The following is a 72089-nucleotide window of genomic DNA, read 5'->3' as shown; positions in this document are numbered from 1 at the left end:
AAAGGGCTTCCTATCCTTCTTGATGGCCGCGATCCTGGCATTAATACTGCCCTCTCCTGCTGTTCTGAGCCTCCTGCCTCCAGGGTCCCAGGCCCCACAGCCACTGTGCTACCAGCCTCAGGCAGCTGCAGGGAGATGACCCATTCATCTGGGCTCTCCCTGCTCCTCTTGGCCCCCACCTGGCCTTCTGGACTGCTGTGCCTCCAAGTCTGTAAGCACCCACTATGTGTGTCTAAATCCAGCGTGACAGACAGATCGTAAGACAGACAGGACTCACGGTATGGGTTTAAATATGGGCAAAACATTTTTTGCTGAGCAGTTCCTGTTGAAAGGGATTTAGTTTGCCCCTTGGCGAGCAGGCAGGGAGGGCAGCTGAAAATCCACCATGAAGGGCTTCTTCAAAAATTGCTCTTTCAGGTTTTACAGTATCGTGAATCTTATTTTAGTGGCCACTTTTTTTTTTTTGATTAACGAAGCTGATGAGACCACAGAAATATTCACTTTTTCATGTGAAAGGGGTAAACAAAACTTGGGTCTTCAGGGTTTCTAACCAGAAAAAAGCAGGTTCCATGAAATGCTAGACTCTTCCTCTGATTTGCTCGCTATCCTTCTGTCTAATTGCAGTATGCTGCCTGCTGTGGGGAGCAAGCTATTCTTGTTGCCAGTTGTCCAAACAATGGAAATTTCCTGGATTCTTTGCTGCGGTTTTTCAGAGTTAATGGACATATGCTGACTTTTTAAATGCTAGCTATTACGAGGGGCAAAAAGGAGTACAAACAAAAAATGCTCACCTTCCAACTCTCCCATGTAGGCAAACATTTCTTCCTAAAGAAATGAACAACGATGACTAAAGTTGCTCTCCGTAAATCATGATGCCGGTTCTCACACAGCAGGTGACTAGGTCCCAGGTGGGATGCTAATACAAGGAGCATAGAAGGAAGAAGGAAGGACCTAATGGTCAGAACTGGGGTCCAGTGTTGTGCCGATGAGTTTAGCCTGCTGCTCCCAGGCTAACCCCATCCTTCACCTCTTCTTCCTCTTTCTTTGCTCCAGCAACCTGACCTGTTCATTGTTCTCTGAATATTCAAGTTGCTTCTCCCCTCTGTGCCCACACCTTTGCCATCTCTTTGCCCAGCCATCCCCATTCCATTTCCCTATCTATTAACATTCAACATGGGAAATGCCTCCTCCAGGCAGCCCCCTCCCCCAGCCTTGACCTGTACAGGTTATGTTAGGTGCCCTTCCAGTGTGTGAATCACAATATATAATATTTGTTGGTTTGGGTCTCAGTCTCCTCACAAGTGTCTAAACACCCGGAGGTCAGGGACCTGAGGTAGGTCGGAGCTCAGTGGATGGCTGGGTGGACAAGGACTTTGAAATACTGGATAACGAGTTCTATCATGTTGGCTGGAGTTCCTTGAGTCAATTATAGCTGCCTGAAGGCGGCAACAGTTGTAATGGGAGCCTGTGCCCATTGGATATGACACACTCACCCAGGTTAAGAAATACCCTCACCCATTGTTCCTGGCTGGAACCCTCCACCCTCTCTGAGGACCCAAGTGTTTTTCATGAGGAACAGAAGATATAACTGGCTGTTAGTATATGCTTATCCTTTTTTTTAAGTGCCAATTATCAAGTGTGATTTTTTTTTTTAATGGGGAAGAGTAATAAAATCACCAGCTAAGTTGCATATAATAAAACAATATATACATTTTTGGTGGTAAAAAGGTGAGGTGCAAACTTTATATCATTATTCCTTCAAGTTTTCTGAGCACCTGTTACATGTCATACACTGTGTTAGGGGCTCCAGACATAGCAGTGAGCAGAATAAACTCCCTCCTGGAGTTTGCCTTCTATGGCAAGAAAGAGATAATAAACTAACCAATAAATACATAAGAAAATACCTGAGAATAGTAAGTGCTACTCAGAGGATGAAATCAGAGAGATGTACTAAAGCAACTGGGTCACAGGGAAGGCTTTTGCAAGGAGGTTATGTCAAGCTAACACCTAATGACATAAATATTGGAATAAAGAGCAACCTCAAGAGGAAATCATGCAAAGGGCTCCCAAGGCAGGAACCAATGTGGTCTCTGTATTGTATTTGTGTGTTTACCTGTTTATCTCCTCCATTGATTTGCAATTTCCATGACAGGAGGGGCCTTGTCTACTTTATTTAGCAACCTATGCCTAGTGCTTAGCACAGCACCTGACTGGCGCATAGTACAGGCTCAATATATATGACTGAACAATGAGTGAACCACTGCCCACCGTTCTTTTTGCCTAAGGTGAGGGCAGTTCCTGCAGTTGTGGGCTATAGGGCCCCAGTTGGGGAGAATGGGATAAACGAATTTCCGTGTGGTGTCTGGCAGCAAGAGAGGGCTGAGGGACTTGGGGACTGGATGCATGAGCATCACACCTCAGCCACTGTTTTCAAGGCTTCATGTTCGGGCTGCTTAATTTCTGTGCTTGGCTGGATTCATTCTTATCACTCAGCTGCACAATAATTTCTGGGCAAAAGGAAGCTTCTAATTAAGAGTTCAAATCCCCCAGCAGCCATATGCCAAGCCACATATGTGGAAAAATCCCCAGATGCTGTCTTTGGTGTAAGGATGATAGCAGCTAATTGGCATGATGCCCTGGGCCAGCCAGGCCTTTAACCCAAACAAAACAACAACCACCACAACAGCTACAAATCCTGCTGCAGCTGTTGGTTCTAGGGACTGGGATTATTCAAGATTCCACCTCCCACCAGTTACTTTACATCCTTTTGTTGTTGTTGTTGTTGTTGTTGTTAGAATCTGGGATATTTAAGGTCTTTGAAGACTCTAGGCCAATTTCGATCTATATTAAGTAACTTAAATTCTACCCAAATCCTACATTAAGTCTAATGCATTTTGCTCTTGCTCTAAAATCTTTGAAAGGGTTTTGTTTTGGTTAGCTAAAGCTGCGTAACAAATGATCTAAAAACTTAGGGCTTAAAATAATAATGCATTATCTTTCATGGGGTATTTCTTCTGCTCCAAGTGGGGTTAACTGGGACAGTGAATGACTGCAATTATCGGAAAGCTTGACCAGGAGCACAGCTGTGGTTGATATGTCTGGAATACATGGACTCAGATGGAGCTTAACTGGAAGTTCAGATGGGGCTGTCAGCTGGGGGCCTTGGTTCTTCTCCATGTGGGCCTCTACATGTGGCTACTTGGACTGCCTCATAGCATAGTGGCTGAGTTCCAAGAAGGACTGTTCCAAGAATAAGCATTCCAAGAGGGAACAAACAGAAGCTGCCAGATCAATTAAAGTCTAGTCTTAGAATTGGCATAACATTGCTATCTCTATATTTTATTAGTCAAAGCAAAGCAGTGACAGGCCTGGCCCACAGTTAATGTGGGCGGTATTACACAAGGGCATATGTATGGGGTCATCAAAATGACAGTCTGCTACAAGTTTCAAAATAACTATTATTTTGCTACCTCAATAAAATTGAACATAGAAATACCATATGATCCAGCAAGTCCACTTCGGGGTATAGAAGCAAAAGAAATGAAAGCAAGGACTTGAGGGGATATTTGTAAATCCACATGTATTGAATGAGTGTTTGTAAATTCAGCAGCATTATTCACAACAGCCAAAAGGAGAAACAACCCAGGTGTGTATCGATGGATGAACAGATGGACAAGATGTGGGACCTATATACAGTGGAATGTTATTCAGTCCAAAGGAAAAGTGAAATTCCGATACATGCTACAACATGAATTAATCTTGAAAACATTATGCTAAGTGAAAGAAACCAGATTCAAAAGGACAAATATTGTATGATTCCACTTACATGAGGTACTTAGGGTAGTCAAATTCAAAGGGATAGAGAGTAGAATAGTGCTTATCAGAGGCTGGGGAGAGGAAGGAATGGAGAGGTATTGTGTAATGGGTATGAAGTTTCAGTTTGGGAAGATGAAAAGGTTTTGGATGATGGTTGCACAACAATATAAATGTACTTAATGCCACTGAACTGTACACTTGAAAATGGTTAAAGTGGTAAATTTTTTAATGTGTATTTTACCACAATAGAAGCTACTATTTGGGTTTTATAAATATAAAATATTCATATTATATTTTTGGTATCTATTATATTTATGCCTATGTAAGAGTTGAGCTGCAGTTAACTATTTCTTTGCTATTCAAAGTGTGACCCGTGGATTAGAAGTCTGGGCATCACCTGGGAGTTTATTAGAAATGCAGAATCTCAGGCCCTCCCTCCCAACTCTACAGAATCAGAATTCGTATCCAAACAAAATCCCCAGATGTTGTGTATGTTCATTAGTGTTTGAGAAACACTGAATTACTTGACATATGCCATGTTTTATGGACACTAATTAAATATTTATTAATTTTGATGATACTATAATTTTGTTTTGCATTTAGGAGTCCTTACACGTTTCTTTAAGCCCTCGATTTTCCCCCATAGGATTTTGAGACACTTGCACGTCCTAGACACCATGCCTGGAGTGTCTAAGGGATGAACTCAGTAAATTTTGCATGTGGTCACTTCCCCTTTGGCTCCAAGCCATGACTTTCTCCTCCATACCTCCCGTTCTTCAGGTCGTTGACCTGGTTTTTATATGAGCTTTCCCCTGAGACACTGCTAGGATGACTCCTAGCTTCCTACGGGACCCTAGTCTTCAAAGCAGCCCCAGGTGTCTAGGGTACCATATCCCAGGGCGGGTTCGGGCAGCCTGGGAGGCAAAATCAACCTTGTCTACTCCAATTACTATATTACCAGGTCAACCTTAAACCTTAAACTTTCCCATAGAAGAAGATAACCTCAATTTAGCTCCATTTTTCTATTTCCTGACGTACAATACACATGCAAAAAAGTACACATACAAGTTTATAACTCAATACATTTTCTTTAAACACCTTTTTTGCCAGTTTTCAGAAATGTTTTTATTGATTTTTAGAGAGAAAGGAAGGGAGAAGGAGAGGGAGAGGGAGAGAAGAGAGAGAAATATCGCTGTGAGAATGCAACATCAATGGGCTACTAACTCCTCCAGGGATCGAGCCTACAACCCAGGCATGTGCCCTGACCTGGAATCAATCTGGCAACCGTTCAGTACATGGGACGATGCCCAGCCAACTGAGCCACACCTGCCTGGGTTAAACACACTCTTATAACCAACTCACAGATCAAGGACCAGAACATGACCAGCATCCAGGAAATCCTTCTAGTCACTACTGTGCCCTCTCCCCCAAAGTTAACCACTATTTGGACGAATTCCATAGATTAGTTTTCACTGATTTTTTTTTTTTGATATATATAGAATGTTACACTATATCCTCCTTTGTGTCTAGCTTCCTTTGCTCAACTTTATATGAGATTCATCCACACTGTTGTGTGTAGTGGCAGTTTGTTTTCACAGTGTTCCATTGTATGAATTTGCCACGATTTTTAAAAGTCTTTGTATTGTTGATGGCCATTTGGGCAGTTTTCAGTTTGAGGCTATTATGATAGTGTAGGCGTATCTTAGCACATTGTGGGGAAAACATATACCATGTTTCTGTGGGAATTACCTGGGAGTGGAATTGTTGGGTCACAAGGTATGTCTAGAAGTTTTCCTAACTGTTAGCCCTATTCTTGATCTAAAAAATGGAATTTCCTGCCCCCATCCTGTCCCTCAGAGTTGCAACAAATCTCAAACATGACATTATTTCTCAAATGCAAGATTTACATATTGCTACCAAAACATTGGTGCTAACATTTCAAAATAAATAAATGCATCCATGAAGTCCTCAGCAGAGTGAAAAAGCGAAGAATCCAGATGACAGCTATAATGCCCAGAGGCTCAGACGGTTTTCCTTTGTTGCCCAGAGCGCTGGGAGCCTCTTGCAAAAGCTGCTGCCAATCAGGCTTGCAGATCTGTGCAGGGCTAATTAACAGCACTTGGGCTAGCAAGGGGGCGGGCGCCTGCAGGGTAATGCCAATGAGGCCATCCCAGGGCTTAGGACAATTAATAAACACAAAGAGCATGTAAAGGATCTGATTTAAAGGAAAAGAAAAAAATATCCGAAACAAAACAAAAAATATTTTCCTAACTCAAGTGCCAGCATGCTTGTGCCTGCCTGGCTTCGGGGCAGGGGCCAGCATAAATCTCCTGCCACTGATAAAAAGCACACAGAGCCCTATGGGTCCTGCAACCACCCTCCCAGGCACGCACAGTGGAAGGGCTTCCTTTGTCCTGCGGGAGTTGAGGGAGTGTGTCAATTCCATTTCCAGGGGTGTCCTGGCCCTAGCACGGTACTCCCTTATTCTCATGGAGCATGGAAAAGCACATTGGGGTAATCCAGGACCGTGCAGGAGTGGGTGGGGTGGGGTTATATGAGGAAGCCTTTATCCCTGTGAACTACACACCTCTAATAACCCACAAGGTATGCAAATCAGGCCCCAATTATTAGCACTTATTAACATCTCCTGGAGCTGTGCAAGGAGAAGCTGTGGATTTTTTTTTTTTTCCCCCAGAGAGGAAAGCCACCCTGTGCACCTCTTTGCAAAAGCTTGTCTGATCAGGCGAAAACCCTGGGCTTGCCGGGAAGGAAGAATGAGGCTGAGACAGAAAGGCTGCTGTGGTGCCCTCAGGTCATCTGGGAGAGTGTCTGCACAGCTCAGGCCTGTGAGTGATTTGATGTGAGATGGAGGAATCAGACAGGAGCCCGTCTCCCTGCTTCCCCTTCCCTGGGGCACTGCCTGGCCCAGGCCCTAATGAGTTCTGAAAGTACAACCACGGGTCCTACTGCCAGCCTCTGAGAAGAGACCTGGACAACTGAAGAGCCCAAAAAACTGTCAGAAAGGGGCTAGGCTGGGGGGAGGGGGGCAAAAGAAAAGAAACTATTATTACGTCCAAGGACTGTGGAAAGCTGTTGGCACTAATAGTTTTGCACACTCGAGAGCAGGGGTCTTAATCTTACCTGACCCATGTGTGTATCCTTTTGATAATCTAGTGAAGCCTCTGGACCCCTTTGCAGAAAAACATTCTAAATGCATAAAATACAACATAGTATTATATTAAGTACAACTATCAAAATATTTAAATATGATACATGAAATATCTTGACTAATACATGAGATATCAAGATGCAGTAGCAGAACCTGTGTGTCTCGGCTGGACTCTTGCTGACTTCGCTGTGTCACGCTGACATTACCTGCCAGAGGCGACAGGTGTTCTGAGCAAATGCTCAGATGAAGAACCCTCAGCAGGGTTGATGAGCAGGGAGTGATGAAGTTGACCTGGCCGTGGGCACTGCAGGGATTAAAGAAAGGGTCCAAAACACAAGTCCAGAAGTTGTGAGTAGACAGTATCCCTGGATGCTGGATGCTAGCAACAATAAAGATGGCCACCTGCCTATAATTAGCCCTCTTATCACCAAGCTCTAAATTTGCCTTCAGAGAGTAAGAGGCTATCACCCTGGACTTACTGGTACTTGCTTTTTGGTGCCAGATTTAATGATCCTAATCCCATATGGAGTTCCCTGGACCATTCAGATGATGAATTTTCCTTTATGGCAGCAATGCTCCTGTTCATGAGAGAGGCTAGTTTTTATTTTAATTCGGTGGCTCTTGGGATATTGGTCTCCATATCATTTGCTGTTTAAACTCAACTTTAGCTTCTTCAGTGACATGGTTTACCAACCTATAGGAATGCTGGCTCGAACAAGGATAAAAATCTACAGAAGTGACTCTACCATATCCTTCCTTGTGCCTCAGTCAAATTTCAACCGAACACTGTGGGCTTCCTTTGAAACTATAGGCGGGCTGTGTGTCAGTCTGCACTGCAGGCCAGAGTGTCAGGAGAGGAATTGCTACCCTTCCCCTGGAGTGGCTCTCAGCTAGGATTGATGGGATTGATGGGTATAAGTACCCTGATTCCCCCACCCTCCATGGGAGAACTCTGAGGCCTGTGTTCTATGTGTTTCCCGGATGCCCCCCCTAGGATTAAGCTCCAGTTGCCCATGGTGGTTGCCTGCCTACTCACACGCCCCTGACTGGAGACTTCTCTGTTTTACTTTCCTCTGATTTCCTCCACGCAGGCTCATCCATCAGATGAGGAAGGTCAATGTTATCTGTTGACTCAAAAAAAAGAAAAGCCCTAGCAACCCTGGGAAGTGCACAGGGAAGAGCTCTGCTATTTTCAAGTTTCATCAAGGATGAAAAGAGGGCTCCAGCCCAGGGAGCTGCCCCCGAGAGAGTCTGCCAGAGGGAGAAGTGTCAGAGGGCTGATGAGCAGCAAGCCATAAACAATAACATGAATTATTTATTCTCACTGACTTTGCACTCACAGTCATCAGTGAACTGAATCCTCCCAACGACTCTCTGAAGCAGCTGTTATCATCTCCATTTTTCTAAATGAGGGAATGAACATTCGGAGAGGTTTTAAATGGGTTGCCTGAGGTCACTGAGCAAGTAAGTGGCATGGTCAAAATTCAAACCAAGTCAGTTTAATTTCCAAGCCTTAACCATTATACTGTACTTCTTCCTGGCTCATGGGTTGAATTCAACTGCTTCGTGGAAACCATGTGGCGTAGTTCTTAGAAAATGGGAAGGGCATATCCAGACAGTGGAAAGACATATTTTAAAAATATATCTATATTTTTATTGATTCCAGAGAGGAAGGGAGAGGGAGGGAGAGAGAGACATAACCATTGATGAAAGAGAATCATTGATCAGCTGCCTCCTGCATGCCCCACACTGAGGATTGAGCCGGCAATCTGGGCATGTGGCCTGACTGGGAATTGAACCGTGACTTCCTGGTTCATAGGTCGATGAACCACTGGGCCACACCAGCCAGGCAGAAGGACTTATGAATAGATATCTAGCATGGCTGGTCCTCTTTGTCATCTCTTGCGGCCATTGAGAAAGAAGATGAAGCCACCTCCCTAAAGATCATCCAGGGAAGTGGGAGTGGGTTACTAGCTTGACCATTGCTTCCCTGAGCTTCCGGACATGCCTTTGTCTGAGCTCCGTTTCTCTTCACCTGTCCAGCCTGTGGGCAAAGGAAGGCTTGTGAGGGTTCCAAGTGCAAGCTGTCACATTTTACAAAGCCCTTAGGAGCACCCCTTGGAACACTGACTTCTGAACACGGAGATCAGCAAATGGTTCTTTGCCCATCCTGAGAGCAAGCCCACTGGTGCTTGGTGGAGGTATCTGGAAGGAGTTTTTAAAGCACCAGCTCCCAGAGATGTGAGGTACATTTTAGAAGCTGCTGTCAGGGAACGTAAGGGTTTTGCCATTTCAATAGCAGCAGCTTCCTCTCCGTGGGTTTTGTCACATGAATTTCAGAAGGATGAAGCGTCTTTCCTGATTGACACTTTAGAAGTGCTCTTTGTGGCCCAGTCACAAATATTCCCAGGTCTTGCTGGGCAGAAAGATGCCTGAGCCACCGGAGACAGTCTCTCCAGGCCTCCGACACAGCGTGTGAGGTCAGGCAGGGGTGAGCGCCCTTGTCGGGACACAAAGCCAAGGCATTAGCTGCTCTGTGGGGAGGCCCATCACGCTAGCCTGCTCCGGAGGAAGACTGACACATGTGGGTCATTCCTGGGAGCCTTTTCTCCTTCACACAGCAAAGCAGGGCTGACACTTCCGGAAGAAAAGGACACTGAAAGCACTCAGACAAAGGAGAGCAAATGCTGGCGAAGCTTCTGGAACGCCCTTTCTTCATGGACTCATGCCAATCTTTATTTTACCCACCTTAGCTAATCCACTTCTATTTTTTGTTCCTTAAGAAAGGAAAGTTAATGGCCATTTATTGAATTCCTACTGTGTGCTAGGACCAGTAGTATGTTGAAGATGGCTTGGGCAGGCTTTTGAGAGCCAATTGTTCAATTTCTAGGAATTTTGTTAAACATAGCCATTATTAAAAATCGAATCAAATGAACTTATACTTAAATACATTGAAAGCAAGGAAAATAAATCCTCAACACTCATCACTTTCTATGTATGTTACTATGCATTTTTACTCTTTTCTGTTATTTATTGCTCTTTAAGGAATTGGTATCTATTGTATTAAGTTGTTGGAAATACTGTATGATAGCTTGTCACTACTGTGCATCTATTTGTCACATTGATGGCCTGAATTTGGCTGTGGTGGGAGTATTCACACCACAGAAATCAGCAAATGCTACAAATTAGGGTTCGATTTGTTGTTTTCTTGATTCTCTATACTTAAGAAAATGATGGAGAATGTTAATAACAGATTAAACTTTAAAAATGTGTTATGTCTCTAACTGTTATACTATGAATAGCACCAAGACTTAAGAAATAGTCTTCCAGTATTTGAAACTGTTATCCAATTCAGCAAAAAAAGTTGCTCATGCCATTGGGCAATAAGTAAAGTTGTGACATGCATTATTATCTCACTTTTATCTTACTCATGAATGTAAGCAAAAATATCAACCAACATATCCATGTCAGCTGCAACAACAGGTTGGCTATAGATATAATAGTTCAACAAAAATCAATAAAAGCATTTTTTGAGAATTAATGGACTAAATGGAATTTGCAACAATGAGTACAGTTTATTATATTATTTGTAAATTGTGTGCTATGCATCCTTTCTATCAGTAAACTTTATAATACATTTATATATACATATATTTATTTTGGAAAGCCAATTGTATTATCTATTATATCCTCTGCTATAAATATATTTTCCTTTTTATCTTACCTCCAAGACCCAGTGCAGAGGCTAATATAGCTCTTCTTTGGGGTCCCTTGTCACAGCCCTTGTTCACAGTACATTAGGGTTCTGTGCAATTTCCTCAACCTTCTAGAACAAATATGGTTGAAGGGCAGCAACCTTGAATTATTCAGCTCTGAATCTTTAGAGCTGAGCTCAGTGCTTGGTACAGAAAGGGTGTTAGTTGATATAATCAGCAAGAGTCTTGGGGGCTGAGGTAAGGTGAAAGAGAAAAAGGAGGTCACATATATAGAAAAGAGACAACAAGGAATACTGTAAACCACCTTTTTCTTAAGGTTCCTAAAGGTCCGTATAAACTGCAGCAAACTTTGATTGGCCAAACCACAACTAAGAAGAACCCTTGAAGAAGTGGATTTGTTTGGGGATGATCATGTGCTTAGAGGAATGAGAAGAGTCACAAGGGAACCAGCTCACTCTCTGTATTTGATGCACATCCTGGATGAATTCAGCTCAGTGGCCAAATCTTTCTAGATAGTTTCCTTTATAACACCTATCACCCACTTCCTTGAACGTGGCAGGCACTGGGCTTTCCATGAATCACATATGAAGGAAGTGACAATAGAACATCAAAAGCCCAACAGGACTTGCTCTCCTCTCAGCCCACATGACCTGCTGCATATCTGGCTGCAAGCTCCTCCCCCCACCTTTATGGAAGGGACCTGGATGCCAGCACTCTTTTTTTTTTTTTTTTAAATATATTTTATTGATTTTTTACAGAGAGGAAGGGAGAGAGATAGAGAGTTAGAAACATCGATGAGAGAGAAACATCGATCAGCTGCCTCCTGCACGCCCCCCACTGGGGATGTGCCCGCAACCCAGGTACATGCCCTTGACCGGAATCGAACCTGGGACCTTTCAGTCCGCAGGCCGACGCTCTATCCACTGAGCCAAACCGGTTCCGGCCCAGCACTCTTAATTGAGAGTTATTTTCAGTCTTGAAAACCCAGCCATTATTGACTGGTTGGCTGAGTTTCCTGTTCCGAGTGCATAAGCACTCAGTTCCCCAAAATACACATCCAGCCAGGATCAGATTTCTCCGGGCCAGCCAGCCACTCCTCTAAGATGAACTAAAAACAAGGAAGGGGACAGTCTCCTTTCCTCCTTCACGATCTCCATCGCGTTTGTCATAACTCCCAGGGAAGGTTAGCTGGGACCTGTCCAGCCTCCAGACATAGTCCAGTGCAGAGTAGGTGTGTCAAAAAGAACAAGAACATTCACCTACATTCCTTCTAGTTTTTCGCCCAGGTCTTGTGTGCCATTTACTCAACAGAACTTCACAATAGGCAAATGAAATAGTCAGGACATGGATTCTCCTCTCTCCCCTGGATTTTTTTTTCTTGCTCCCTACAAGTCTATTCTCAATTTAGAGGCCAGAGGAGAGGGGTCCTGGTAAAAGACACATCAGAATATGTCATTCTTTCGCTCAGAATGCTCCATTGGTTCCCACTTCATTCAGAGGTAAAGCCAGACCTTACACTGGCTAAAGGCTCTACATGATCAACTCCTATCCTCGCAACTCCTATGTATCTGATTTCCCACTAGTCTCTCCTTCCTTCCCTCCTCGACAGCCACGATAATCTTACTGCTCTTCCAACTCACCAGGGATACTCTCCCTTCAGGACCTTTGCTCTCATGGTTCCCTCTGCCTTCAAATACCCACAGGGCCCACTCCCTCTCCTCCTTCAAGTCTTTGTGCGAAGGTCACCTCTTCAATGAGGTCTACCTAAATGGGTATGATACCACTTAGCATGGCAAAGTGCCCCCTCTTCCCATAATACTGTTCCTTCTCACCGTGTTCTGTTTTTCCAGTAGAATTTATCACCTTCTGTCATACCACATAATGGACATATTTGTTGTTTATTGTCTGTCTCTCCAACTGAATGTAAGATCCAAGAGAACAGGGATTTTGTCTTTTTTGTCTACTTTGTACATCAATGTATGTCAAATGCCTAGAACAGTGTCTGGCACATGGTAGGAGCCCAATAAATATTGTCGAATGAGTTAAATATGAGAAATCTAAGATCTACTCAAAGTCACAAACATTACTGAGGCGACTGGGAGCAGAAATCAGTTTCTCCCATGCCAGAGCCCACATCCACCATCGAATCCTGGATTTCCTTTCATTGAGCACTGGATTCAGGGGGAAAGTTCCAGGGAATTCTCTAAAGAGCTGAGTGGGGTGCCCTTGGGGTGTGCAGCATTTACTTGTCAATCAAAGTCAAGAAAGTCATGTAAAAATTCTAAAATATGGTTTTTCAGCTAAATTCATTTTCTTGGAAATGTTCTTTCATTTGGATGATTTTATATACTTTCAGAATAAGCCTCAAGCAAGGAGTTTTTGTTGTTGGTGGTGGAGGTGGAGAGAGGGAGGTGCGGTTGAGGAGGAGGGATATAGAAACATTAGCTTAATCATGCGAACTGCTCTAATAATAAAGCCAGTGTCTCCTTTATAACAGAGATCCCTGGGAAACCAAATAGACAGCTCCTTTCCTTTAAAGAGACAGACTTACTGAGTCATGGTCTCTGAATCCCCTCCATTTCTTCTCACTCAGACTGCTGATGATTGCATTTCTAATCTAACTAAAGGGGTTTATGAGTCACCGTAGAGATTACAGTTTCCAGAAAGTCCTCTATCACTAAACCCTGGAGTCACCTGTTGTAGTTATCCATCACTGCATAATAAACTATTCCAAAACATGGTTAAAACAGCAAACATTTAATTTGCTGACAATTCTGTAGGTTAGGAATTCAGGCAAGGTTCAGCTGGGCGGTCTCTGCTCCAGGTGATGTCAACTGGAATTATTCATTCAGCTGCGCCCAGCTAATGGCTGGGCTCAGCTCTCAGTTCAGCTTCCTGTACAGCTCTAGTGCCGCCAAATGCTTTTCTCCAGGGACTTGGGTCCTTCACAGAATGGTGATCTTAAGGTTTGGCCTTGGAAGTTGCACAGTAGTGGCATCTTGACCATATTCTGTTGGTTAAAACAGGACACAGAGCCTGCCTAGTTTCAAGGGGAGGGAACACTATCTCTCCTTGGGAGGAGTGGCAAATAATTTGTGACCGCATTCATCTGTCACGTAATCAAATACAGACAGCCAGGCTCCACCTCCAGCTGTGCTGTGTATCCCTTCTCTTCTTAATAAAAGAACTTTGAACATATGAGTACCTAAGTTTTTTATGCATCTCCCTTGTTCGTGAATGCTCCTACCTCAGTCAAGCATTCATTTAGGAATTTCTCTCCCTCCAACTCTGCCCTGGAATAGGCATTACTTCTGCTTGGAACTAGTCTGACTTGCCAAAGTTTCTCCCCAAATCCAAGATTCCCCATCGTCATGAACCCCACTGTGCCTGAGGCCCCTGGGAGTCCTGGGCCGTACCTCAGTCCTGGCAGCTCTCCTGAGGTCTGTCTGACTTTGGAGCATTCAGCCTTGAACCCTCTAATACAGGTCCCTGCACCCCTTGCCCTGGTGAACTCTCCTGCTAGCTCTCTCAGCTGTCATCTGAGACCCACTGGGTCTTTTCTTTGTCAAGACCAGCCCCGCCACCATTTTTACTGCATGGTGGTCACACCAGGTTGATATTAACCCTTGAGAGTTTCCTTCTTCCTAGGGCTCCAGGGGAGACCTTCAAACCTAGGTCCCTCTTTCTCTCTTCCAGGATTTCAACATCAAGAGAGGGCAGGACCAGAGCCCCCCACTCAAAAACACTCACCTGCATCTAACTTTCTTATATTCTCTGCAATCTTTCTCCTTCCTATCATATGTACTTATCCCTTTTAGTATAGAAAATTGATTATGTATCACTTCTGTGTCTTCTCAATTTAGGGTTCATAGTACAAATCTCTATAGGTAACTATTCCTCCCAAATTGGCTTTTGATTTTTAAATCCTAGTTTCTGGAATTCTGAACAAACTAACTCCCCCCTTCCTTTCTTCTTTCCTCCTTCTGCTCTTTTCTCATCTTCCTCCTTTTCCTTCTTATAAAATCTCAACAAAGCCTGGCTCTTGCAATAAAAAAACATGTTGTCTGCTGGGAGTTAAAAATTCCAGTTGGCAAATCAGTTGAGTTACTTGAATCAGGTTGTATCAAAATATTTTCTCAACTACAGATATATGTCATACTTTGTTCTCTGCAGAGAATTTATCCTCTGTTTTAAGTCTATGGAACATTAGGTAAGAATGGTCAGCTATTAGGCCTCAAGAAAAATTTTTATATATTCCAAGGAAGAAACCATGCAAGCCACAATCTCTTTTAAATTTATTTATATTTATTTATTTAAAGTTTTTTTAAAATTGAGTTTTAGAAGGAGAGGAAGAGAGATGGATAGAGAGAAACATCCATGAGAGAGAAACATCATCGATTGGTTGCCTCCTGCACACCCCCCACTGGGGATTGAGCCAGAAACCCAGCATGAGCCCTGACCAGGAATCAAACCATGACCTCTTGGTTCATAGGTTTATGCTCAACAACTGAGCCACACCGTTTGGGCACAAGTCACAATCTTTAACAACAATGCAAAGAAACCAAACATTACTGCCAAAACTTAAAAAAGAAAAAAACACACAAAACTACACTCCTACGTAACTTTTGGATAAAAGAGAAATAAAAACTGCAATTACAAATTATTTAGAAAATGATAACAAGAACATTACATAAGTCAGAAGGTCATGGTTGTGCACATAGAAGCTTTAAAAGCTTTTGTAATTAAATAAGAAAAAAGGATATAAATACACTGTTCAACTAAAAGTTAAAAAGAAAACTGAGAAAATATGACGAAGAGGAAGAAGGAATTAATGAAGATTAGAACAGCTTAGTGGGTTAGAAAAGAGAAAGTTAGTAAGTTTACCAAGAAACCAGAGATATTTCTTTAAAACACAAGAAAAGAGAGAAACCTTTTGCAAAGCTAATGAAGAAAAATGAGGAAAAACCAACAAACAAACTATATGGGGCCAGGAAAGAAATATTGAATAACCATAGATAAAGAAGAAACTTACAGGTTTCATTTTGTAGATTATTATGTTGAACTCTATGCTCAAAGTTGTAAAATCTGGGTAAAATGAATGATTTTTTAAATAAAACATAAATGATCAAAATTTATTGAGGGTGAAGAAAACATAAATATACCCATGATCATAGAAGAAATGTTAAAACTTGTCAAAGCACTCCCAAAATGTACCTGGATTTTACAAGCTAATTCCATTAGAACTTCATGGAGCACATAATTGCCACATGATTTTGACTATTTCAGAGTATAGAAAAAGATGGAGCATATTTCACTTAATGTTACTATGCAAGCATAATCTGGATATCAAAACCCGTAGGAGAATTCTACAACAAACTAGATATTAATATAGTCCCAAGAATGTGAAAAAAAAAATACTAACAAATCAAATTCAGTATTACATCAAAAGAACAATGTAACACGGGTAAAGTTTTTTTTAAGAATGCAGGCAGAGTTCAATAATAAAATAAATCTCACACATTGTTGGTATGTGTGTGACAAACTGATACAGCTTTATGGAAGGGTAACTTGTTAGCATCAGTTAAATTTACAAAGGCATCTATCTGCTACTTAGCAATAGCCTTTATAGTTAGTTATCTGTAGTCTAAAGAAATATTCTTATATAAGCACAGGATGACTACAAGAATGTTTATTGTAGTGGGATTTTGTTGTTGTTGTTAATAGAAAGACAGAGAGAGAGAGAGAGAGAGAGAGAGAAACAACCTAAATATTCATCAGTTAGGGAATGACTAAATCACAGTATTACTTCTGTACTATAGAATGTGAGGCAGCTGTTAACAAAGAATGTTACTCTATAAGTTTAGAAACAGAAAAATCTTTTACACATTAAGTAAACGAAACAAAACAAACTTTTAGGCTAAAATAAAAAACAACTTTTAGGCTAAATTATCCTATTAACATTAAAAAATAAAACTATATATTTCTGTATCTACTACTATATATGTAAATTAATATATAGAAGATTTTTCTATAGAAGATAACTCAAGAGATGAGAATGAGGTCAATGGTGAGAGTAGTAGGGGCCAAAGGAATGGAACTATTTTCTTTTCTGTATAGTTCTGTGTTGTTGAACATTTTTACAATGAAGATATGATTGAATATTAGTTAAGTAACTAAAATAATAAAAAATGTAGACTATTTTATAATAATTAATCACATCAGTAGTCAAAACAGAAAAGCTACATTCTACTTATTTCTTTTCTTTTTTATTTCTTTTTTCTTTTTTAACACTTTATTATTGAAAGCATTACATATGTCCCTCTTTGACTCCCTCTCTCGCCCCCCCTTCCCTCCCCAGGCCTTCACCACCCTGTTGCCTGTGTCCATGGGTTGCACATATATGCATGCAAGTTCTTTGGTTGATCTCTGCCCACCCACCCCCGTCTTCCCTCTGAGATTAGATAGTCTGTTCCATGCTTCTATGTCTCTGGATCTATTTTGTTCATTAGATTCCACATAGCAAGTCTCTCTTTAAAGGATACCTGAGCACAGTAGAGTTACTAGAAACCAGTGGTAGAGGCTTCCTGATGGAGGGTGGAACCACAAGGGGCCTGATCAAGGGAGTTAGAGCAGGAGATCTATGTACGTCCTTTAAAAATAACTTAGTAAATGACAAAGAGAAGAAAACTTTTAAACAAATAGGATCAAGAACATCTTTCTTAAACTGATGGTCATCATCATACTTAATAGTGAAGGTTAAAGCATTACTTAGCAAAGTCAAGAATAAGACTTGGAAGGCCAATACTATAATTGTTTAACATTTTCAAAATTTTAACAAATTTAATAGGAAACATTTAAAAACACTATCATTTTAGTTAAAACAAACAAACAAACAAACACCCCCCACACAGAAAAAAAAGGATGTCAATGTTGTTAAGAAGGAATATAAAAGTATTTCTATTTATAGGTGTGATAATCCATGTGGCAAATCCAAGAGATTTGAGAATGAAAAATAATTTGCATATGCAAGTGCTTCCTGCTTGTAAGGCCCTCTGCTGAGTGCTTTATGTACATGATCTTATTTGATTCTCGAAAGAACCCTCTGAGGCACATTTGTTATTGCATTTATCTTACAGATGAGTAAATACAGTTCTAGAAAAGTTCAGTAGGTGGTAAGCAGTGAGTGATGGAGCCAGAATTCCAACATGCACCATGTGATTCTGGAGCCTGCTTGAGATTTTGCTTGTTGATTCTGGAACCCTACTACATACTGTTTAAAAGCCAAAGATATTTTTCAATTAGAACTCTGCTTATTTAATCTATAATAATAAAAGCATAATATGCTAATTAGGCCAGGCATCCAGCCTTCTGGACAAAGCCGCAGTGGGCAGGGACCGGGACCAAGGCCCTTGCACAAATTTTGTGCATTGGGCCTCTAGTAAATACTTAAAAAGCAATGGCTTTTATGTATAATATCAGTGGTTTTTATATGTAATATTAATAACCAATTTGGAAATGTCAGGGAAAAAATTCATTCTATTAACCATGGCAACCAGAATTATGTAGTACCAAGTAGCACACTTAAAAAGGACCAGCAGGAGGAAAACTTCTAACTTTGTTAAGAGACAAAGAGAAGACTTGAATAAATGGAGAGAAAAGCTCATTTACAGAAGTCAATATTGAGAAGATTCTGATTATTCCCAAACCAATCTATAAATATAATGTAAATTCCAAACAGGTTACTAATATTTTTGTCAGAACTTGATTACATTTTTTTCCTAAAAATAATTTAATTTCATCCCTGGCTGGGTGGCTCAGTTGGTTGGTTGGAGCCTTGTTCCATACCAAAAGATTGCAGGTTGGATTCCAAGTCAGGGCAAATACCTAGGTTTTGGGTTGATCCCTAGTCAGGGTGTGTACAGGAGGCAACCAATGTTTCTTTCTCTTTCTCCTCCATTCCTCTCTCTCTCAAATCAATAAAAATATATTCTCAGGTGAGGATAAAAAATTAATTTTCCTGTGGCAAATACTTAAAAGAGATAACAAACGTAAATATGGAATAAAATTTTCTTTTATAAATAGATACTGTTCTGAATCTTCTGACCTTTTCATTGCAAAAAAATAAATACAGTTGTTTTTGGAGGCAAAAGTTATGTTATAACAAAGTGTGAGAGAATAATAGCTTTTAAAAATAAACTCATGCTTTGGAGAGAATGGGTTTATACTGAAAATGGATAGTGGAAATTTCTCCAAAGTTATGTGATTTTGAGACTAAACTGTAAGTGGGCCACATATAAAAACTCACATATATGCTTACTTTAAAAACTTGGAAACAGGATATTCTAACCTTGTACACAACTCTTCAAAATAAACTAATTTGTTAACAACGTGAAAAGGTAAAGCCTTCCAATCACTTTGCAAGAATAACCAATTGACTTTATGGATAAATGGGAACTGTCAACTGAATTTCAACAAATACCTTTGCATAATTGGCGCAAACGAATATCTCTACTTATTAGATATAGTCCATAAAGCACTTCTTCTGTTTGATATGCACATTGCTGAAGCTCCTTTTTTCAGTTATTTCAAGAGCAAGTACTGGAATAATTTGAATTTAGAACTAGATCTTCAAATGGCTATATTACAAAGTGATAATCCAAGATTGTCCAAGATTATCATATTTACCTTTGCTGAAACACATTCTTTTTTTTAATGAAAGCAAAATACATGGTATCTTAATAATTATAATGAAATATTTTAAATGGTAATTTATTTGATATTTATATTTCCCTTTTAAAATTCCAGCAGCATCAGTGTCACCTGGGAGCTTGTTAGACATGCAGACTCTCTGGTCCCACCCCTTATCCCACCTGATTGCTTTGAGTTTAAATGGAGGAATCACCTGCATCCACGAGTTTTGACATAAGTAGGAGGAGGAGACGACAAAGCTACTTTGGTCTTTAGGTAGGCAGGCGGGTGCCGGGTTTGGAGTGGTATGTTTCAGTATGTTTTCAGATTGGAGATTTTGGAGACTAGAATAATTCTTGAAATTTTGAAGTAGTTCAGATGCAAACACACTTTCTGGAAGTAGATGGAGCCCTTACTTGGTGTAAATCCTAACTCCACTTTTATAAAAGCACCAAATCGTAAACATATCATACAAGCTAATATAACATGAACTACAGGGGTGGGCAAGAGTAGGCTTACAGTTGTAATACAAACAATGCAATAATTAATACATAATAATATAAGAATTAACATCCTTGCAACTGTAAACCTGCTTTTGCCCACCCCATATGTGCCAGGCATTGTGTAAATTTTCCTCTTGAATTCATTTAATCCTCCCCATAGTCCTACAAGATGGGTCTGCTATTATCTTCAGTTTACAGATGAGGACGCTGAGGCACAGAGAGATTATTTGCTTACAGTCACACTGCTAATAAGTAGCAAGGCCAAGACCTAGTCAGTCTGGCTCCAGACCCCATGCTCGCTACACTGCTTGGGTATAAAATGTATGAATGAACAAATAGTCAAATGTTGAGGATGTATACTAAAATATTTTAATTGATGGCAAACATGATCCAAAAAAATGTAGAGACCACTACCCTAGGGCATTTAAGCTTAAATGCTGTTGTGACATAAAATGCTGTTCATAATCTGGCCTTCGCCAATCTCTCTGACCCACCTCTGGCTCTCCTCCATTGCAACCTGTGCTCGGAATTCCGCCAGCTTGAACTAGGTCCTGGCAGCTCCCTGGATTTCTAATGCCTCCTCCCATCTCCTATTCCCATTTGGCCTTTGGAACTCAGCTCAGGTGCTGCCTTCCTTTTCCTAATTACCTACCCTTTCCCCGACAAGGCCAGCCCAGGTATCCTTTTTCATCTGCCCAACATTTTTTGCAAACTTCTCCATGACACGATTTTGTAATCATCTATTCACTTGTTTGTCTACCACCTATGAGAGCAGTGCTCTATCTTGTTTATATTTGGATGCCCAGCTCCTCGTGCAGCCCCAGCCACGTGGTAGGTGCTGTTCCCCTGAATGAATGATTGATGAAAAGAGAAAGCAACTACTGCCCTAGGAGTTGCTCTATGACCTGTTATTTGTGTAATGGCCACCAGAGGGGGGCAGACGAACAGGGTCCAGTGAACAGCTCCCGTCTAAAAGATTTCAGTCTGAGAAATTAAAGAATTATTCTGGGGCTGAAAGGGAGGTTCAGTGGTCACACAGGCAATTCCTCTGTTTTGACATGAATTAACAAACCCTTCTAGGTAAGCACAGTGATAAAATTTGTATTTTATTTTAATATTTTGGAACCTACACAGTGTTTAAATAAATAAAAACTTGGCTTCTGGTTCCAGCTCTAACATTTATTTAGCATTTTACGTCTCAGACAAGACCCTTGGATTCTGGAGCCTTAGTTGCTGAACCTGACAAATTTACTGAGGTCCACAGGTAATAATGCACACAGACACCCTAAAACTGACAAGGCAACATATGAAGTGTAATTAGAATCAAGGGACTAAGTAAAAATAAATCCAACCTTGGTTGAAAGCCAAGGTATCTTTCTGGGTCAGTCAGCATGGACTTCACTAGAGAGCATTGGTGTGTCAAGATTTCAAGCTGTGGATCATTTAGATCATCTCATGCACTTGGCTCCCACTTGACCATCTCAGCCATACTGCCAGGGGCCAGCTAGTCCATCTGTATCTAGTGTCCTCTATACCTGGATAATTCACAAACCTCTCCACACATGAACATTCTTAAAAATTTCTTTTTGTAAATGTGCAAAGATGCCGTTGCAATAGATAAAACACAAATTCACATAAAACTTTCCTGAGTTTCTAGTCACATTCATCGTAATGTAGTTTTTAAAAATCCTCACCTGAGAATATATTTTTAATTGATTTTGAGAGAGAGAGAGAGAGAGAGAGAGAGAGAGAGTGAAACATCAATTGGTTGCTTCTCGTACGTGCCCTGACCATGGATTGAACCTGAAACCTAGGTATGTGAACTGACCTGGAATCAAACCTACAACCTTTGGATGTACAGGACAATGCTCCAACCAACTGAGCCACTTGGCCAGGGCATCATCATAATGCAGTTTTGTTTTGTTTTTAAATATATTTTATTGATTTTTTACAGAGAGGAAGGGAGAGGGATAGAGAGCTAGAAACATCGATGAGAGAGAAACATCGATCAGCTGCCTCCTGCACACCCCCTACTGGGGATGTGCCCGCAACCAAGGTACATGCCCTTGACCGGAATCGAACCTGGGACCCTTCAGTCCGCAGGCGGATGCTCTATCCACTGAGCCAAACCGGTCAGGGCCATAATGCAGTTTTTAAAATCAACAAATATTAAAAAACATACTTAGGATAGAATTGCTTTATGTGCATATGTGGGCTTAGCAAGCCAACTCACAAGGAGCAAAACAAAAGTTAACCCACAAGCATTTAATAATATGGGCGACTTGGCTGCTGTTCCTCTCAATGGGGGATGCTCAGGCTGAGCTTGGATTTGGTTGGTAGATGTGACTATCTCCCTTCAGTGGGTCTCTGAGATTACAAATGCCTCTCAAAATAAGTGCATCTCTGTGCTTGTGGGTAATTTAAGGAGTTTAAAAGGGGAAATTAAAAATGGGCAATAGCTTTGTCTTACATTTTATATTTGGAACCTAAATCATCGTGAAAATTGTGGAGGTCTGTGAAATTTTTGGACAAAATAGGAAGCCTCAGTGGAAACAACTGATCTAGCCTTGAAAATCCTGAGGACTCTCCCCTCAACCCCCAAGTGGCTCCCCAGACACTGGGGTAGAAGCCAGGCCTTTACCAGACCAATGCTCTTTCCATCCACAACTGTGTCAGTAGCACTTCCATGCTGAAGGACATCCTGCACCCAGGACTTGGGGACTCCGCCGGCTCTTAAACTGTGCACGTATACAGGGATCCTCTCCCAACGCAGGCAGGCCACGCCCACAGCTCTTACCCAGAAATCTTCAGGTTCTTGCCGTCCTGTGTGGATATTATCACGGAGAGTTGGGTGGCATGGCAACACTTCTGTTTATCACCTCCTTTTTTTCTTGTGTGGCCCTTATATTGGCATTAGGGTACAAGCTGGAAGAGATTCTCAAAACCGTTTTTAGCCTCCATCTGGGCAACCAGGGGCATGTGAGAGAAATCTCAGAGGCCAAGCTGCCTTCTGAAGGCCTTCAGGAACTCATTTCCTTTCCTCCCTTCCTTCCTCAGAAATGTTAACACCAGATGCATCCGATGTCCCCAAGCTACCTCACCCTCTGACCCAGCTTTTGAGCTTCCTTTTCCTCTTAGGGGAGGCCATGCTTCCGTGGCACTTCAGGCCTCTATTCCTTGAAGGCCTGAGGACACTCTTGGTGGTGGGGTGGGGGGTTAGGCCTTTGACTTGGAGTGCAGGTGCTGGGAGAGCAGTCGGCTGGGCGAACAGGCAGGCCTGTATGGGCACGGGGACTGGTTGCCCACTCACCCACTCACCCTCGAAACCAAGCTTGGCTCATGAGTGAAGAGACCTCTTCCACGAGGAGTCAATTCAACCCTGAGCTTCTATAACAACAGATTTTCTACGCCCCAATGGAGGCTGTGGGAATTAGGGTTATCGGGGCTTCAAAGGCTTACTGGCCATCCTGAAGGCCCGAGGAAGAGTCTATGAAAGTTGGTGGGCGGTTCCTCCGGCTCCCACGGCTGAGTGGCCTGAGCTTCTGCAGGCAGCATTTAGTTAGATCTCCAGGAGAGCTCGCCAACATCGAGAGCTCAGAGACACCAGGACAGGCTGCGAAGGAAGACAGTGGAGTCTACTTTGGAGGTCTCTAAAAATAGGATGACTTCTCTTTACTCTGGAATGGTCTGGAATGACAGTCTACAAAAGAAAACAAACCAAAAATATGACAACTACAAAGCTCTTTATTTATACAAACCCTTGATTTTAAGCTGTTTTAGATTTGTTACAAATCCCCACATTCTTCGATTGCCTACATAATATTAAACACATATTGAAAATGCTTTGCAACCAGCCCGGATACTGGAGCTCGGATTTGAAGGAAGGAAATTAATATCTGGCAAGGAATCCCTGGCTGATAACTTGGTAAGGAAAAGTATGTCTACCACAAAAATGGAGGTTCAAGACCCACCTCTGAGAGCCTTCCCAGTAAGTAACCTCCTGCCTCCACTAATTGTATGAGGGAGCTTGTGAGGTTGGCACCCTTAGCTACCCTTCCCCAGGGACCACCAATTCTGACCCTTTACCATTCAGATCTAAGCACTTCAAAGTCAGCTGTCCACATAGCCACTTCTGCCTGGCTTTCCTCTTCTTTCTGCCGAAGATCATCACAATTATATTTTCCAGGCCCCATGTTCTTATGCAATGTCTCCTTGCCATTTCTCCATCAAGAGATAGACACTATTTCCTTCCTTAAAGCTGTGTGACTGGCTTTAATCAATAGAACAGCAGAAGTACTGTATGTAAGAGAATAGCAGCTTCCATCTTCATCTACTGCAACATCCCTTCTTGGAACCCAGCTGGCATACGCTAAGGAAGCCCAATTAGCCATACACAAGGTCCAAGGAGTAGGGGTTGAGAGAACTGAGGTCTCCAGCCAGCAGCACCAATTGCCAGTCATGCAAGTGAAGCCACTGAGGACCTTTCAAGCCTCCCAATACCCCACCGAGTGAAACATAGGAACACCTGATCAACCCACAGAATTGTGACAAACAACAAACTGTTTTGTTCTAAGTCCCTAAGTTTTATGATGGTTTTGTGCAGTAATAGTTAACCAAAACAGCTCCTAAATTCCCATAGCATCCAGATCCCCAGCATAAGGGAGTTGTGAAGGGACAGCAAATAGGTCATACGCCATTGTGTTACACTGGCCTTATAGCGCTTCAGGATCCGATACAGGGAGCCAGGCTCCAGAAAATGGAAAGCAAAAAAGTAAAGTTGTTCTTTTTACTTGATCATTGCTTCTCTTTGGAGAATCATTAGAAGAAAACTTCTTTATATTCTAGTGACATGCAGCCCAGGACAATCTTGCTTGGGACCCTGGTGGTGGCAATTCAGGGAGAGAATGCAGGGACAGCCAGGAAGGGAGGAAAACAGCAGGAGAGGAGTAAGTGTGATGGGGAATTCAGAGTCCAACATTTTTTATCTGAGGGTTCAGATTTGATATTGTCATTTTCTATAGAATCAGGGAATTCACTAATGGATATATTTCATTATTTTGATGCTAATTCTTCAGATGATGAGATGAGAAACTTCTAGTTCTTTTCTCCCTTCTCTTCCATTTTCTGCTTCTTTTTCCTTTGCTCATGCTATTCTTTTTTTTTTTTTTTTTAGAAAAGGACAAAGATGCTCAAGTTATTATTGAGCTCCAGCCTGAAATTTGAATATTTGGTCTTTACCCAAAGTCAATATTTTGTGAGAAGTTTGAACTCCGTCATTCATGAACTCTTGGGTTTCAAACATGATAAATTCCTATAGTTTTCCATTAAAAAAAGTCTGAAACCTATGTGCTGAAAAGCTATCAAACATTGTAGGCTAGGCTGTAAACTTCAAATTTGGCAAGATGAAATGGTCACCAAAGAAGGAAATTTAAGTTAAATGCAAATAAAGTAGGCAGAGCTTGTAATGTGTTGAGGGCACGTAGACCAGAGCTTGTGCAGGTCATCAGAGGGGGAAACCCTGTGTCACCACTGACCTGTCACTGGGTAGGGTCCCATAGAAGGGGCTGCTTATCTCTTGCCTGATAATTGCAATGGTTTTATAACTGGTCACTCTAATTGTGTCTGTATCTTTTAAAATCACAAGTCATTTTCTTGTTAAAATTTTGGTGACTTTCCATTGCCCTCAGGATAAATCCACACTTCTCAAGACACTTCCTTCTCTAGCCACAGCTCTGGCCACACCCAAACTCACATCCTCCTCTCCAGTCATGCCGACCTCCATGGTGTTCCAAGAACATTCATTGCTCTCCAGCAGGAGTCCTTGCACATACTGTTCTTTCTGCTGGGGCCGCACCCTGCCCGCAACTCTTATTTGCCATCGAGAATCAGCTCAGGTCCAGCCGGTGTGGCTCAGTGGTTGAGCGTTGATCCAGGAACCAAGAGGTCACAGGTTGATTCCCGGTCAGGGCACATGTTTGGGTTGCGGGCTTGGTCCCCAGGAGGGGGCGTGCAGGAGGCAGTCGATTGGTGATGTTTCTCTCTCATCGATGTTTCTATCTCTCTATCCCTCTCCCTTCCTCTCTCTCTAAAAATCAATAAAAACATTAAAAAAGAAAAAAAAAAGAATCAGCTCAGATGTCACCTCTTCGTGCTTCAGGAAGAATGAAGGGTACCTCCTCTGGATTCCCATAGCATTTGGGAATTTCTCATGCAGTGTATATATCCCCCACTAAACTGTGAGTTCCGAAGGTCAGTTACCATGTTGTATTTGACTTTTTAATTCCTAAAACTTACATAGTGCCTGACTGATAATAGATGCAAGATAAGTCATTGTGAATAACAACCAAACAAGTACATCAACCCCATCTACATTTTTGTACGATGGAAAGGAGCCAGAGAAATAAAGGGTAGCAGGATTTTGAGAGTGAGGCCTTATAGAGTTCAGACTCCAAGAGAATTTTATGTTCATGTCATAATTTTGTCCAGAATTAATCCTTCCCTATAAAATAACTCCCCCATCCACAGCAACTCATCATGGCAGTGTTCTTGTTTTCAGAAGCGTTGCCACAACAGACTGTGTTACAGAGGTTTGGAATTTACTCATTTAATTAACAAAGATAGTTTGAATTCCAAGTGTGCCAGGCCTTGTGCGTCTTTAAATATGAAGACAACATGTTTCCTCAAGGAGTTTGTATTCTGCTGGGTAATTGGTAATGAGATTTGGTTTTGATTTGATCCTATTGTTGTTGTTAAGACTTCTACAAGAAAAAATCTTCTTTTAGGGAAGGGCTGCCCCCATTACAGGGAGCTCAGCTGACCACATTAATTCTGCTCCAAAAAATGTTTTTAATTTTTTCCCAGAAGAAAAAAAAATTGCATAAAGCTCACCCAAGAGAGTAAATGTGATGACACTCCTGCCACGGGAACAAAACATTTTTTAAACAAATAAATGAGCAGATACAGGAGGCAGACACTTAGAAGCATGGACATTCAAGCTGCATGCTTCTGACATACCTGAGACACAAGGATGGAGCAGACTTTTCTCCCTAGAGGCACAATCTGTCCCTGAAATCCTTGAGAATCATGGTCCAAATTCTATGTCTATGGCCTTGGATGAAATGTTTAAAAAGGAAATGGAAGAATGGGCCCTCTGTCTTCTAAGTCACGTTTTCAAGTTCACCTAATCATGTTTGAGAGGAATGGAAGCAAACTAATATGTAGATGACATCAATCAGTGGACCTATGCCTGTGGGTCATAGGAATTTAGGATGGATATCTTGGGGCCCAACTTGACCTAGAAGGATTGGAGGGAGAGCAGAGAAACATGCCTAAAATTCTCTCCTGAACCATGTCCACTTTGTCAACTGTCCAAGTTTGAAATATGTACTTGCTTCTGCTTTTCTTTTGGAAGTTCAACTTCTGAGATCTAATAATGTGCCACGCTCAGCATGGCCAGGGAACCTGAGGGGCGGCGGTGAAGGATTAAAGAAGACAGTCAAGAGAATAAAGCTGGTGCTAGGTGGGACACTGCTCTCGGATGGAGAGACAGTGCCACAGCCTGCAAGCCAAGTCTTTATTTTATAGCCAGATTCCACGAGGCAAAGTAAGGGCGTGGTCAATATGTTTACAATGTTCTTGAGGGTTTCGAATCTACTCAATTACATGCATCTGAACTCTATCAAGCTTTGTTTTGGCAGCACTTGCCGCACCTCCTGCAGCCTACCTCCACTTAGCCACCTGGGACCACAGGTTCAGACCATAAGGTCAGGCTTACAACTATAGCCTTTGGCTATAATTGTGCTGGGAGGGCTTTGCCCTCCAAGCTGGGACTTGTATGTGGCTTTGCCACGAGAGGACCATGCCCTCTCATTAGTCCAAGGCTTGAACCTGTCCAAACGCTGTAGCCGCTCTCCACATAATAATAATAATAATGTTGTTAAATATTATGAGTTATTGGCTTCAATTCTTCCCTCTCCTTCTGTCTACACCCTCTGCCATCTATATTTGCCATGTATATTTGTACTTACCTGACCTTGACTTATACTTTGGCCAATGGAATGTGTGCAGAAGTGATGGTATGACAGATTTGAGCCTAAGTCTTAAGGGGCAGTGCCTGATTCTGCTTTCACCTCTTGCAGTACCATGAGAAGAGCTTGCTCTGGGTAGTTGCTGCCTCTTAGCAACAATGAATACAGATGGAGAATGTAGGAGCCCCAAATCAACGAGGAACCAGGCCCAATTGGACTTTCAGCCTGAAGCAGAGTCACCTTGCTGATACCAGCCTAGATCAGTAGACCCAACTTTTCTGTAACTTGCCCAAGGTCACTCAGCTAGTCCCCAGTGCAGATGGAATTCCCACCTTGCTCTAAATTCTGTGCTTTTTGTCTCCTCCTAATAAGACCTTGAGAAATAGACTTAGTACTCTGGTGAGTTCTTCCCAAGCAAGAATCTTACCCTGGAATGAAGAGAAGATGAGAAAATGCACAGGTTACTTTTTCAGATGGGTTGCAGGGAAGAGGAGAACTATGATCATACCAGGATAATGTACGCATAAGAACATTCAGTCAGAGCCCCTCAAGTCTCACAGAAAGAGGGACAAAGATATTACCAACTGAAAAGTAAAGAGGAAAAAAAAAGAGAAAAAAAAGTATAGGAAAACAGGAGTCAGGATTAAAGAATGACAGTCCATAAAAAAATAAGGATGAATGAAAGATTACCCAGCATATTGCTATTGTGCTAGGATTTGCCTGTTGGTTCTTCTCCATGCCTCAGTTTCCTTGTCTGTGAAATAGGGATAATGAAAACAATTACTTCATAGGATTGTTGATAAGATTAAATGAGTGAATATATATATTCACGTGTGTGTGTGTGTGTGTGTGTGTGTGTGTGTAAAGTGCTTAGAAGAGTGTCTGGCACATAGTAAGGAGTATATACATGTTAGACATGTTAGCTTAGTGCTGCCTCCATAATTAAGCACTGTACTTACTTAACATCTGCCTGGCATTTCTGACTTTACCACTGTGATGAGTTTGTATTGTGTTAACTTAGCTACCAGAACTACATTCCCCACAATTCATTTACCTGTAAGGTCTGGGATTTGCATGGGATTTGGAAGGCAGAGTAAAGCAGCAGCTCTCATGCTCTGAAGGTCAGGTTGTATTGCAGCTCATCACTGTTCTGCAGGGCCACCTGTTGGTATGGGGCAGCAGCTGGGACTGTGTCTCCTCCACTCCCTCTGGAGCGCCTCCTGCAGTTTCTCTAAGTCCTGGCCAGGTGTGTGTGCAGCTCCATGAGGAAGGGTCCCAGGTTCCGTGTGGTTGAAGTTTAGATAGTGGGAGACGGACAATTGGTCCTCATGGATTTCAGTCTGTTCTAATGGATTACTGTTTGTTTCCACAGATTAGAATTATCCTTGTTCTTGCCCTCCCCCACCTGATGTCCAGTTTGCCTTCCAAACTGCCAGGCCGGCTAACCTATAGTGACTTCAGGATTGACCTCCACCAACAGACTTCTTCCCCAGCTCCACCATCACGCAAGGCCTCATCCCTATAACAAGTCTGTGTTTTTCTGCTGCTCATCATGGTTCTGTGTCCCTGATTAAACCTTGACTGATATTCAAGGTTATCATTATCCCTCCATTAACTTATGAGTTGAGAGATAAGACATTGACATCATTAAAAACTCATGGCTCTTAAAAAAAAATTTATTTACCACAATTCTAAGTATTTTGGCTCTCAACACTCCTCCCTCCCCCTCCCACCCCATTCACCCACCACTCCCTAGAACTTTCCTGTAGAAGGGTTTTGAGCAATAGTGAGTGAGTACTGGCTGCTGAAATCCTCATGGAAAAAATATTCAGCTCCTGGCTTCAGAGCACCGATGGGTGGAGTTAACCACAGATTTGTTATCAAAGCAGTGGAATTTTTCTAAAAATAAGAGAATAAGAAATAATTTTATTCACCTCAATATTGCTTATTTGCACAATTTCCCAGAACGAGTTGTACAGAGTAATACAAATGCTACGAAGATAGGTCCAAATGAAACACAGAATTCATAATAAGAGGATGTTGTTACTCAGAAAAAAGGCAACCCAGCATGCTTTGGGATAGCATTGCAGCAATGAAAACAAGCTCAATATTCGTGTCAGATAAACAATTGTAGTCACAGCCCTGGAAGTTCAGGAAGTGACTCATCTTGAGGAATGGGCACTGAGTGCAGGCAGCCCTTCAGTGGTTGACACAAACATTCTTCTTACCCTATGACTTTGCCAGGGGAGGTGCTGTTGCAGCCATGTGCACAGGCATCTCTGCTTTCACCACATGTGCCATTCACCTCTTCTGCCCCCTGATGCCTTGTGATCTCTGCCTTAACCTTTTACGGCCCCTAGGAGAGGCCGTTTTCTAAAATCAAAGAATTTCCTGGTAGGAGAGAAAATACTTTAGGAAGCCTCTCCTTGCAAGAAAGGCCCATTGGTCTGAGCTGAATTGGCAGAATCCAGGGACCAACAAAGAAGAGAGGAGGGGCCAGTCCCAGACCCGGTCAACCAGCGAAAGAAAAAGGGGCTGAAAGGGAGTTCAGAGACTCTGCCTGGAGACAGACACAAGGCCAAAGTCAGTGGGGGAGGCCTGCAAACAGGACGTGATGGCTGGGGACAGGAAGTCCAGGGATGGAGGCCTGGAGGAGAGTTCAGGCAAGAGAGGTGGAGGCCTCTGATTCTGAAGCTCAGGCTGGAGCTGGGGCAGGTCAGAGGGGACATCATCAGTAGGGCTCTGCTGATGCCCTATTGTCCTTTTTCCCTCCATCTAAGTGTGTTTCATGGCCATGGCCATAGAGGGTGACCACTCAGGAAGCAGCCTGGAGCAATGCCTTCCTTTTGCCCCAGGACACATGAACCACCACCTCCACAGAAGCATTATCCATAACTGCTCCCAACCTGCAACTAACTAAACTACCTCAACTATACAATGGATAAAAAAATGGTGCCATATTTATAAGCAAATTGTGGCTAACCTATGCAGTGGAATACTGTATTAGTTTCCTGGGGTTTCCATAGCAAATAACCACAAATGGGGTGGCTTAAAATCACAGAAATCTATTCTCTCACAATTCAGGAGGCCAAGAGTCCAAAAGCAAGATGTCAGCAGGGTTGGGGCCTTCTGGAGACTCTAAGTGAAAATTGGTTCTATGTCTCTCCCACGGCTTCTGGTGGTTGCCTGCAGCCTTTGGCATTCCTTGGCTTGTAGCCGCATCACTCCAATGGCTGCCTCTGTCTTCACATGGTGTTCTCTGTTTCTCTCTGCGTCTTTTTATGGCCTTTTAAAAAGGACACTAGTCACTGGCTTTAGAGTCCAGCCTACTCCAGTATAACCTCATCATAAATGATTACATCTGCAAAGACCCTATTTCCAAAACGGGCTACCTTCTGAGGATCTGGGTGGACATGAAGTTTTGGGTTGAATTTTGTACTATTCAACCTAAAATACTGTACAACAATGAAAATGAGTGAACTATGCAGCTACATGCAACAATATGGATGCAACTCTCAAATAGAATATTTAGTGAAAGAAGCTAGACACAGAAGAGTGTGTACTGTGATATTACATTATAAAGTTCAAAGTTGGGAAAAGCTAAACTCTAGTGTTCAGGGTTGCATACTTCGGTGATGATACTATAATGAAAAGCAAATGAATGATTCCCAAAGAAGTCAGCATAGTGATAACCTTTAGGAGGGAGAGAGGGAAAATGGCATGAGAGGGGTTTTTGACATGTAGGAATGTTCTATTTCTTGACATAGCTGGTGGTTATATGGGTGTTTATTTTTAATATTTCATCAAGCCACTTTAATTTCTGTACGCCTGCAAATTTTCACAATAAGACCAGGGGGTGTTTAGAGACCTGTAGTTCCAGGTTCTGTCAGTTGCCCCTTTGGACCTCAGTTTCCTCATCTGTAAAAGGAGAAGCTGAACATTATGATCTCTGAGGCCCCTTCCAGGGCTACCATCCTGGGTTAATGATTCATTTGATTCTCCCTGCATTGCTGTGAGGAGGGGAGGACATCCGACATCATGTTTACAAAGAGGAAACCATGGAGAGAGGTTCTATGACATCATGGTTAGACTTTGAAAACAGAAGGACCTGGATTTGAGTCTCACCTCTGTCCATGAGAACATGGACAGGTTACTTCAGTTCTCTGGGCCCTGGTTTTCTCAGCTACAAAATGGATATAATAAGAGAATCTTCCTTATAGGAAGAGAAGACTAAAAAAGGATGATATGTGTGAATTACGTGGCTCAGTGCCTGAAATCTAGGGAGTTATGGTAGCTGGTAGCTATTAGCCTGGGTAGTAGCCCTTTAACAACATTAACTCATCCAGACATCAGAAAAACCCATTTTACAGAAGAGAAAACTGCATCTCAGAAGGGCATTTGCTCATCCAAGCAGTGGGAGGCAGCAGAGAATGATGGGAAGGGAACAAATAATATGATCAAAGTGGTTCTTTAGAAAGATTTTTCTGGCAGCTATGGAACAAATGAGAAGGAAGAGAGAAAGAGTGCAGGTGGGGAGACCTCAATCAAGGGGACTCAAAACAGGGCCAGGGCATGCAGGTGTCATGAGGCAGGGTCACACAGGTCTCACTCACTACTGTGGTCAAATCTCATTGAATGTTTGCTGACTGAATGGTGTCTGAGAGGGACCTTATGAATATAAAGTGGGGAGGCCAAGGGCAAGGAGGAACCAGTGGTGACTCAGGGGCTTTCTGATCAGTCCGCCTTGGGGTGAGGGTGGGGTTGGGAGGAACAATTAAAGAGGAGAGGCAGGTTTGGGAAAGGTGGGGTTGGATATGAGACGTTAGTGCTACATTGTGTGGAGAGTTTGACTTGTTGGGCTCGTGGCCAGGCCTGGACTCACCACAGAGAACTTGAACTCAAGTCCTTTGCTTCACAGCCCAGGACGAGTCCCACTTCACTCTCTTTCACTGGAATCTTTATTGATAGGGAGTGGGGGGTGACTTTGCAATACAGAATCAACCGTCTTTGGGCCTTATTTCTATCTGGCCCTGCACTGCTCACAAATGGGCCATTGCTGGTTCTGGGTCAGCGATGCCTCTGGTTCAGGACATCTTGAGGACTGCCTTTATGAATAGATCATCTCAATGGCAGAACTCCAAGTGCCTCAGAGCCTCCCATCCCACCATAAGTAATTATATCCTTTTGACCAAGTATTCCTTTTCTGATGGCCTTTAAAAATGTAAATGCCCCAAACTCATAAACAGCTTGATTCTCCAACACTGTAGTAGGAATGACATCTTAGATGTTTCCCTCTTTGACAGGGGACTAGGATACAGGAAGATATTGGGCAGCTGGGCAGGAAAGGGTGGTAAGAGTGAAACGGACTAAAAATTGTGTTCAAGAAGGACAGGTATATATAGCAGAGAAAATACATTTCTTTTTAATTAAAAAATGTTTTCAACGACAGTTGACATTCAATATTATATTAGTTTCCAGTATATAGCATACTGTTTCAACATATATATAATGTACGAAGTGGTCCCCCGATAAGTCCAGTATCCACCTGGCACCATACATAGTTATTACAATATTATTTACTATATTCCCTATGCTGTACTTTGCAGCCCAGTGACACCTGAATATCCTGAAATTTTTCTTCCGCCACATGTATCTTCCATCACTTCTCACATATTTACCTAAGTAGAGGAAAAGGCCCTAGGTGCCAAACACAGAGAGGCCCTTTTCCAAAATTGACTCATGCAAACATCAGAACAACCCATTTTACAGATGAGAAACTGCATCTCAGAGGGGCCATTTGCTCATCCAACCAGTGGAAGGGGAAGCATTCAGCTGAGGTGAGTTCAAAGCCTGCTCCCTCCTGTTCAGCTGGGTGACCTTGAAGGTGTCACTCAACCTCCTTCCGCTGGGGTTGCCTCCCCATCCTCTTAGCATTGGAGTGAAGAGGCAGGTGAAGAGCAAACGTTAGCTGTGGTCTCAAACATGCCAGGCAGCCGGTAGGCTCTGCGGGTTCAAAGACAACAGGGTTACGCAGATGAGCCCACACTGGCATTCCAAGTCTGGTAGGTTGTGACTTCTTGGGGGCCTATCTCTGAGTCTTTATGCGCAAAGGCTTTTGTTCTTTGGCTGAAGGAGGAAGAGTGATGAGTTGTTTTGGAAGGGGTTGAGAAAGAGGTTTAGAGAAGGTCTAGAGAGAGGCTGGGGTGCTGCCTGCCCCCTCGCCCCAGCCATGAATCGAGCCCGGAGAGGAACCAGTCCCATAGCTCCACATGCCCATGGAGGGAGACATGCACAGGGTGGGAGCATGTCCCTCCCTACCCTCTTCCCTCTGCTGGCCCAGCAGCCTCAAAACAGCAGGAACAGTGTCCAGAGCCAAGATGCTCACGTCCAGATGACGGACTGACCCTCCCAACCCTAAGCCTCACCCTGGTGTGAAAGAAAAGGCCAGTTGGCACAATTAATAGCTTAGCTATTCAGCGACAAAAACAACCATCCCATTGATCAAAGAGGCGACTTTTCTGCCAAACAGTGGGAATAGTTCAAGTCACATTCTAGTCAATCCTGACTCAATTCTGGGCCAGCAGGTCAAGCTTGGTTCTCCTCTCCCTGTTTATGTTGTTCTATCCATGCGGAGGGGATCATTTCATATCTGCGTGCTCATGTTTGATCAGGACATCACTCTAGGCCTATCGAAGGAATCTATTCTACAGATCATCCATCATGGCTGGAAGAAAACCGATGAGCCTCAGAATAAAGATTGAGGTCTAGCCCCTGAGGGAGGCTTTGGGGCAGAAGACAGAGCTCATGTGGTTGGCTGGCCACTTGTAGCAGTCTTTACGTTTCCTAGGCATGTCACTTCTATTCAGATGTCCAGAAATTACTAAAGCACTCCTTCAGGACGGCGTTCCAACATGGGAATCAGCTTTTGTGTGGTCCTGGGTCCCACTGTGGGGGTGCTGACACTCCCTGTGATGAAATGGTCCCTTGCTTCTTTGCCTGGAGACAACTGTGCCCAGCCCTGGCACGGTGCGGTTTTCCACCCTCCTTGGTGTGAAATTCTGGAATTTGTTTTGTGTCACTTTGGATCTTGGTGAAACAACATGCAAAGGGAAGATTAATGGAAAAACTCTGCTTCCAACTGCCAGGAAAATATTTCCCCCCTTTCAGCAGGAAAACAAAGAGGAGTGTCAGCTGAGTGGTCTGGACAGAAGTTGTTAATGTTCCCTGGGTTAGAGCAGGCCACTGCTCTACCCTTTTTACGAGGCCCCTCTTCTGGGCAGGACTATGTTTTTTTTTCTCCAAGGGCATCTCATTTGAGAACATACAATAGATCAAGTCTGTCTGCAGACCCATGAGGGAACAGGGAGGGCTTATTTTTTGTTAATCCTCACTCGAGGATATTTTTCCATTGATTTTTAGAGAGAGTGGAAGAGAGAGGGAAAGACAGAGAGAAATATCAATGTGAGGGAAACACATTGATTGGTTGCCTACTGCAGGCACCTGACCAGGCACCAGGCTGGGGAGGAGCCTGCATCCAAGGTACATGCCCTTGACCGGAACTGAACCTGGGCCCCTTTGGTCTGCAGGCTGACGCTCTATCCACTGAGCCAAACCAGCTAGGGCAAGAGGGAGGCTTATGAGCCAAGATAATGCAACTACTCAGCTGCATGACCTCACACATGATACCTAACCTTTCTGAACTTATACGAAAGGTAAGAGTAGTCCCTTCACTTTGACGTTTTTCTAAACATTAAATTAAATGTAGTTGTGATGCCTCTGGGCACAGGGCAATGTTTATTAACTGTCTGGTTTATTTTATTTATTTATTTATTTTAAATATACCTTTATTGATTTCAGAGAGGAAGGGAGGGAGAGAGACAGAAATATCAATGATGAGAAGGAATCATCGATCAGCTGCCTCCTGCACACCCCCTACTGGGGATCGAGCCACAACCCCAGCATGTGCCCTCACAACCCCAGCATGTGCCCTTGACCAGAACTGAACCTGAGACCCTTCAGTCCACAGGCCAATGCTCTATCCACTGAGCCAAACCAGCTAGGGTAAAGTTTGGTTTATTTTAAACATTTTAATGCAGGAGTGTTATGCCTGGGGGAGGGGCAGGGATCCAGTGTATGGTCATTTTGCTTGGCTGGCCTTTTGTCTGGGAGCTGGTCCACAACATTCATTTGATTCTCAAAAAGGGTTCATGACCCCAAAAAATGTTTAAGAACCACAGCAGTTGAATTTGATTTTGACCCATAGTTATAAACCACTGAGCTAAGAATATATTAAGTGTCCACATGTTCCTGGAATCTACTGGGAGCTATTCAAACAAAGGGAACAGGAGGAATCTTTGCCTTTTAGAATTTCGCAATTTAAATATGGGCAAACTTGTAAGTGGATGCACTGACAGAATTATGCTATCTGACAGATGATGTGATGGCTGACTTAGGTGCAGATGTGGATAAATATCAGAAAAACGTGGGGGAGGGAATGCAGAAAAACTTTTAAAATATTTACCAGCTGCTTAAAAGCAATAGCTATTCACTTTCTAATTCTATTTCAACGTTTCTTCTAAGGGTATATCTAACAACCAACCATCAGTGGGCACTTACTATGTGCCAGCTGGTGGGTGTTTATTTTAAATGCTTGATTCCGTTTAATGGTGTTGGATGCAAGAATTTTCTCTATTTTATGTACGAGAAAACTGATTCAGAGATGTTAGATAACTTGTCCAAGGTTACACAGCTAGTGAGTGGCAATTCTCATTACAAGTTTTCCTGGGACTAATCCTTGCAAATGTCCTCATTCCATTGGCATCTTTTCCAACCCAGGGCAGTGAGTGCTTCGGTTAGAATGCTTTGGGTTGCGAATGCTAAAAGTCATGCGAATCCTCTGCTTGAGCTGTATCTTAACCAATGAGGGACTTCATTTTATCCTATAACAAAGACCCCAGAGGTTCGGCGGGCTCCAGGCTCACCTCTTTCTCTGTGATTCTTTTGATTCTGCCACCTGCTGTGCTGGCATAAACCGCAGGGGTGAGCAAGATGCCTGAGGAAGTTTTGTTTGTTGGACACAGACTTAGCAATGTCCAGAGAAAGAGCTGGGGGTTTTCTCTTCTCGGGTCTCCTTTTGAGGAGCGAAGAGATATTTCTCAGAAGGCCCAGGAAAATGCCCCCCATGTCTCATTGGCCAGGACATGAACACATGCCTGTTCTAAACCAATAACTGCCACAGGATGACCATGATGGGGTTACCGACCACCAGGGGGTAGAATGGGTGTTGGGGCATCAACTCTACAAAGTAGGATCTTTTAAACAAGAAATCAAGGGGCTAGGCTAACTCCTTGGCCTCTTCTGAATTTTGCCTTAATTTTTTTCATTTGTCTAACAGATATAGCATTTACCTCACAGCCAGTTCTAAGGATTTAATGAGATGGTATTTGTTGCCTCAGGGAAACTGGATAGTTTGGTAGGACAGTTAAATATTTTTTAAAAATTTGAATCTTCAGCAGACAGGTAAAAAACACAACAAACTTGAAAATAGCGGAACTGATTCATTTTGAAGGAGGCAGACTGAAAAATCACCCCTGGGACGCCCCATGGCTGCCGTGGGTCCTGTCCTCTCTTGGTCCTGAGGGCTTTCCTAGGGTCCTTTTGTTTCAGGTTGGAGTCTTAGAAAGAGTGTAGAGTTAGGGTTCTTGGCACAGAAATTATTGATGCTCTTAGGAGAATCTACAAGGAAGAGGGGGAAGCAGGCTAGGGCAAGGGAAAGAGCTAAGATGTCATCTCAGCTGGAGTCTAGCCTCAGCCTAGTGGCTGTGGGTGTGAACTGCCCTCCAGAGCAAGTCCTGCCTTGAGGCAAGATGGTTGGCCCATTATGACCCACATATCAATCAGTCATTGGCTACAGGTTGCTGGGAGGTAGAGGAGTTCCGTTCTCCCCTCCCCCCTTCTGCCCACCCCCCTTCAGGAGACTCCTGTTGGCACAGGGCAATTTTCTGGAGAAGGGATAGCTATGCACTGCTTGTAACCAACATGCACATGACTGGTGGATGGGTGTGCCAAAGATAACAAGGATCTGAACAGAACACCAACAGCATCTATTACAATTCCCAATATCTTCCTATTCTATTTTAATTAGCCAGTGTTAGTTTCTGTTACTTGTGATCAACATGCCCTGACTAACGCATTCTGTAAAGGGCTTGGTAGCTATTACTACACTACTACTACTATTGTTAATGTTATTAGCCACTGTCCCCAAATCAACTGAGAAGATACATGGGCTTCTAAAGAGTAAGTACATCATCTAGTTCACAAACATGTTATTTGCAATTCCCCACGGTTTTCTAACCAGATATTGCTTTCCCCCCTGTCTGTGTAAGTATGCCCTTCTCTTTCATTCAAATATACCCTACAGGCGGAGACACGTGAAGGTCTAGGAGTTGGTGTGGAGTTCATCTCGGTGCGCGTGGCTCCGCTGGGATGGATTCCTCCTTGAGTTTCTCCTCTGGGGGTTTGGGCTCAGTGGACCCGCAGCTGCAGCATTTCATGGAGGCAGAGACTCAGAAGCAGCGCTTCCAGCAGCTGGTGCACCAGATGACGGAAGTTTGTTGGGAGAAGTGCATGAACAAGCCCGGGCCAAAGTTGGACAGTCGGACTGAGGCCTGTTTTGTGAACTGCGTTGAGCGCTTCATTGATACAAGCCAATTCATCTTGAATCGACTGGAACAGAAATCCAAGTCAGTCTTCTCAGAAAGCCTTTCTGACTGATTTCAGCATTACCTTTTTGGAAAAGGAAGGTAGTTCAAGAATGGTTGAAGAAAAGGCTATGGGGAGATTGCCTCCCACCCCTGGCACTCTTGGAGCATCTGGTCATCTGAGAATGAACAAAGACCAATATTTTTGTGTGTTTGGGGCTTGGGGGCCGTATGTGTATTTGGTTGTGTGTTTTTTTTAATGTTAATCTTGTGAAAACAATTGACATCTGAATGGAAAACTTTCCTAGATGCATATTACTGTAGTGGGAATATGTTTTTCTGAACGTCCCATTAACTGCTTCTTATAATTTGGGTAGTGGAACTGCTTCTTGTAATTTGATAGAGGGACCACCTGGGTAAAATCTGTCATTTGTATGGATTCATTTCAGATGCCTAGGGACATTGATACACATCCTGGTGTCTCTGGGAAAGGGTGGCGATGGGGGAAGACTTATTTGGTACTTAACTAGTGTTTTGACCATCAGTGCTGGGAAAAAAAATCTATGGGATATTCATACAATACTGCTCAGCTTTCTAAATTATCTCCTTTCCTTATACTGTGATTTACTTAAGTGTCTATTTAAAGCAGCGGTTCTCAACCTGTGGGTCGCGACCCCTTTGGCGGTCGAACGACCCTTTCACAGGGGTCACCTAAGACCATCCTGCATATCAGATATTTACATTACGATTCATAACAGTAGCAACATTACAGTTATGAAGTAGCAACGAAAATAATTTTATGGTCGGGTCACAACATGAGGAACTATATTTAAACGGCCAGAAGGTTGAGAACCACTGGTTTAAAATATGGTCTCAAGGTAGTACAGGCATCCTGAGTATCTGGAGGCCTTTAGTTATAAAGGAATCTAGCCAGTGAGCATAATTCTCATTACTAAAGTACCACGAGGAAGAAGTTGACTAACCCTGTATATCAGGGTCAAAGAAATTCAAAGATGGGCCTAAATAAGTTGTAAAGATTAGGCCTGTCAAAAACTAACAACAGTTTCAGGTAGAGGTGCATGCCTAAGGTTAATCAACCAGTATAGATTCCATTTACTGCATTCTTTTGATCATTGAAATAAAAACATCAAGATATTTTTTAAATATATTTTATTTTTTACAGAATGGAAGGGAGAGGGATAGAGAGTTAGAAACATCGATGAGAGAGACACATCGATCAGCTGCTTCCTGCACACCCCCTACTGGGGATGTGCCCTCAACCAAGGTACATGCCTTTGACCAGAATCGAACCTGGGACCCTTCACTCCCCAGGCAGACACTCTATCCAGTGAGCCAAACCGGCTAGGGCAAGATTTTTTTTTTTTTTAATGCCCTATAGGCTCTCTGCTAAGCAAACTTGAAGATGCATAGTTGAATTACTGTGACTCAGCCTTTAACGAAAGAGTAGACAAGGAAATGTGAACATAAATATACATATTTGAGATATACGTATCTCAAAAGATTGCAGCACATGCATGACCTAAGAGGGGTACTATGCCTGCAGAGGTTCAGCACACTTCCAGCCGGGGCTCAGTGAAGGCACCGGCAGTGACTACATGGTATTGTGCCTTAACAAATGGATGGAGCTTAGATATTCAGAGAAGGGTCAGTCATGGTGAAGAGAACACCATGAGCAAAGACGTCGAGGCATGGAATTTTATGAGTGTGTTTGGGGAACATCAAGTAGCTTGGCTTGGCGAGCAGCCCTCTGAATACAGGTGAGGCTCTCCTGGGACACCGGTGAGAGGCCCCTGCTCATCTACTGCTGTTCTAGCTGAGAGATACCCATGTCCACTGCCATGATGGAGGACAAGAAAAGTTCTGTGTGAAAGCCAGGCAGACAAAGACACAGGAGTGTAAGACCTTGGGACAGTGTGTGTGTGTGTGTGTGTGTGGGGGGGGGGGGGGGTGTGAAGGTCTTTCCTGAGAAGGTAATGAATTTGGTCTGTGATGCAAGGGGAAGATCAGGGGTGGCTTTGAACAGGAGGTGAAACCCACAGCAAAGGTGAGGAAGGAGCTGGTTTGTGAGACTAACCAGTACAAACTGCTGTGCTGGTAAACTCTCCCCTGGGCATCTGTGGGAGAGCATACTCCCAGGCCCCAAGGTCTAGGGGAAGAGTGTAGCTATGGAACTGAATTTTCATCCATTAAGCTAATGAGAACTCTGTGGTACTGAGGCCCATCAGAACAGTTCCTCGTCTAATGCAGCCAGCCAGCTTGGCTTTACTTCTACATCCAATGGTGTGTCCCACAGGCTTTGCCTGCAAACTATACCATCTGAGAGAACGCGGGCAAACTACTTAGTGTCTGAATCTCAGTTCTCACTCAGGTCTCACTTAATAACAGGATTTACTACATAGAATTTGTGAAGATGAAATGAGTTAATACATAGAAGGTGCATAGCACAGCACACATTGATCTATTTATGTATCAACTCCAAATTCAAGGGAGGCAGCTATGAGCCAGATTGTCAAGAGCAGGCAGTCAGAAGGATGAGGCACATGTCCCAGGAATGGGGCATCCCGACAGCCAGCACCAGAGGCCAGCTCCCCACCTGGCCCTGGAGAGCCGAGGTCCCTCCTCCATCAGAGGCATTTTAGCCACACCACCGACATCACACAGAAACTCCCATCTGGAATCCAGAATGGGGATTCACATGCACACAAGGAAGGAAAAAACCTAGTGCCTGTCCTTTCTCAGCACCATCACATCCAGAGCAGCTGCTCTTCCTCAACCGTATGAGTACGTGGAGTAGTTTTCCTGAAAGAGTTTCTTGCAGAGAAAAATCTCTTTTTAGAGGAGAGGGGTTACAATAATGGATGTGGAAGCATCTGAAGTGGAAAGGCCTTGGGTATTCAAGGATCCAGGTTGCCAGACGATGTCCTTAGGGCTGTGGGGACAAGCAGAGAGGAGGCGAAGGTGCTGTCACAGGAGGGTTGTCTGTCTGTGCAGCTACAGAGAGGCCCACACTGACATCACTAGTGAGAGGCAAGAGGAAGCAAGAAGGGGGTGCCCATTGTGCTGCTAAGATGAGCGTAATATTGACTGCGTTTGACAAAATTGCTTGCAGCCTCGGAGTCTTGAATCATACGCATGCACAAGCCTCGCTTTCCTGAGAGCTGGGCACTGACCTATTTTGTATGGTCTATTCTTCTCCTGAGATATTTTCCCACTCTTGAGCTGACATTCCTTGCTAGAGCCCTCCGGGCAATGGGGCATAGGACACAAATGCCTTCTAAATAAAAGGCATCGTTGCTCTCTGCACATCTGCACTCTCTGGGATTAAAGGGAATTGGTATTTAAAATTTGCATCTCTCTTCTCCTGTCCCAGTCCATCTTCTCAAAGGAGATTCATGTAACTATGGAGGCAGTACCTCCATAAGCAAAGCCCTGCTTGGTGCCATTTGTCCTAGCATAATTATTAACAGTGTCCCCTCCTCTTTTCACTCTCACAAGTGTCCTAGTTTGGCCCATAAATTACACAGTCACTTGTCAGTTTGGTTTCCCTCAGAAGCACACAAGGAGACACGGGTTCATGTATACATAGTTTATTTGGGAACACACTGCTATGAGAGTAGAGAAGTAAGCCAAGAAAAGGAACACAGCTTCATTAGTGTACTGTTAAGCCAGCTACCACAATGGGCACTGAGAGCTTAATCGGTGGGGAGGGGTGGGGTAGGGTGGGGTGGAGGCGGGGAGAGGAGCTCAGAAATGGTGCAAAATACATGCTTTAGAATTACCCCACCTCAGGGACACAGCAAGAGAGCCGGGGAATTCATACACTAACTCACAAATCAAAGGACTGCTCCTGGGGGCTATTGATTCCTTGCTACTTCTGGCTTGCCTCATGGGCAGAGTGGCCTTCTGTGATTCTGGGGGGAAAACCCACGGGGGAGGGGATCCCACAGAAACAGAGATGCATATTCCACACTAGGAAGTCAGCAGGAGTCCATTGGAAAGTTCAAGGCACGTGAGTGGCCACCAACAGCATCCATCACCTCTCCTGGAATTGCTATCATTTGGCTGGCATTCTGCCACATCCAAGTTCATTCAGCAATGACTTCCTGCTCCTCAAATTCAATTCCATAAACTTTCTCATTAACTTTTTTACTGGCTTCTTCGTTTCTCTTCACCACTGCTCAACCTCTTCCTCTTTATTTATTATTATTTTTAATATTTTTATTGATTTCAGAAAGGAAGGGAGAGGGAGAGAGAGAGAGAGAGAGAGAGAAACATCAATGATGAGAGAGAATCATTGATTGGCTGCCTCCTACACGCTCCTCACTGAGTATTGAGCCTGCAACCCGGGCATGTGCCCTTGACCAGAATCAAACCCTGTACCCTTCAGTCCACAGGCTGACGCTCTATCCACTGAGTTAAACCAATTAGGGCTCAACCTCCCCCTCTTTAAACAACTTGCTTACCTGGCTTTTGTGACCCTGAGTTCTCTTAATCCCTAATGCTCTTATTGTCCAATACTCTTTTTGCTTCTTTCCCTTGAGAATTTTCTACATCCATGACTTCAACTGTTATCTCCATGTAGGTGGCTCCCAAATTAATAATATTCTCTTTAAGTCATAAACTGTATCATCCATAGAAAACTCTTTTTCATTGGCTCTTTTTGATTCTGAGTGTTTGTGTGTTTTTTTACTGTAGTTGCATCAGCCATAATTCCTCTCTGGAGATCCACTTCCACATCCTGGCTGCCTGCTCACTGTCTCCATGGATATGTCCTGTGGTAGTTTCAAATTCATCGTGCTCAGAACCGATATCCCACTCTTTTTTTATGCTGATCCTCAGCTCTAGAAACACTGGCTTCTTCACTGCCCCCACAGAAGTCTTGTGCCTTCTCACTTCCCATGTGGGCTCATTCAGTAGCTTCTGCCTAAGAGAGGGCAGCTTCCCCACTCCCCTCCACCTATTCCCATAGTCCGGACTATGTTTGCAAGTGTCATGAGCCCCACTTGACCATCTCTGGGAAAAGGAGAAAATGATGGACACCATGTAACAATAACCTGCAGGACAGACAGGGTTCTGCTGAGTTTCGGAGACAACTGGAACCAGGGTCCCAATGCCATCAGCACTCTCTTACCCCATCTCTAATCTCAGCTGCCTTTCTCAGTCCAGTCTCTTCCATCTAACAGGACCCCTGGCCACCAGCTCCTCCTCACATCTCATGCAAGCAGAACTGTTTTCTTCTCAGTTCCAGTTTGTTTAAAAGGATTGTAATAGACTAGAATTGGGTCCTATACCCACTCCAATGGGCAAAATACAGGATGCTCTGATTGGCAACCTCATTTAGAATCAAACTCAAATGATTGGACTAGGAAAAGGAATAATTCCCCAAAGAAAGAGGGGTATGTTTCCAGAAGAACAAGGGAGGGGTGCTGAGCAGATAAGACAATTTTAATTACAGAACTTTACCCCTTTCTGAAGTCCCAATTCACCCATCCAGCCTTTTCTGGCATGCTAGCCACATGTACTCTTTCCCTCTTCTGAACGGCTACCATACTTCTTGGACATGCCGCTGATTTGTCATTTTGCCCCAACCTGTCTTTCCTTGTCTCTTCTGTTATTAAGAGAAATTCTTACTTTAACCTTTGATTTATTTTTAAACTGTTTACCTATTCAGATTACTTTCTCCCTAGCTGAGCTATTGTTGGATTGTAATACTGTGTCTTAGTTTACTTTTCATTCCATAAGACGCCCAAGCATGGGACTGTATACCCAGACTGGGCTCAAAAATGATTTGTTTGATTTGGTGCCTACTGGGCTATCATCCACGTTGTACACAAATCAACCTGGGAGGTCTGGTGGAGAAAAAGTCCTGTGCTGAGAGTCAGGGGACCTGGCTTCTGATTCTTGCATCAGCCATGAGATGTTGGCCAAATTACAACTCTCTTTATTTTATGAATTTTCCGTCTGTGAAATGATGACAGTAAAATATGCCCTAACTCTTAGAATTATTGTGAGAACACACTGGGAGCAATAAAAAGAAAAGTGTCATATAGATGCAAGTTATGGTTGTTCACATTGATATTCAAAGATAAAACTCAGATGTTACTGATAAGGTATTCTTTTCAGGTACAATTCTTTTTTTTTTTATTTTGTTCAGCTTATATTCATTTATTTATTTTTATATATTTTTACTAGAGGCCTGGTGCATGAAATTCATGCACGGGTAGAGTTCCTAGGCATGGCTGGCAATCAGGGTCGATCTATGGGGTGACCGGCGGGGCTATCGGAGGGGCCCCTGTGGCACCTGCCTTGGCTGGCCTGGGGGCAGGCAGCTCCTGCATTGAGCATCTGCTCCCTGGTGGTCAGTGCACATCATAGCAATCAGTCATTCTGCCGTTCAGTCAATTTGCATATTAGGCTTTTATTATATAGGATTGATTTCAGAGAGGATGGGAGAGGGAGAGAGAGATAGAAACATCAATGATGAGAGAGAATCATGGATCAGCTGCCTCCTGCCCGCCCTGTACTGGGGATCGAACCCGCAACCGAGGCATGTGCCCTTGACTGGAATCAAACCTGGGACCCTTCAGTCTGCAGGCTGACGCTCTATCCACTGAGCCAAACCAGCTAGGGCTCAGGTACAATTCTTGCTACCAAGTTTGCATCTACACAGTTATTTTTCTCCGAGATTTTCCTACCTCATCTGCTAGAAACATGAACCAGTGATTAAGCCAATAATTTAATTAACTTGTACAAACTTTGTGGACTTCAAAGAAAATCTAATAGTAAACTTTGGTTTCCAAAGCTTTCTAATGGGGAAACTCATTTCTTTGGTCCCTTTGGGCATAAAAATTCCAAATTGTCAAATAATGACTACTTCTAGGTGGGTTTTCTGTTTGTTTGTTTCTTGTTTTTGGTACTTTCGAAAAGTGTTTATATAACTATATTTGGTAATGAAGTATAGACATAATGCTCTTTTTAAAAATATCAACCATTTCTTTCTTCTGTTCCTAAAGAGTCCAGATTCTAATTCTTTTCTCTTTTTAAAAAAATTCTTTGTTGTTTAAAGTATTACATATGTCTCCTTTCTCCCCCATTGACTTCTCCCCACCCCCTAGCACATGCCCTCACCCCTCTAGTGTCTGTGTCCATTGGTTATGCTTATATGCATGCATACAAGTCCTTTGGTTGATCTCTTACACACACCAATTCCCTGCCTTCCCTCTGAAGTTTGACAGTCTGTTTGATGCTTCTCTGTCCCTGAATAATTCTTTTCTCTTAATAAAGCTGTAAATAATTAATTCAAATATACTCACTGCTTGGGATGTAGCCCACACAGTGTAAGGCACTGTGGATCAATAGGGCCTGGTCCTTGCCCTCAAGGAGCATTAGTCAAATGGAGAAGACAGATGGTAAACAACTCTTTATAATTATCTACAATTATGTATCTCATGATTCTCTAGGACAGTGTATGAGTCAGAGTGGGCTAGCTACTGTAACAAACAGCCCCAATTTTCACTATCTTAACCTAGTAACAGTTTATTTCTCACTCACATAAAGTCCAACCTGCATGTTCCTAGCTGAGTGACTCTCTTCCAAGTGATGACACAGGGATCCAGATTTACTCTATCCTGTGAAGTTATCATCTTAAATTTGTGGCTTCAAGGTCACCATAAAAGGGGAATGATTGTGTGGCCAAGGAACACTGGAGACTTAGCCACTTCAGCCTGGTAGTGACACATATGACCTCTGCTCACATTCCATTGGCCCACCTAGTCACATGGTCCAACAGATCCTGGGCAGCTGCTTCCCAGCCATAATGCAAGAAGAATACATATCTTTGGTGGACAACTAGCTTCTCTGCCACAGTTAGGTATTATATTTACAAGGAACAAAATGGAGGAGTGAAGGAACTTACCCATTGTCAGTAGGTAGAGAAACCAGATTTGAATCCAGGTTTATTTAATCTCTTGCATTATGCTATACAAACTTCCTTGTCATGACTGTGTGACAGGCTCCAGGCTATGGTTGGGTTCTTTGCACATAGTCTGCCCATTGAACCCATTTTTGTTGGTTTGGGCTGGTCTGGAGAGCTGGTCTTTCTGCTGCCCCACTTTCTGGCCTGCTTTCCCCGATGGCCCTTGGCTGTCACTGGAGGCCTTGCTAGTCTGCCAAAACTCTCTCCTTCCCCAGATACATTCATGGCACGGGGTAAAGTTTCCATCTTTATAACACAGAAAATAAATAAGATTAGAGCTTTCACAACTGCTATTTGAAGAGGATAGCAGCCAATTTGCACATATAACTTCAGGCATCTTGGTTATAATACAGTTGCATTATTTTATGGTTCTATTTCCCACAGACTAGTACATGGTTAGTGTTAAAGAGCAACAAGGCTCTAGAAGTTTGGATATAGGAGACCACTTTGGGTTTGAGTAGAAGAACCAACTCATTTTGTGAGTATGAACATGGACACCCGGTTTCAGTCACAAGCAACAGGACAAATGTATATAACAAACTGTCTACCTTTGAGGTTTACAGGGACCAAAGCAGAGAGCTGTGCTCACATTCACTCTGTCTGATGCAGATGTATTTAAGAACTGCCTGCTTCATCCATAAAACCCTGATTACACTGAGGTCCAGTTACCATGGCTGTATAATAAATTATCCCCAAACTTAGAAGCTTAAATAACCATTTATTACACTCACAGATTCATGGGACAGGAATTCGAACAGGGCACAGCAGGGATGACATATTTGTTTCACAGTTTCTGGATCCTCAGTTGGAAGACTCAGTGACTGAGGGTTAGGATCGTCTAAAACAGTGGTTCTCAACCTTGGCTGCACATTAGAATCACCTGGGAATCTTTTTAAAATCCTGATTTCTGGGCCTCGTCCTCCGGAAATTCTGTTTCTTTGTTACTAATGTTGTGGCCCCACCCCATAACAAAGAAACAGAATTTCCGGAGGACGAGGCCCAGAAATCAGGATTTTAAAAAAATTCCCAGGTGATTCTAATGTGCAGCCAAGGTTGAGAACCACTGGTCTAAAAGCTTGTTCACTCATAAGTCTGGTGGTTGATAATGGCTATCACCTGGGGGGTCTCAGTTCCTCTTCACATGGGCCTCTCCATATAGTCTCTCTATGTAGGTGAGTTTGAGCTTCCTCCCAGCTCAGTGGCTGGGTTCCTAGTGGTGAGGTTGGGGTGCATCTTGAGAGACAGAGAGCTAAGCAAAATCTGTGTTGTTATATTTCATGTCCTTGGAAGTCATGTAGCTTTGCTTCTCTACCATATTTTATTCACGGAGGCAGTCACAAAGTCCTTCCAAGTTCAAGGTGGTGGTTGGGGGCTAGATGGGTAGTGGCAAGGTTCTGGAAGAATGAACAGGACTGGAAATATTGCTGTGGTCATTTTTGGAAAAGCTAAGCTGCCATATCTTGCTTTTATTCTGGTCCTTAAATCTCACTTAATATTAGTTATCATATATTTTATGCTCATGTGCCAGGTACCTTACATCCATTAAATCTAATTTTGAGCCCAACTCTGCAAAGCAAATCACGTTGCTTTTATGGATTAGGAAACTAAGGCCTACAGACCTTAACACAGAGCTAGCTAATGGTACATTTGAGTTGCAAGGCCAAGCCTGGACGACTCCGGATCCCATACTCTTTCCCACAGTTCCTATATGATTCCCAGCGGGGGTGACTCATTTCTTTAATGAAAGGAAAGGCTGGCAGGGGAAGGTTTGAGTGGTGGAGACGAGGTAAAGGGAAGTTCAGATGCTTGGATTAATGGTAATTTCCATGAAGGTGTTAGTTCTAATAATTTCCACCTTCCAGAATCCACACATCCTCACAGCCCATCAAGTCAAGCTGATGTAATTTAACCCTCCCTCATTTCCAAACAGCTGCAACACATTTACTTTGGCTCTCCAGCATGTATAAAATATTATGCAAAGACCAGAAGATGGTATAATGTTGATGGGCAATGAAACCCACTCTCCTTCAGGTGGACTGAGGAGAAACCCTGGCAAGACTTTCCTGGGATGATTGAACCAAGTTATTATTGAGAGTGAAGAGGGGCGGGGTGTACTAGAAATGTTTTATATCTTAATCTGGAAGATAGTTGCATGGGTGTGTGCATATGTAAAAATTTATTGTGCTGTACCCTCAAGGTGTGTACTGATGTAATTTATACCTCAACCACAATATCAATATGGTTGCAAAATTTTGATAATCATGCCAGAATCACAGACATAAATGAGTTCTGTCTTGGGCCAATTAGGACATATGGTCTTTGTAGCCATTCCCCATTCCCAAGTCAGACTCACCAGACTAGACAAGCTGGTGTTTGAGCTCAGAAATGATTGACTTTCAAAGTCGAGATCCTGTCAAGTTGCATCTGTGGATCCTCTTTCGTGGTAAATGCAGGTTCTCATACAACTTACACTCACACGCACTCACATTAGTACACACAACTTACATTAACACACAATTTACACACACACTCACATTTACACTCAACTTACACTCACACATTCACATTCACACTCATACAACTCACACACACTTAGATCCACACACCCAACTTACACCCATGCACTCACATTCACAACTTCTATGTGTACACACTTATGCTCGCACACATACAAGTGTGCACACACACACTCACATTACATAAACCACACTATTATACAAATGTACCACACAATTACATTTTTGCTAACACACACTCATATATTCACATCCACACTCACATAACCACACTTTCTCTTATATTTACACTCCCATCACTTACACTTACATACACATTTACAACCCCCCACACACTGAGATACTCACACACACACACACACACATGCTCGATCTCAGTTCTCTGAAGAGAACTTAGCTGGAACTAGAACAGGACGCATAAGAACTCATTTCCTTTAGTTTCACTGTGTGGGCTCTTCAGGGATCTTATCATTGCTGCCTTATTTCTCTCGTGCTTATTTGTGGTTTTCTTCAAAAGATCCTCAGGGCTTTTGGTTGCAAAATAAAAATTTTGAAACTGTGGCACACATGTGCATATTGCACATAAAATTGCATGAACACAATGGAGATTCTTGCCAAGGCTGATAATATTAAAAACAAACAAAATAAACTGATAATCAGTCCAAAACTACAATGTTCATAATTCAACTCTCTTTCTGTGTGTAGACTTCTTCTGTTTTAAACAGGGTCTCTGAAGTGGTGGTTTTGATATTAGGAGCTGAGTATTTCATAAACTAAAAACTTTTCAAGCTTTGGCCTAACATGTTAGATGCAGGCAGTTGGAGGCCTTGGGGTTACAGGTCTATATGGGACCTTGGTTGTCACCCACTGTGCTCACAGTGGCAGCTGCCCTGGTGGTGTTTTGAATTAGATTCAGGGTTCCAGGTTCGGTTCCTGGGTCCTAACTGAGCTGGACAGGGTGTGGGCCCTAGGGAGTTTGCATACAAGTGGATAGGAAAGAGTTAAATAACAAAACATAAAAATAAAATCCTCAGACAGCTATAGCTGGGGGGTAGGGAGGAGGGGCGGCTGGCAGCGCATCAACTAAACTTGTGCCAGAGCTGATGATGACTCAGGAGAGGCCTTTGCAGGCTGTTTACTAGTATATCTCTTGCCACCAATAAACAGGGCAGGCTTCAAAATCTCCTTATACTCCTGTGAGGCAGAGAGAGACTACCCACGGCAGAGGTAGACTGCGGAGCAGCTCGGGCAGCCCAAGGCCATTCCCAGTAAACCAAGGAGCAGGCATTGCCCAGCCCACTTGGGAAAGGAGGGCCAACTCCCTTAATGATCCAATAGCAAAGGTGGAATTAAGGTTATGAGTACAACTCATAAAGCTCCATATCTTTAGGTCAGAACCATGAGCAACTAAAGTTGGAGAGAGTGACAATCCTGTGTTATCTCAGTGAGAAAGCCAAGTTATACAGGGCACTTTTATTCCAGAAAATGCCCTTCCTGGATCCTAAAAACTGGGGATCCCCCCAAAGGGGGATCTGTGAGGATTATAGAACCAGCTGGTGAAAGAAGAACGAAGATTGGACCAGGACACAAACATCCTTGCCCACTGTCTAAAGGGGAATCCTTTGCTTCTCACTTGGTAGAGGTTGGAAATTCATACCAGAATCACATGGTATAGAAATTGCTTCTGATTTGCAGATTTGCATTTTTCTGTCCCTGATTCTTTCTATCTGTCTTTTTTTTTTTTTTTTTTTTTTTTTTGCTAATCCTCACCCAAGGATATTTTTTCCATTGATTTTTAGAGAGAATGGAAAGGAGGGAGGAAGGGTTTGGGTGATGGGGTGGGGGGTTGGGGGGGAGAGAGAAAAAGAGACATTGGTTGCCTTCCACACATACCTCACCAGGGACCAGGGATCTAACCTGCAACCAGGTACGTGCTCTTGACCAGGGATTGATGCTTTAACCACTGCGCACCGACCAGGGCCTGTCTCTCTTTTTATTATTTGAGATAGAATTAACATGTCTCCTTAGGCCCTAAAAAGAAAGCCTTGGGCCTCTTCCGTTTACCAGAAATATTAGAAAGCCAAGACTTTGTGTCTAACCATCTGCAAGACTCGCCCTCACTGGGGCCATTTGCCTACTGGATTATCTCACACTGCCATTGCCTTTGGTGACAGACTGTCCCAAGAGGGTGGAGTTGGAACTGTTTTTGGAATCTGTTTGCCTAATGAGCTGGTTGGCTTAAGATTGATGGACCCAGGTGTTCCTTAAGAAGGAACAACACTCAATTTTCTTGGTCAGAAGGGCTCCCCAAGCCTTAAAGGGTCTGAGCTCCCAAAGGCCAGTTGTTGTTTTTCTCCCACACACATACTCTGCTCATTAGCAGGGTGTAGATAGATCCTAAGACCCAGGGTCTCAAAAGGACAAAACTACCATTTTCCTTCTTCTCTGCCCTTTTAGGATCAGAGTCAGTCTATAGCTCTCCGTTGCTGTCTCTGTCTTCTTTCTCTCTCCTTTATTTTAGAGTTTTGGGCCAATGGGCTTAGGCCAAGATCCCCTTTTTCAAACTTAAAGATCTGAATTTTATGAGATGGTGGTGATGATGGTGATGAACTGTGTAATGGAGGTGGGGTGGTGGGGGTGGTGATGATTAGTGGTGTGGTAGTGCTGGCGGTGGTTATGATGGCTGGGTTAGGATGTGGTATCTTGGTGGTAGTGGTGGTAGGCTGTGTGATGGAAGGGAAGGTGGTGGTGGTGGTAGAGGCAGAGGTGGTGGGTGGTGGTAGAAAAGGGAGTATTGGTGGTGGTGATGACTAGTGCTGATGTTGGTCATGGTTGTTGTTGGTGAAATACAATCAGTTCTCGTTCTCCCAGGGGACCCACTGGGATTCTTGTATAAATGGTGCAAATCTTCCTTAGACCTTTGCATGCCACAAAAGCAGCAATTTCCCTAGGCAAATGACAGGTGTTTTCCCCAGGGCAGGGGCATCCCTGGGGTACACCCTCATAGCAAGGAGTGGCCCTGAAGACTTGCTCAACTGTGATTTGACAGCTTCTTTTACTGAAGAAGAGGGGGAAACATCCTAAGTGGGCCACCCCACTACCCATTTTTAGTTAACCCCAATTTTTAGTTAACTCAATTTGTAGTTACTACATTACATTATATATAGTTTCCATTCCATCTTATGGGTTCAGACATCCCTCGTGAGACCTGTACATGTCCTAATAAAGTCTCTAGTACGTGAACCTCTTAAGATATTAAAGACAGGAGGTCTGAGCAGGATGGACCTAGTGGACAATTAGGCAGTAAGGAGTCTGGTGCCCTGAGTGGTAAGCACTTTTCTCCCCCAGCCTCCTTCCATACCCCCAGACTGAACCTGTATGCAGGCCACCTTTCCTGAGTCTTTGGCTGTAACTCCCATTCACCATATGAGGCACTTCACATAAATTATCTCAAGGTGATTCTTAACAGTAATGGTGTAAGGAAGGCAGTATTATCCTCATTGTAAAGATGAGGACACTGTGGCTCAGAGGAGCAGTAACATGTCTGAGATCACACAGCTAAGAAGTGGGCAAGGCACTACACATACTGCTGTGTCTCAGTCATTGCTGCAGCTCACTCCATCACAGAATGAAACACTCAACAAGGATGTTTGCAACCCAGCCAGGGTGCTTGGAGCAGTAATGGCTATTTTTCTGCCCCAAAGCCCAGCATACCAGCTGGGGTCCCTTGTAAAAGACAGAATGACAAGGAGCACCATTATTGCCATGAGTTTTCAAAGCCTAGTTAAAGCCAACATTGAATTTCTGACAAGAAAAAAAAAAAAAGATGTTTCTGTAACCGGAAATCAAGTCATTTAGGAATTGCTCCCAATGAAAAGCTCCTATTCTTTTGATCAGGTGGGACCCTTCAGAATAATAATAAAAAGGAAAGGCTATTTGGAAAGAGTCTATGTTTTTCTATTAATTCTTATTTTAAAACAAATATTTAAAGAGCTTTCTATTTGGAACATGTTTGGCTCAAAGAACTTCCTTTCGTAACAAAGACAGAGGTCTTCCTCAGGGAGCTGAGGGAAGGAGGCATCTGCCAAGACCCACGGTCTGCAACAAGGTCACCTTGAAGCAAAGACTGATGGGTAGAGTGAGTCAGACAATGGGTCAGTTTTAGAAAGCTGGGAAACTCGGGGCTGTTTTCCCCACTCCTGTCTCAGCAGCCATTTGAGTTTGGGTCATACTCCAAGAGAGGGGAACAAGGAAGGCCATAGCACCTTTGGGGTAAAACCAAATCTTAGACCAGCTCAACCCCAAGGGAAACCTGAAGCGTTGCCAAGCCCAAGACCCACACCACGCAAAACCATTCCTGAAAATAGTACAGAAATGACATCAAGAAACTGTGATCACTAAGATATAAATTGCTTAAGGGTGTAGACCCCAAGTTCCTGAGAAACATGCGCTTTGCCAAGAAGCACAACAAGAAGGGCCTGAAGATGCAAGCCAACCACACCAAGGCCATGAGCACACGTGCTGAGGCTATGAAGGCCCTTGTAAGGCCCAAAGAGGTTAAGCCCAGCACCCCAAAGTGTGGCAGCCACAGGCTCAGTCCACTTGCCTACATCACTCACCCCAAGCTAGGGGAACGTGCTAGTGCCTGCATCACCCAGGATCTCAGGCTCTGCTGGCCAAAGCCCAAGGCCAAGGCTCAAACCAAGCCCCAGCTTTGGCTGCAGCTCCAGCTCCAGCTCCAGCTCAGGCTCAGGCTCAGGCTTAGGCTCAGGTTCAGGCTCCCTAAGGTGCCCCAGCCACCACGAAAGCTCCACAGTAGAAGTCTCTGTCTGCCAATGTGAGGGTGAAAGGACTGGTATGACCCCTGGGCTGCTATCTCCATGGAGCTGGTGTCCTGTACTATTTATAATAATAAACCTGAGGCAGGATCTGTTAAAAAAAAAGTGGTGTGGGCCTGGGAGGAGCCTGAAGGGCAGAGAGCGGTGGGGCTGTTTCTTCGGTGACCACTCTGTTGTAGCAACATGCAGAACAGTCTCTAGGCCTTTCATTTTCCCTAAAGAGCTTTGGTAAGCCTTTCCCACTGTGCCAATAGAAAGCTGCACTAATGACTTTGTTTTACCAAAGATTTCACAGCATGGCCCCCTTGGCTGGGAAGGAAAGGGCCAGTTTGACCTGACTTGATAATAGACACCAGGAGCACCAGAATGAAGGTACCTATTAATAAGGGAGAGAAAGGTATGGAGTAAATTTCAACAAGAAGGGGAAGACTTGTATCCTTAGGTCTTTTTACTATCACTTTAAAAAAAATTTTTTTTTGTTTTCTTATTTTATGTTTTAAAATACATTTTTATTGATTTCAGAGAGAAAGAGAGAGGAGAGAGAGGAGGGGAGGAGAGAGAGAAACCTCAGTGGTGAGAGAGAATCATTGATTGGCTGCCTCCAGCACACCCCACACTGGGGATTGAGCCTGCAACCCAGGCATGTGGACTGACCAGGAATCAAACCGTGACCTCCTGGTTCATAGGTCAACACTCAACCACTGAGTTGACTGGGCTCACTTTTTCATATTTTACTACATACAGAAAAGCACTCAACTCTGTTGAATCTCCACCCATACATTAGCTCTGGAATTATTTTTTCATTTATTTATTCAACAATTTTTGATGAAGTACTTCCCATGTGCTGGGAAATTGCTAGAGGCTAGGGATACTATTATCATAAAATGAAACATTTATTGGGTGCATAATTATTTCCATTCTACAGACAAGGAAACTGAGAAACAGAGAGGTGTTACAGTAGTGAATGTGGTATATCTATTCCCTGCTGTTGAGGAGCTTATATTATAGTAGGGGAGATGGACATCAAACAAATGATTATATAATTATTTAATTATAATTGTGATGGATGTAGAAGACATGGAAGTTTGTCCTCGTCTGGGGAAAAGATATGAAAAGAGACCAGAGAATGTCTTGGAAGAACACAGATACAGCACCAAGACTGGCAGGAGGGCTTGACATTTATTATTATTATTATTTTTATTTTTAATGATACCGCTTTCTTAGTTCAGTATTTCACAAGAGTCCTTTCAACGTACAGTCCTTTAATTATCCTGACACATCTTTTTATTTTTATTTATTTATTTTTTTAATATATTTTTATTGATTTCAGAGGGGAAGGGAGAGGGAAAGAGAGAAACATTAAGGATGAGAGGAAATCATTGATCGGCTGCCTCCTGCACGCTCCCACTGGGGATCGAGCCTGCAACCCAGGCATGTGCCCTTGACCGGAATCGAACCTGGGACCCTTCAGTCCATAGGCCGATGCTCTATCCACTGAGCCAAACCGGCCAGGGCAGGGCTTGACATTTAAGGGCACACCCATAGGTGCCCTCGGTGCCTCTCTTGCTCCCTAGTCCTGGCCTTGCCCAAGAGAGGTGCAGTGAGATCAGGGAGGTTCTTCTAGGAGATACTTGGGTGTAAGCATATGCCTTTGGGGTTGTCTTCAGAGTTAGAGAAAAGGAATAAGTGCAGTGGTGACAACCTTGAGAAGGTAAGAGGGAAATGTTGGCTCTAGTTGGGAGTAGAGGTACTTCATCTACTTTAGTGGGAGGGAAAGCAAGGATTTGGCAACAATACGGGTAAATTGGGAGAATTGGTGGTAGGAAGATGGTAGATTTTCTGATTGCTCCTATTTTCTCAGTAAAATATCAGACAAGATACTCATCTGGGAATGAAGCAAGAAGAGGGGTGTGAGTGGTTTGAGGACATGCTAGTAAAAGAAAGTCCCTGATGGTTATATTCAAGATTGGTGGAGCATACCTTGGGAGTGTGGTGGGCTGTCCAGGTAGGCCCACTAAGTCTCGTGGTTTTCAGGAATTTAGTGTGAGACCTGTTGGCAAAGTTGTGCATTTTGCACCAGCAGGAATTTGTTATTTAGGTAAAGGCATGGAATAGGTGGATGAGTGGATTTAACCTGAGTTGGGGTTTAATCAGGTGACCACATGGGAAGGGGGAGGGGAAAGGAAGCGGGGGAGGTTGCCAGGCAGTGACTCTAATGATGGATTACAGAATGTAATTTGGGGAAAGAGGAAGGTAGTAACTTGAGAGGGTTACTGGATAAGGAAACAGTGGCTTCTGGACTGAAAACCTCCATGCAGAAGCAGGCGTGATGGCTTAGAAGGGCGTGTCTGTGAATAGGTAAATGACCAGGAAGGTTTCTGAGGTGGTACTTTTATTGGTGATGACAAGGTCAGGAGAGTGACTCTGGGAGAGAGTAGCATTGGAGGAAAAGATAAATGGAGGTGATGAAGTCAAAGAGTAGCGATGCCAAGAGTTGGATGAACCATCTGTATATGTGTTGAAACTGCCCAGAAGGGTTACACTACTGCACTCCTCTCTGTTTTCTCTTTTCTGTAGACATTCACACAGCTAGTGGTAGAAGACCACTAGAAAGTCTCCAGGGTGGAGAGAAAGATAGGGAGCCAGATGCTAGAAACTTCCATGAGTAAGAGGAATTGTTAGATGATAGGTCAGAGGAGGGTTGAGGTGGTCTTGTTTGGAAGCATGAACTTCAAAGGAGCTGGGGGTTTTTGAAGGTAGAAGGTTAAAAATTGGCTTGGAAGTGGTAATGGGAAGCAAGGAGGATAATTGTGAAAGAACAAAACAGCCTTCACTTGCTGGGGCTGAAGGAGAGGTGGTGTCTTCAGGGCAGACCCAGGCTCCAGAGTCAGGGCAAGAGGTTACAGGGAAGGCTCAGGGAAGATGGCAAGGCTCTAGAAGCTTTTGGTGATGGCAGAATGTGAACTCCAAGGAGCCCAGTGGAAGGGTGGCATAGAAGATTAGGATGGGCCAGTGCATGCCCAGAGCAGAAGAGAGAAGAATGGTAAAGCTCTGTAGTTTCAGGGCAAGATCTGAGGTCTTCAGCTCATTGTCTTCCTACCTCTTCACACTTAATAATGATAAAGCCAAGTACAATGAGTTCTTTAAAGAAAGTAACCAAACCTTGTACCTAGGAAAAACTGCATAAAAGGGTATTGGATGAATTTTACATAAGCTGTTTACACAAATACCATAACCTGTTGGAGATTCTCATTTGTTGGTAGGAAGCATGTAGACAACAAGCTGAATCTGCGATAAATGCTTAATGGACCCCACAAGACATTCATTTTCCAGAACATTCCAAGAAGGGGTTAATTGTTGGTTGCTGGGGGAAAAAAAAAACTTAAACAAGCTGAAACAGCTATGTCATAAAATCAAGTGGCTGTTTTTGCCAACTGTGCCCTGACCACCACCCTTCAGATGAACTTGTAGGCAATTCGTTTGGAATTCTCCATAATTCTTGAGGGTGGATGTGGCATGTCAGTGCCTTGTCACAGCGTGTCCATCACTAAGGGGACATCTCCAGATGCTATGGCTGTCCATTTGGCTCCCCAGGACAGTTCAACTCTTTAGCTGCACAGACCTTGCCATGGGCCTTCCTGAAAACCAATCCATCTTGAATAAAGGCATGTCTTCCTGTGGGCTGGGAGTAATTTCTATTAAAAGCTGTCCAGTGGGGGAAACCCTATGAGTCCTCCCATTAAAAAAAAAAAAAAGGCACCTTTTAATTGTGCCCTCATTCTCAGGGCACATTCAGGGCTTTCCACTTTTCTTGCTTATCTTTGTTTCATTTTAGCCGTAGGGAGTGGCACGTCACCACATCTGCATTCTAGCCAGAGGGAGTGAAAAGGGGAGAAGAGGAACTGGGAAGGCTAGGCAGATGGCCCCAGACAACTGGGGCTGGGCCTGGAGGAGCTGGAAGGGAGACCAAGATCTGAGGCTGAAGCCCATCACCTTTGGGGAGGAACCCCAGAGAGGGAAAGTGGGCTGAATGGCTCTTAGATTCTGAGGACTCACACCAAGCCTGGGCAGGGGGCAGCTAGACTCTGCTGGAGCTCACCTTGAGACAGTTGGGAAGCTGTGACATCCTGGTCCTCATGGTTGGGTGACTCCACAGGGGTGAGCCTTGGCCCTACTTCCAATGGCTGAGTAGGACTGGGGAAAGGTAGAAGCCAAGAAATTTAGAGGGTTAAAGTAACCATCTCACTTCTCTAGGAGTGCATGGCACTGTTGTTTGGCAAAAATAGGCAAGATTTGGAAGCAGCCCAAGTTCCCATCAGTAGATGAGTGGATAAAAAAAACTGTGGTTTTTAAATCGGGTACATTTTTAACTGGGGTACATTTACACAATGGATTACTACTCAGCCATAAAAAGGAAGGAAATCTTACCTTTTTTGACAGCATGGATGGACCTGGAGATTATTATGCTAAGTGAAACAAGCCAGTCAGAGAAAGACAAGTGCCATATGATTTCACTTATATGAGAAATCTAATGAACAAAATAGAAACAGACTCATAGATATGACAGACGGACAGCTGTCATAAGGGAGGGGGGTTGGGGGGCTGAGTGAAAAAGAAAAGATTAAGCAAATAAGCACAACACCTCATAGATGTAGACAACAGTGTTGTGATTAACAGACGGAAGGGGATGGGGAAGGCAGAAGAGGGTATAGGGTAGAGGAGGGATAAATGGTGATGGAAGGAGACTTGACTTGGGGCAGTGAACACACAGTACAATGACAAATGATGTGCTATTATTAAATTGTACATTTTATACCTATATAATTTCACTAACCAATGTTACCCCAATAAATTCAATAAAAAATATGGAAGAACACGTACAATGAGGGATATTGCAACTGTTTTTGAAAGATACAATCTGCCACAGTTCACCCTTTGCTCAGAGGGGGAGGTAATTCCTTCATATTAATGTTATGGGTATTGGAAAAGTCCTTTGAGTGGGTCAAAGATCAGGCTGGTTTACCGAGAACCTTGTAAACATGAATGACTTTCTGACATTTTACTGTATTAAGGAGGCATCACAAACCCAGCTGAAAGCTTTAAGCTAATGAAACCCTTCTCCCTTTTCGTTTCCCACTCTTCCTATCGCAATGGCAGCACACATCCTAGGCCATTATCAGGCAAGACAGAAGGAGCCGATGCTACCATTGTTCCCAGTTGGGTAATCTTGGTCTTTGGGGCCCCGGGGAGACTGCTCTCCTCTGTGGCGCTCCTGGAATCTTATGGCCTTCACCTGCCAGCCAACAGCCCTGGATCTGGAATTTGCTCAACATCTTGCCACCAACAGGAGTGCTTGGGCCCCCGCTGAGTGCAGATTCAGGTCAGAAAGGTACAGGTGAAACATTTAAAAGCTAAAAAGCAAGGGCAGGCTCCACTAGCTTGTCAAGGAATGTTAGGTATTAGTCATTTTGTCTAACCTTGAGGTGAAAGGGGACAGAGAGCGGCCAACCCATGAGGCTCTGGGACTCGGCCCCTCGCCCCCTGTGGGTTGCTATAGCTCCCTGAGGAACACCCAGTGCCCCCTCTTGGGGCCCCCTCACGCAGTCATCTCCCAGAGCTAATGCTCAGCTCTGATCCACTGCCTCAGTGACACCAAGAAAGAAAACTCCCTAGTCTGTCTTCTCCCCCCGCCCACCCCCCGCCCCATTTCAAATGCCGCTTTAATCCTTTTTTCTGTATTTCCCACCGTTCCTCTGTCGTTTATCCAGCACATGCACAGGCACACACATTCTTTCTTTTCATACATCTCATACCCAGAACGATGGGAATCAGAGGCCTCAAGACTGCAGCTCAACTCATGTTAACAGACAGGAACTGGTGCGTTTTTAAAGTCCCAATGTCGAGATTATTTTACTGCGAAGCACAGACCGCAGTCTGTTATGAGTAGCCGGGTTGGAGGCTTCTTGTTGGCCAAGTCCTGATGCCTGACCCCTGCTGACTACGGGCCCACACTTGGGTGATGGGTGTGGGGAGGGTCCTGAAAGACTCTGATCGCATTGTTTTGAGAAGGGCCGCAAGGGAAGGAACTTCGGAGCCTCATCTCCCTCCGAACTGGGAGTTTGTCGCCTGAGTCCTTTCCCCTCCCGCAGGAGTTTCTGTGACAAACTGGCTTCCTTATTTGTCTAAATGCCTTTCTCTCCTACATCTGATTACAGTGGAAAGTATATGCAGAGTGGAAAAGATCATACAGTTTCTTCCCACGGAAGCCTGTGTGTGATGAGTCTGGGAAGAATGAAGATGAAATTTAGCTTTCCTTTCATGTGGGCTCCTGGCACAGGGTTTTATAGGTACTGGGATCTGGATCTCGAACTCAACTCTCTAGCAAGCCAGACACCTACGGAATATGCCTCTCATAGTAACCACCGCACCCCGCCCTCTCTCCAGGGCCTCATTTCCCCCTCAGTGGATTTCACTCACAGATGGCAATGACTTATTGAAACATCTTGGCTCAGGCCTGACAAGCAGGCCCTGATGTTGGGCTGGCAGAGAAAGCAGCCTCATCTTGGAGCTGGATGGATGGACCTGGCACAGTGTGGGACAAGGTCAGAATGGTGACTCCCCCGCTCTGCTCCAGCCCTCCCTGGATGCTGGGCCAGGCGCAGCGGGAGGCCCACATCAGAGGCAGGGGCTGGGGGCAAAGTATTTAATTAACTGAGGGATCACTGGCACTAACTAATCCCAATGACTCTGCCATGTTGGCAGAGGAAGGTCCCAGAGGCTCCCTGCTGTGCCAGACACCAACCCTTTCCTTGCTGTATTGGTCAGAGAAACAAAACCAATGAGAATGTATCTGTCTATCTCTCTATTTTCTACCTCCCCATTTCTCTATCTCGATAAAAATCAATAAAATACGCTGGGTAGACAGAAATTTGACAACCGTGTAGCGGCATTAAAAGCGTCTGACATGGAGCTAAATGAAAAAGTCAGAGCCTGAAATGGTACAGCACACTGGCCTTCTTTGGGTTCCTGAACATACCAAGCTTGTCCCTGCCTTCAAGCCTGGCACTTGCTCTTCCTCCACCCCCTCCCTCCACCCTCCCCCAAATCTTCGCCTAGATACACCTTCTCATCAGTCAAGTTTGAGCTTAAATGTGATGTTCCTCCTACCACCCTACCACAGAAGCTCACTCCCACCTAGCCACTCTTTCTCTTACCACAGGGTTTCGTTTTTATTCACGGCTCTTACCAATATCTGAAATTATCTGTAAAAATGTATCTGTTTATTTGTTCACCAGCTCCCTCTCTCTCTCTTGAATGTAAACTCTATGAGAGAAGGGACTTTGTGTATGTGTTAATGGCATATTCTCAGTACATAGAGTGGTTCATGGTCCAGACTAAGTGCTCAATAAACATTTGCTGAGTAAGTGGATGAAGTTCTCACTCTGCCATGACATTAAGTGGACTTTCCAGAGCACCCAGGCCGTGGGCCTCCTTGCGTCTTCTAGACGGCACACAGAGATCCGGAGACAAGTGGTCCACATGGAGGCAGAATGATGCTACTGAAGCCCAATTTTATTTCTAAGCAAACACAGTCTTTGAGTCTTAGTCATTGTGGTTGGAGGCAAGTGAAAGGTCAGAGGGTAAATAGTCTACAGCATTCATAAAGAACAGGTATCAGGAGTCGAGTTTCCAGAGTTATGGCTTTACAATGATTTTTTTTTTTTTCTGTATTGAATGAGGTTGGAAAAATCCGTGCCTGACTAGAGAAGATTCTACTTCGGTTGTCTAGGTTCGAATCAGATTTGGGCAGCTGAGTTATCTGGAGAGGGTTAGGGCTCGGTGCCAAGGGTCTGATATCTATTTGGCTATAAGTGCCTCATTGCTCTGTCACCTCTGCTTCATGGGCTGGATGTCTGTCCTCTTGAAGTTTTGTGGGAGAAATTGAGCTCTGAGTTAGTTTTTATTTTCTCATGAAACCCTCCAAGAACTGAGCTGGGTGAGGGGGAGGGAGAGGATAAATTACCAAACTTCTGAAGTGCAGCATTAACCACAGCCCAAATAGTCTGGGCTGACTATGAGGCATCTCAGATTGTGAGTCCTGAGACCACAAATGATCTGGCCACCAGCATTCCCCATCTCACATCCCAGGCAGACAGATGAGAGATGATGCTTCCTCTCTATAGAGCCAGAGGACTTGGTGGGCAAATTGAGACAACAATGTCGGCAAAATTTGACCCTGCCTCTGCTTTGGAGTTACTTGTCAGATAAGAAAGTTGCTAGTGACTTAAACTTTCAGGGCATCTTCTCCTCCAAGAACTCAAGACTCTTAGTAGAATTAGATAAACGTTGAGGTTTGATCTCAATAGGACACTGGAGATAGACAATTTGAAGGTTAATTTTTCTGCAGAGAACAGATCCACTTATTTTTGGAGATGGGCCAGGTTTGAGGGAAAGGAAAAGAGAGTTTGGGGCCTCAACGCTCTGTCATTGTGGAGGCTACCTTCCAATAGAGGAGGCTTGGGAATCAGTGATTGATCCCCCAGGCTGAAGAAACCCATTCAAGATAGCTCGGGTCCAAAAGAGAAAATTTAACTAAGGATAAAGTTTGTCATCCTCTAAGGAAGGCTACTAACAGTGGACATTCATCTCTCTGCTTCTATACTTATTAAAACAATTTTACATTACATTTTTACGTGCTTAAAACTTTTTATGAAAGTTTTTATTACCAGAAAAATGTACATTCTTAAGTGTACAACTTGATGACTTTTTACAAACTAAACCCACTTATGTAACCAGCACCAGATCAAGAAACTGAATTATTGCCAGCATCTCAGAAGCCCCACCCACCCACTATCCCACAAGACTAACTTGTACCCTGAACTCTAACATCTAGATTAATTAAGGGCAGCCATTAAGTAGATGGTGAATGTTCAAAGTCATTTCATCCTACTTTTGCCTATTCATTGAGCTCACAATTAATTATATTTACTATTAGACTTCCATCTGATGATAAGTAATATAACTCAACTGGAATCTTACCCACTGCTCAAGTTCTGCTGAATTAACAAATCTGTCTCTCTCTATACTACTAATGATGGTTAAGACTTCCATAGTTTTACAACATAAGTGTTGTTCTGGTTACTTACATAAATTGACTCATTTAATCTTCACAACAGCCTGATGTAGTGTTTTTATTTTCCCCACTTTATAGCCATGAACTTCAAATGTGCCTTTATTGTTGCTGCCAACCACACTATATTTTCTAGTCCATTTACTTTTCTACACACTTCACATCCTTTACTTTCTCCTCCAACTTCCAATTCCACCCCCTCTTCTTCACCTTCGCTGATGACTTTTCCCCAACTTGACACAGAGAAGAGTTTCTATGAACTCCCACCACTACATCTAATTACCCACCTGCCAGCACCTGGCATCACACCCAATAATGTAAATAGATTGTCTGTGCTCCTCTAGAAAGAAATATCTCTGTTTGTATAAGAATTCCAAATCATTTTTCTCTGCTAAAGGCCTTCACCCTAACCATTGGTCTCTTCTTCTCTATGTCATTAAATTTTCACTATCTGTGGATCATTCCCATTCATACAAATATTCTCCTCTTTACAATTTTTTCTTTTAATTATATTTGCTTCTTCTTTTTTTTAAAAATATATTTTATTGATTTTTTACAGAGAGGAAGGGAGAGAGATAGAGAGTCAGAAACATCGATGAGAGAGAAACATCGATCAGCTGCCTCCTGCACATCTCCTACTGGGGATGTGCCCGCAACCCAGGTACATGCCCTTGACCGGAACCGAACCCGGGACCCCTCAGTCCGCAGGCCGACGCTCTATCCACTGAGCCAAACCGGTTTCGGCTATTTGCATCTTTTTGCAGCAAAATTTGATAGAGTTTCTAAAATCATAGTATTTAATTCCTCTCTATCCATTCTCTCCTAAACCATTCCAACCAGGATTTTGCCCCAACCACCAAACTAAACCTGTGCTCATCAAAGACAACAAGCACCACCAAGTTGCTAAATTCAGTACTTGATTCTCAGTCCTCTTTCTTGACCCATTGGCAGCATTTGGTGCAGTTGAAAATTCCCTCCTCCTCAGTACCCTTCCTATAGTTGGATTCCAAACCACTACACTCTTCTGATTTTCTTCCCATCCCTCTGTTTGCTCTTTTTAATGTTCCTTTGCTCCTTCAAAACTCGTTTCTTTCTAACCTTTTAACATTGAAGTGCCTTAGGGATCCATCTTTGATCCTTTCCTCTATCTACAGTCACTCTCTTGGTGATCTCATTGAGTCTCACCTAGATGCCAGTGACTTACAAAGTTATATACCCAGACCAGATCTCTCTCCCAAACTCCAGAGACATAAACACACATGCCTTCTCAACATCTACACTTGGATGTCTAATAGGTATCTTACACTTAACATGTATGAAGTTGACTTTCTGAGGTGATGGCAGTAATATATGGCCACAGTTGTGACTATGCAGAGAGCTAGTGTGGTGACAATGCGGCCAATACATTGAGAATGGCCCAGTACAAGATAAGAGGCAGTGTTCTTGAAGACATAGTTGGACCATTCTAGTAACTGACCTGTGGCTGTTCTGATTTTGGACTTCTTGTTGTATGAGATTATAAAGTATTTTTTGAGTTGGGTTTTCTGTTACCTATGGTCAAATCAGCCTCCAAATTAATGACATAGCCCAAACTGGGGGCAATTTAATGGAGATCTCTCTTTTTTTTTCTTCTTATTGTCTTCCTTCATCTGTTCCCCAACTAGAGACTAGACATAACAAATTATCTGTAGGAGGCAACCTGAAATTCCCTAGGGATACTTTTTTCTTGTTGAGAGAAGAAACCCTCTCCTTTATTTCCTTCACTAACAAAATGTTGCCAGTTAATGTGTTGAGTTCACGTCAAGGGTTTGGCTGGTGTGTTAGGTGTGTAATGAGGCTGGCATAATCCTGGAGTGGGAGCTTCACATATGATGAATGAGGATTTATTTGAACTCAATTCCCAGTAGAGGTAAGTAGAAGACACTGGGCATCTGTGCCTTGGACAATGCTTCCAGACCAGCCCACTCATCCTTGTTGGCCGTGTTCTCCAGACTCACCCATGTGGTAAATGACTAGACATGAGAGTCACCACAAAGCTATGCTGGTCAGGAGTATAACCCCTCTTTCAAAGATCCCAGGTTTTCTGTTGGGAACTGGAAAATTACAGTGATAGGATTCCTTTTTTCCCTGACCTGGCCAACATCTCCATCCACTATAGAACCCACAACTTGGATTTTCTCTCTAAAAGTTTCTACCCACAAATTTAACTCGTATATGTTCTCTGTTGGATTGTCAACGAGTCCCCAAAAAATTAGGGTTTGAAGAAAGTATTTAAAGATGCAATAAGTTGCCTCCAGAATTTGGAGACAAAGTCATGAAAAGACAAGACTCTCAGACAAGAACTAGTACAAATTAATATAAGTGAGGAAAGTGGCCTTTTCAGAAAACTTCAGAAGGATATAGCCTTGCAGAGTTGTATAGACTTGAAGAGTTGGAAGGAACAAAGTATGTGAAAGTGCCTGAGTAGTATCTGGCACATAACAAGTTCTCAACAAATGCTAGCATTTTCCCTGTCTCTTCTAGTCCAAAATGAATCTGAGGTGTAAATCTCTGCTGGAATCCACTTACAGTGAACATAAATATATTTCTCTGCAGTTTCCTCTTATTACCACATACCGATTCCTGGAGACTTCACAGAATAAACCTTATCTCTTTTGATCATGACATACTTTAAAACATTTGAAGGCAGCCATTTTGTTTTCCAAACAGCCTCTTTAATACAAAATTGCCCAAGGTCTTCAACCATTCTGCTCATGACCTGCTTTTTTAAAATATATTTTATTGAATTTTTACAGAGAGGAAGGGAGAGAGATAGAGAGTTAGAAACATCGATGAGAGAGAAACATCGATCAGCTGCCTCCTGCACACCTCCCATTGGGGATGTGCCTGCAACCAAGGTATATGCCCTTGACCGGAATCGAACCTGGGACCTTTCAGTCTGCAGGCCGACACTCTATCCACTGAGCCAAACCGGTCAGGCTCATGACCTGCTTTTGAGGCCTTTCTCATTCTGTTCACTCCCTCTGAGTGTACTTGAGTTTGTCTCTGTCCCTCCTGAGAGATGATCATGAGTTGGACACTATACTGTGGAGAAGTGTTGAACAAAATAGGACTATCACATTTTCTCATTGTTATTGATGCAAGTTGGCATAAATTTTGTTTCACTTTCTATAGTGTTTTCAGAAACTATGTCACTATGGTAACTCATAGTATCTTGCTATTCATGTCAGTCTTCATAGATTTTTAAACCATTTTTTCCAATCTATAAGTGGAAATTGCTAACTGCTCACCCAAAAGCTGGTTTCCTCTTCTTCCCTGGTAGTTGAATACATGGCTAGAGAGTACATTCCCCAGCCTCTTTTGCAGGTGTGGTCATCTGACTGTATTCTTGCCAGTTGAATGTAAGTGGAAATGAGGAACTCAGTTCCCAAGTTTTGGACTTACATATTGCCTATGTGCTTCTCCATGCATTTTTTTTCTCCCCAAACCTGGAACCTGAACAAGCCTGTGACCAGGCTCCAAGAATGCAGATGAGGACCATACCTTAGGGCTTGGTGGATCCATCAGATGAAGGAGGACCTGAATGATCAGTGGAGCACAGAAATAGCCAACTAGGACCTTTAACATTGAGATTTGTATTAGTCAGCTATTGACATAATAATGCCACATAGAAAACAACCTCAAAATGTCAGTCTTACATTAAAAATATTTATTCTTATGACCATGGTTCTTCTGATCCACTGTGATTTGGCTGATCTAGGCTGGGTGCCACTCCAGGCTCTGCTCCACATGTCTCTTATCCACATTGGACCAGTGGCTACTGAGGGCATAGTCTCCTCTGGCAGGTGATTGGAGTAAAACAGAATGAGCAGAGACATGTGATATCTATGAGTGAATACTTTATAGTATTTATTTTATTTTCTGCAGCCCTCTAGTACTTTATTCCTTGTCACTGCTCCTTACAAATTCTCAACTATGGTCTAGCAGTTTCATCTTTCTCAGGAGTTTGGGACACATTTTAGAGAACATAACTCATTTTAGAGTATGCAGGAGATCTATAGTTTCTTCACCAATTTAGATCTTAACCTTTCAAGATCTTAACTTCAAAGTTACAGGACAGAATCTGATTGGGCTAACTCTGTGAACGGCTTGATTTTCCCTAGGTCAGGTGTTCACTCTGGTCCAATCATCTTTGGCCAAGGAGATAGGTTCTTAGGGAAAAAAAATGACAACCTAAACTCATTTATTTGGCAGGGTCTGTGGAGGAGAGGCAATTTCAAAGAAAAGAACAGGGCTAGATGCATCCCTAATTGCACTGAATTTTTGGAACTGCCAAGTCATAGACAAGGTATTGTGTCATCCATTCTTACCTAAGCACTGATAACTGGGGAGACTCAGCCTGCACTGCTGCCCTGATCTCTTGGGGGGAGATTGTTACATTGGTGGCCTCCAATGAACCACACCTCCTAGTGTTTACACCCTTGTAGACTCTGGACTTGACTGTGGGACTTGTTTTGGCCATTGAGACATTAGCAAAGTGATGACACAAGAGGATAAAGGATTCGCACTGGGGCTTGTCCTTTTGAAATGCTCTTTCTTGGAAGCAACCGCTTGGGCTAAACTACTGAATGGCGAGAGGTCTTGGAGGATTAGAGGTCATCTTGGATGTCACAGAACCAGACAAACTCAATACAGCTGAATACAGCCCATGAATGGCCTCAGCTCTAGCGTGTGAAACAGAAGAACCTCTCAATGACACCAGCCATTCCTCAGAATCATAATAAATATTAAATTGCTGTTGTGTTAAGTGACTGTTTTGGGGTGATTATAAGGTTGCAAAAGATAACTGAAATATGTCCCTTCTCTAAAATTTCCTTGGCTACAAAACCAATCTGGAAATACAGGCATCTAGCCCAGGACCCTTCGAGAAAATTTTCTGGCACGGGGAATGCAGCCAAAGGGCCATGGAAATGAAATCTGAAGACGTCTTTGTTCTTGCCTGTTCTCCTGAAAAGTAAGAATATTTACCCACAAAAATCCTGAAAAGAAAAAAGAAATCCTTAAGCCATGAGGAGTAAGAATGTTCCACTAACTAGCCAGATCAGGCTCTCACACAGTGCCCTACACTCCTCTCTTAATGTCTTATTTCCTCCTCAATAGACACACCAACTTTAAGGCAAGGCCATGGAGTTTTTTCGTCTTTCGGAGACACCAAGAAAGAAAATTCTCTTCTAATGCTTCCTGTTCTATTGCCCAGTCTCCTGTGACATGGACTAATGTGTGATGGGTTGTATGCTCTTAAAGACTGAAGACAAAATTTTCCTGGTTAATGGCAGAGAAAGCTACCCAAAAAGGTAAAAACCACCATCTTCTGAGATCATTAAAAAAAGTACTGGGACCCTGGCCAGTTTGGCTCTGTGGATAGAGTGTTAGCCTGTAGACTGAGGGGTCCTGGGTTTGATTCTGGTCAAGGGCATAGACCTCAGTTACAGGCTCAATCCCCAGAGGGCCTGCAGGAGGCAACCAATTGATGTGCCTCTCTCACATCCATGTTTCTCTCTGTGTATCTCTCCCTCTCCCTGCCACTCTCTCTAAAAATCAATGGAAAAATATCCTCGAGTGAGGATTAACAACAAAACAAAAAGTATTGGGTATGATATCTCAGGAGTATTCTTAGTCTGTCCCTGTCTCAAAGCATGTGATTTCCTTGTATCCCCAATTGAATCCATGACACTAATTCAGGATATATGGTTCCAAATACTGTTAAATGCACCAAGACATTTATATTCCAAAGCACCAAAACCAGCATCGACTATCTCTTCTCTTTGAATACAAGTAACTGAGCAAGCTCTGAACTTTGTCCAGAAGCAAGTTTTCATTCATTCATTTAACAAATATTTTATTGTGTGTCTTCCCTGTTTGGATATCCAGCAGGAATCAGTACAGTGGCCTTGTAGATAACTTGTTTGAGGCGAGCCATCAGTATGCATTCTCCCCTTTGCAAGAGCAAACCAAGCAACTCTTTTTTTTTTTTTTTTTTTTGAGAATGGAAGATTACTTCTTTCTTTAGTCTGATGAGGCTTCTCTCCTCCCCCAAACCAAGGCTGAGCCCATGATTCAAGCCAGGCCAATTAAATGTTCTCACTCTGGATTTTAAATCAAAATAGATTAATAAAGAGACTAAAAACAAGTTGGCATTTGGGGATTACACACCCCAATCAGGCAGTGTTTACCAGAACATTTCCTGCCCTTTTAGCTTTTCTACTTTTTAGAGTTGCCTCGTTCCTGCTTGTTTCCAAGCCCTGTTCTCGCCTGACTATTAGCTCCAATTGTCCTTCCCACAAACTTCCTTTTTCTTAAGATTAACCAGACCAATTCCTATTGCTTTCACCCCAAACACCCTAAGTGTATAAGAAACGAATGAGACAGACCTAATCTCAGCTTTCAGAACCTATCAATTTAGTCAGGAAGAGTACACTAAACACATCATAAAATATGCATTACAAATAGTTGTGAAAAAAATGAACCGGGTGCTATGAAAAAGAACAATGGGATGATCTAATTAAGATTATGGGGCCACTAACGGCCTCAGCAGATGAGCAGGCATAGAGAGAGGAGGAGTGTAGAAAAAGAGCCTTTCTGGCAGAGGACGGAGAACAAAGGCCCTGTGCAGGGAGATGGTTGCATTCCAGAAAGGGATGGGTGCTGGTGTCTTTGGGGGGAGTACTGTGAGCTGAGGCTGGAGAGAAGGGTGTGGGCCCGGTCACGCACAGTCTGGTAGATTATGGACAGAACTTAAATTTGATCTCAGGACAGTAGAAAAAACAATTGGAACATTTTAAGTCTGCGAGTAACATGATCTAATTAGATTTTAAAACAATTTCTCTGGCTGCTGTATAAAGAGTTGGCTCAGAGGGCAAGAGATAGGGAATTATCGGGGATCCTGGAAGGTGCTGTCGTAACAAAAAAGATTCAGAGAAGCAAAGTTTTATTAGGATTAATAGGTACTATTTATATGCAGAACTTCCTGCTCCTGATCGAGACTGCCTGTGGGCACAGAGGGAGTCCGGCTTTTGGCATTTACCTCCGTCCCCTGCAGGATCTAAATAGTTTGTGCTTCTATGGAATTCCACAATTTATATCATGCTTCTGGGTCCAAATCTCACTCTATCTTTGAAGCGACCCTCGGAGGTTGTTGAAAAGAAAGTAACCAAGGCCTGGAGGGAGAGGTTAAGTGACAGAGGCGCCCATGTGGTAATAACCAAACCAGGGCTCAGTTCCTATTTCTTCCCATCACAGCTTGTTGCCCCGAGCTCAGCGTTTAACATGTAAATTGTAGGCTCCCCAGAAATATTTGCAGATCTGAAAATGAACTGAGACCTTCCATGTTTTCATGGCCATGTTTTGTCCACCTGAACCTGTGCTTTGTTAAAATGGTCTTAGAACTTCATTTGCATCCATCAGCATCGCTGGCCCCATGGCTTCTATAGCTGATCAAGTCACCTTTTATCTCTTTCTGCCTGGATTTCCTTCAACATTCTTTGAATTGTTTCCGTAATCTTTCCCTGGAATGACTACTTCCCTTTGCCTGGATTAGTGTTTGGACAGGCAGCATCAGAATCACTTGGCAACTTGTTAGAAATGTAAATTCTGACCCCAGACCTATTGAATGAGAAATGATGGGGGTGGCCCAGCCACCTGTGCTTCAGTAGGCCTGCCAGGTGATTTTGATGCATGCCAAAGTTTGAGAAACACTAGCCCAAATCTTTCTAGAAACAGCCACTGAAGCTGCAGACAGCTGAGCTCAGTGAAGGATGTGTTTTCTATAAACCTAACTCAGGGGCTGAAGTCACTGATGGAACTTGCCCATGCTCTGGGCCCTTGGTTGTGGGCACATCCCCAGTAGGGGGATGTGTAGGAGGCAGCTGAATCGATGTTTCTCTCTCATCGATGTTTCTAACTCTCTATCCCTCTCCCTTCTTCTCTGTAAAAATATATATATATATATATTTTTAAAAAAGAAGTATATATATATATATTTTTTAATTTTATTTTTTAATCATCACTGGAGGATATTTTTCCATTGATTTTTAGAGAAAGTAGAAGAGAGAGGGAAAGACAGAGAGAAATGCTGATGTGCGATAAATGCATTGATTGGTTGCCTCCTGCATGCGTCCTGACCAGGGCCCAGGCCGGGGAGGAGCCTGCAACCGCTGTATGTGCCCTTGACTGGAATTGAACCTGGGACCCTTCAGTCTGCAGGCTGATGCTCTAGCCACTGAGCTAAAGCAACTAGGGTAAGAAGTGTATATTTTTTACATGGATAAAAACACCATTGTGCCTCTGGCAGGTGTTGAGGACCACAGAGCTAGTCTTTGTATCCAGCAGGGGCTAAGCACATATAATAAAATGATATTTGTTGACTTGAATGGACTCCCCTTGGATTTGCTTGAGGCAGGCTCTGCATGACCTCTCTTATTGGTCTGATTCCAGGCTGGATAGCTCAACTGCTCCGATGACTGCTCTGCTTCAATTGAAAAATAATGTTCAATTGGACACTTTGCTCAATTGAAAAATAGTGTCATTTTTTGGAGTGGCTGGACGGAGCAGCACATCTACCATCGGTTTGGACCACCTATTTAGAGTTTTTTTAGTAAAAAAAAAACTTGGGGATGTAATGTACATAGTGATTCAACCTTTAGTAAGACATCAACATTTTAAAATAGACCCTGGGGTACAAGGCTCTGGTCCCAGCAACTCCACTACCCTGCTGTGTGAGCTTGGGAGGTCAAAGAGAAAAGGACATTGGATGGAGTCTAATCCTGCATTATATGACCCAAAAAAGCCCTCCTGAGGGCTTTTTCACAACTATTTGGACCACCTTGGTTCTTCTCCTCCCACATTAATAGTACCTATTAATAATAATCATGCATATAAATAGTACCTATTAATAACAATCATGCAGCTGATTCTTGTTATTCGTGGCAGTG

The 72089-nt window shown here is 43.3% G+C and overlaps 1 protein-coding gene and 1 pseudogene across 1 annotated transcript; both read left to right on the top strand.

The window, feature by feature from the left end:
• The first annotated feature begins 38404 nt into the window (after window positions 1-38404).
• Window positions 38405-38744, top strand: LOC138992374 (mitochondrial import inner membrane translocase subunit Tim8 A). The gene has a single exon (XM_070391104.1). It carries the CDS (start codon window positions 38405-38407, stop codon window positions 38690-38692), a length of 288 nt encoding a protein of 95 aa, XP_070247205.1. The 3' UTR covers window positions 38693-38744.
• A 1564-nt stretch (window positions 38745-40308) lies between these two features.
• LOC138992610 (large ribosomal subunit protein eL29 pseudogene) lies at window positions 40309-53950 on the top strand (annotated as a pseudogene).
• The last annotated feature ends 18139 nt before the right edge of the window (window positions 53951-72089 follow it).

The sequence above is a fragment of the Myotis yumanensis genome, unplaced genomic scaffold (assembly GCF_028538775.1).
Source record: "Myotis yumanensis isolate MYYU_CA2020_CCGP unplaced genomic scaffold, mMyoYum1.0.hap1 SCAF_14, whole genome shotgun sequence".
Classification (NCBI taxonomy): domain Eukaryota; kingdom Metazoa; phylum Chordata; class Mammalia; order Chiroptera; family Vespertilionidae; genus Myotis; species Myotis yumanensis.
This window is presented reverse-complemented; position numbering and strand designations above follow the sequence as displayed.

What these genes read in the sequence shown, in the direction of transcription:
- LOC138992374 (XM_070391104.1), top strand. Translation starts at nt 38,405, where the DNA reads ATGGATTCCTCCTTGAGTTTCTCCTCTGGGGGTTTGGGCTCAGTGGAC.